Source organism: Vicia villosa, linkage group LG2, assembly GCF_029867415.1.
Source record: "Vicia villosa cultivar HV-30 ecotype Madison, WI linkage group LG2, Vvil1.0, whole genome shotgun sequence".
NCBI lineage: Eukaryota > Viridiplantae > Streptophyta > Magnoliopsida > Fabales > Fabaceae > Vicia > Vicia villosa.
The window spans coordinates 214172755-214244843 of NC_081181.1; the positions used below are offsets into that span (position 1 = coordinate 214172755).

Here is a 72089-nt window from a genome sequence, read left to right on the forward strand (position 1 = left end):
AAAGGAAGTTGTTGGTCTCGATTCTAGGGAGATTGTTAGGTATTTTGCCTTTCCAACATTACCTTTGTTGAATCCAATTGTCATAAGTGATTTCAAAGAAAGAACGAAAGGCTCATACTCACATTAGGGAGCATCATCGTACTTTTTCCCAGGACCCTACTCACTGTGAAGTAAAATGGTGGTTGGAATCTCAATTTCATGTTTATACTTATGGTCATTCTTTTTTATGTCTTGGGAGTGAAACTAAGATAGACTAAAGTAGTCGCCAAATTACGCTTGACGCGGGAGACAAATACCATATATCGTGGGTGGACGATGAGACACATACATTGTTTTTTTCTTTGTTTGTAAATGGGGCTTGTATAATGCTTTTATCTAGGTGGGTCCCTCTTTAGACTAGGGGTTGATTTCCCTAGAAGAAGAAAAAAGGTTGTGCAGTAAATATGAAGGACGTGTCCTTACTTTTCGTGAGTGATTTGTCTCTCGAATACATTTTTGGCTTCCTTTTAATGACTTCGAGGTGAGGGGTTCTTATTCACCTATGGGATTCCCCTTTGCAACTTATATCGGTAAGTTGAGCCTACGTCATAGTTTTCCAATACTTATGTGAATACATGAAGAGTGCACCAACTTTGATGCTCTTTTTTATCTTTTCAATATTATTGACACACTGCAAGTGTACGACAATTCAAAGTAGTATAAAAAGAGAGTTATTGAATCCACAAAGACCAAATGTTGATTACTGATTTCTATTTTATCGGTGTAAATCTTGAGTGATTTCGAAAATTGATTTTTGATGAAAACAACTTAAATAAAAAGCACTTAAACGAAAAATAGCTTAAAAAGCATTTAATTGAAAACAACTAAAATAAAAATCACTTAAATTAATTAAAACAGACAGCGTTTAGGACTCTGACTCATGCCTCTAATTCCCTTACAAATCCTAATTCATTACAAGAATAAAATAAGCTTCGTAGAAAATGCAAAAAAGTATACAACACGCACTTTCATCGACGTGTTGTCTTGCTCTGCTCAAATATGCTACCCAATTTCGTCATTGTTGACTATTTGATCTAAGTTCATTTTCATAGCAGCCAAAAATAAATATTACTTTATCTGTTAGAATTCTGAGACACTTTCGTCGCCTCGGTCTAACAGTTCGGTGCTTCTAATTTTGATGTCGCGCTACACCTTTTCAGCACATAGGCGATGTCAATTTTAACCCTTTGACCACTAATATGACTTTTCTCTTATTGCCCTCACTTAGCCCCTTGAATTGACTATCTTGATCTTATCATCTCTAATACCAATATTATTCTATTTTACTAATTAAAATAATCCCAACCAATTATCCTAATTATCCTAAAACACGCTTAATCTTCAATAATTCTCATAACACACATGAACATCACATAAATCACCAAAACATCAAATACTTCATAAGGACTCATATAATCACGCTAAACTAATTTAATAATTAATTAAATAATTAATCTAGATTTTCGGGGTGTTACATATTGTCCATTACAAACATCAAAATACAATTGTTCATCATAACCCCAAGAATCATCATTAAAATCCTAGACCTACAAACCCATGGGATGTTGGATTTGACTTTAGATCATGTTATTACTCATCAATTAATCAATCATCTACATTATATATCATATTAATATCACGTTCCAAGCATCAATCATCATAGTTTCATCATAAACATCCAATTCATCACGAAATCCCCAAACACAACCCCAACCTACAATTATCTACACCTTAGATCAATTATAAGAATTACGATAACTCCCCTTACCTTAGATTATCGCTAGCTTGATTCTCTTTCCAAGTTCTATGGTTGATTCTTTTTCTCCTCTTCTTGCCCTAGCTTTCTCTCTTTCACGCTTCTCCCAAGTTTTAACGATCGAACGAATGTTTCCTTCTCTCTTCCCTTTTTACTTTGTTAGCTTTAGGACCCCGAATATGATCTTCCTATTATGCCCTCACTTACTTTCCTTAATCATTTATTCCATCATTATATTATTTATTTAATTAAATATTAACCCATAATTTGAAACTCTATTTATTTATATTATTCTAACCCAACAATTTATCCCAACCCATCATATTTATTCAAGACATCACATAATCTCATCGATTAATCACAATAATCACCTTGACTCACATATTCACACCAAATCAATTAAATACTATCTTAAATAATTAAATCTAATGTCGGGGTGTTACATTATGGCTTGTAGCAGCTGCTACAGCTTCCCGTAGTAGAAGTCTAGAAAAAGCATGGGCGCAAGACATTGGCTGCTACAGCCCGTAATAGCAGTTACGGACGCCTGTAGCAGCCCTCTAGAAAATGCACTGAGAAATTTCGACTTTTGCCTTTTTCCCGCATTTTTCTCCTTTTGGTCCCTCTTTCATCCGGGATATTTACTTAGGGTTGAAAATACCATAAACATAATACCAAGCATAAAACATGACAAAATAAACGATGTGAAAACCATTTATAAATTATGCCCATATACGCTGGCTCGGATCAAGTTCAGGGTTTACTTTCCCTTTGGCATGGTGGAAAAATGTATGTGGTGTATACGGAAAATATGAAAAATTCAAAGGCCATCATTACTTTGTTACTCCCCTTTCTCAGGCTCGCTCATGCACGTATATGTGATGCTCATCTGTGCACACCTCTAAGTTACTCTGTCAGATTTAGTAATTTTAGCGTTAAAACCATTTCCTAGTTGAGCCGAGTATTTGGTAAGGTTTAACTTTCTTAACAGTGTAGAGTCTTATGTAGTAGCATCAAAGAAGTAAAAGAAACTGTATGTAAAGACTCACATACTAGTGGAGGCATCCTCCAAAGGGGACATGCATAACAAATTTGGTAAGGGAATATAAGACTTCTCTTACTTTGTTTTGGTGATCTAAATCGTGTGTTCTTATTGTTTATTTTCCTTTCTCTTGCACACAAGATGGATTGTTACAAGATGATGCTTTAGGTAAAGATAACTCCTAGAACTACTCTTTTGTTTTCTGAAGTTGTTACTTTTTCAATTTCGGATGGAATCCTTACCACCGGTAGTCATGTCGATCTGACCTCTCCCACTCCTCTAGTTCTTGTGTGGTCTGAGTTGTGGGGCTCTTTTAACCGATATGTGGGAGAGGATACTATGAATATATCATAACGGGCCATCGGTGAAGGTTCTTTGGCGGCTTCCGCTAGGGAGTTGGTTTTCAAAATTCCTCAAATAGCAAGACCGGATTCGAGAAAGTCATATCTCAGGGAAAGCTCGTGAGTAATCCTTGTGGATTTATTGTTGTTATTCTTAGACCGTCCGGATCATCGGGTGTCGCGGTCGGAAAAATATATAGAGGCGTCACCATATTTTATTCATTCCTAAGGAATAGGGAAAATAATGATAAATCCTAAAAGGAGAGGGATAAGACGGTCATCGAAACCGAATATGAATTTGGGAGTCGCTTAAGTGAGGGAAAAGTATTAGGCACCCTCACCCCCTTGTACTCAAGGGGAACCTTCTCTAACCTAGTGTTAAGGTGTGTTTGCTAATAGTTCATTTCTTGCCTAATTCCTTTATTTACAACAGAGTATACACAAAGGGTAAAAATCGGAAAGAGTTAGTTTTTTGTTAGTGGACTGGCCTTGATTTTGCAATCGTGTGCCTACGTATCTCTAAGGATGAGAGAAGTCAGAGTCACCGTAGTTCGCCTCAATTTTGGGTTGGTTGCTTTTAATTTAGAAAAAGAATTTTATGGTTTTGAATTAAATTAGATGCAAAATGAGCATTTAATTGGTTAGATGTTTTGTAAGCTAATAAGAAAAATATTTTTATTCTTTTTTATGTTAATTAGTGATAAGTGTTACGAAATATGTCAGGTGATGAAATTATTTATAAGTGGTGAATATTTGAATTTACTCTGGTCAAGAATTTAGAAATTGCTTTAATAAATCAAAAGAAATATACATAACCAAATTAAAAATAAAACATGCTTTTTGCTAATTTTTTTAATTTTAACAAAATAAAAACAAATTTTTGGATTTTTGTTAATGATAAAAAATAAACTAAAAAAAATCTAAATTAGTTTAACTTAATAATCTACACTAAAGGTCAATCCAAACATAAAAAAAAAAAAAAAAAAACTAACCTAGTCAATTTAAATAAATAAACTAAGATAAGTGTAAGGGCTAAGGGGTGCTGAAAGCAATTGAGGCGGTGTGAAAAGAAAACATAGGGCTCAAAACATTAGCCCAATAAACATAACCCTAATTAACTTGAATAATCTAAATTAATGTTTAATTTGAATAATAGAAATTGTATGTAAAAGTGAATAGTTAGTGTATAATTTTGTTGAAATTGTTAGTAGGTGGGATAAAAACAAAAGTGAGATGGTATATGAAATTTTGATAAAATAGTGAGAAGAGTGTGAATATGTGTGTAGAAAAAATGTTAGTTAAGAATAGGAGAACGAGTGGTTGTCCTGAGATGGTGAAAAAGAATGTATTTATAGTATAATTTGATTTCAATTTCTTGCTCTATTTTATCAATCACATTAAAACATTTTCAAGATTGTTATTTTCCCCGGAAAAAACTATTAAAATTAAAAAAAAAATTAAATTAATGACTTTTTTATTTTTCTTAATTAAAAAATGCATAAAAATGAAAAATAAAAATGCATTAAAAATACAAGAATTAAAAATAAAAATGCAATTTGCAGGTGTTTAAGAATGAGGATCCAGCCCTAGATGCGGTTGCGAAAAGCATGGTTGACTATGTGGTGGAATTCAATAAATCAAGCTCATGTTTGGCTGTGAAGAAGAAATCTGTTGAAACAACATTCATAATTGCCCACAGGTCTTTCATTCCATTCATGTGGATATCGGGTGTTTCCTCAATGGAACAGTGTATTTGGGGCGTGTCGTTAAAGACAATGTTAAGCTATGAAGCATGGATACCTCTAGGAATATGCGTGTCGCGGTGTCTCACACTCGTATGGCACATATACGTCACGTGTCGAAAAAGTTAAACAAGTGTCAGGAAAGTCAGATAAGTATCACAAAAAAAATTGTATTTTTCTTTGTTTCGACACTCTTTGCATCAGCGTCCGACATTCATATAACACTCTTACAACACTTGCCAGACAATTCGGACAAATGTTTTTAAAAAAAAAAATATTTTTCTTCACTTCAACACACCTTATGTATTTTTTGAATAAATCTCACACACATAAAAGGGTTAAGGGTTAAGGTTAAGAGTAATGCTACTCTTACACCCAATTCCTACACCCAATACTTACACCAAACACTGTTCACCGTATTTATACGGTGAACAGTGTTTTTAAAATAAAATAATAATATTTATAAAAAATATTTTTTATTTTTAAAATTACGGACGACACTGTTTATGTACAAACGTGCATTAACCAAGTTCAATATTGCATTAACCAAATTTTTACACTGTATTAACCAAGTTTGATGACTGCTAAAAATTATTTTTAATACCTGGATTTTGCATTAACCAACTTCATTACTGTATTAACCAAGTTTTTACACTGTATTAACCAAGTTTGGTGACTGTTAAAAATTATTTTTAATACCTGAATGTTGCATTAACCAACTTCATTATTGTATTAACCAAATTTTTACACTGCATTAACCAAATTTGAATAATGTTATTCTCACACCCATGAACAGTACTTTACAGTAGTCACCAAATTTGGTTAATGCAATGTAAATTGTTGGTTAATGAAGTTATAAAGTTGGTTAATGACACAAATTTTAAAAAATAAAAAATTATTTATTATTATAATAATATTTTACTGTTCATAAAATATATATTTTTATTTAAAAAACACTATTTACCGTATAAATACGGTGAATAGTGTTGGGTGTAAGTATTTGGTGTAGAAAGTGGTGTATGCTTGATTGCACTATGCTTCTGAAGGATTTTGTAAAAGTTTTTGCCATGTTTGTTAGTAGGGACTTTAATGTCGAAGCCCATAATTTAGTTGGCATTGAGATAATGTGTTAGGATCTAGAACTTGGTTGGGATTCATTCCCACTTTGGACTTAGTTCTTAATTTGTACTCTCTTCTGTTATCTCTTAATGCAATATTACATTTTGATAAAAAAAAAATATATAAACATGTCTCTCAATTAAGATTTAAATTTTAGTTTAGCAATTATATAGTAGACAGACGAGCCCCGCAGTTGGTATCTATCGTATTTTCATATAAAAATAAAGATCATATCATTTTTTTACTAGATCAAATCATGATTTTTGTCACAAGATCAAATCTTTACAAATATTTTTAAAAAAATAAAGTTGTTTTTTTCTTTCCTAATACACATTCTAAATGCATGTGAATTTCTAGTAGTTAACATAAATAAGAATATAAAATGAATTTAAACAATTAATATCTTTGAAAAATTAATTAAATTTCTTATAATAAAACATTCGCAGAGTTACCAATCGTTAGTTGGTCCAGTGGTGATTGGCGCTGGATTTGATAGGTCGAACCACGGTTCGATCCCCCGCAACTGCGATCGGGAGGGGGATAGAACCACTTGATGATCCCCCGCAACTGCGATCGGGAGGGGGATAGAACCACTTGATGCCAGAACTCGCCCCCGAACCGGACTAAACCTTTGCTATAAAGCAAAAAAAAACATTCGCGGAGTTATATATCTACTAATTAAAACGCCAACATAACTTTCTTATAAAAAAAATAATAAATCACTCAGTTGTTATTTACAAAGCCCTCACAATTATATACCCCCTTTCTTTTTTTTTTCTTTCTTTTTTTTATTCTTTTGTATATTTTACTTGTTACTCTCCGTTTCAAAATAAATGTCGTTTAAGATTTTTTCACACAGATTAATGAATGTAATTATAGTGTCATAAAATATTATATTTTTACTAATCTCTCTGTCTCAAAATAAATGTCTTTTGAAATTTTCACACTTTTTAATTTCTTAAAAAGATGATTAATTATGTTAATTTCTATGATAAAATAAGCCTCATTTACTAAAATAACGTTATTAATAATAGGTGGTGAAATACTTAAATGAATTAAAATAATTTGAGACAAATAAAAATAGAAAAGAGACACCTATTGTGAGACGAAAGAAGTATATTAATCTTATAAATATATTGGAAGTAGTGTACAGAATAATAATTAAATGACACAATTGTAAAAATTACAATCATCAGAACATTAAAAATTAAAAATAACATTCATTTTAAAACAAAATTTATTTGTTAAAAAAACACTATTTTAAAATGGAGGGAGTATTTATAGATGAATCATGATTATTGAAATGGGTGTAACAACCAATAACTATGAATAATAAAGTCAATTTAACTTTTATTGAAAAAGACAACAAATAAAAAGAAAGAAACTAAGCAAAGAATTAGAGCAATGAACGAGAAAAAAGAAAAAGAAAAAGGAAACACTTATTTGTCACACTTAGGTACAAATTAGATATTACTAGTCTACGGGTAGAATTGAAGCAAGTAATCAACCTTGAATTCAGCTGTTAATTACTCCAACAAATTGTCACCATCCTATAACAAAGTCCTCGTTAAAATGTTTTTAGAATAGAAAAAAAATCATAAATATTCTCTTAGGTAATATCCTAAGAAATTGGTTAACTAGATGTTAATTGTTGGTAGTAGTCATAGTGGTTAGTTAGTTGGGCTGCTCATTTTCACGCTCAACCACCACCCCTTAATTACTTCTATTTTTGCCTCATAATCAATAGAAATTTAGATCAGAATAATTTTTATGCCAGACTGATTTTTTATTTATTTGATAAAAAACAATGTGTGTAAATGCAAATTAAAATGCATTCAAAGAACAAAAACCTAGTGAAGTGAAAAGTCACAAGAAAAGCTACAGAGAAGGAAGACAACAATGTCACCACCGACAACCTTTTTCTTTGTCAACAAACATCTAACACGTGGCGTGTTCTTCTCTTCATAGCGTTCACATTATACCTAAATGGCTAAACATGTTACTTATAGCACCATAGTTCTTCTTTTCCCTCTTCTTCTTCTTCCTCTTCCACTAACCACGTGACTCAAAACACAGACACATGTGTAACATAAACTAAACTAAGTTTGTGTTGTATTGTATTGCCATTTTGATTTACATAAAGAAAAGTTCCTTTCTTTCCTTCTGGGTTTTCTTTTTTCTGTTCATTCATTCTGCCAAAAAGTTACCATGAGAGCCACCAAAGTTTTGTTGCTTCTGTTTTGGTTCTTTCCAGCTATGTTTTGCACCAATGTGGACTATGATCATAGAGCATTGGTCATAGATGGCAAGCGCAGGGTTTTGATTTCTGGTTCTATTCATTACCCTCGTAGTACTCCACAGGTTCTATCTCTTTCTCTCTGTCATTATGTTTGTGTTATTGAGTTTCTGCATTGTGTTTTTTTTTTTAATCTTAAATGGTGTTGGATTTGTTCTTGTTATAGATGTGGCCAGACCTTATTCAGAAATCCAAAGGTGGAGGACTTGATGTCATTGAAACCTATGTTTTCTGGAACTTACATGAACCTGTTAAAGGCCAGGTTCTGTTTCCTTGTTTCTCTCATATTCATCTTGCTTTCACTTTCACCATTGCATTGCATTTCTTCATAAGCACTTATTAAAGACTGTTGGGAGAGATTATGAAAACTACTTATGAATACTTATTTCATAAGTTTTCCATGATAGTTTATGAAAATAACTTGTTTATATGAAAACTGTTGGAATTGTCGCCTTCCTTGCAGTATGCCCCTAGTAGTCTGAATTGCGACATTTGGCTTACCTTCATTGCAGCCTCCAACACCTTCATTGTGTTGGGATTGAAGGGGTTGAATTTAGTCCACATTGCTTAGAGATATGGTTTGTGTTGCATTTATAAGTGGGGATAATCCTCACGTTACTAACCGGTTTTGTAGGGATGAGTTACTCTCAATCCAAATTCTAAGATGACATCAGAGCCTATCCTAGATCACTTATTGGGCTTCTCGCATTGTCCACGCTTCCGCTTCATTGAGGCCCAAGCGTGAGGGGGGTGTTGGAATTTCCGCCTTCATTGCGGTCCGCCCCTAGTCGCCTAAACTGCGACATTTGACTTGCCTTCGTTGCAGCCTCCAACACTTTCATTGTATTGGGTTTGAAGGGAGTGAATTTTGTCCATATTGCTTAGAGATACGGCCTATGTTATGTTAATAAGTGGGAACAATCCTTACCTTACAGGCCGGTTTGTAGGGATGAGTTAGGCCTGGTCCGAATTCTAAGAAAAACAATTAGAGATTACTTCATCTTCTGTAAATAGAAATGACTTATATGCTGTAAGAGCTTAATTAAGTTGTTTATTCAAACAAGACTAGTCTAGTTTTGAATGAAAAACATAGATTAAGCTCAGAAAGACTATTAGCATTCATTGAAATGAATTGGATTTTTTTGCAGTATGATTTTGATGGTAGGAGGGATTTGGTGAAATTTGTGAAGACAGTGGCTGAAGCTGGTCTATACGTGCATCTTCGGATCGGTCCATACGCATGTGCTGAATGGAACTATGGGTAAACTTAAGTCCTTTAAGGGTATTATTTTAGCTGCGGTGTTCATCTCTAATTGAGAGCTTTAACTTCTTCACAGTGGTTTCCCTCTTTGGCTTCACTTCATTCCAGGGATTAAGTTCCGAACCGACAATGAGCCATTCAAGGTAACCTAACATTCGCCCCGCTGCCTCATGCTATTGTTATTAAATCTTAGTTCCTTAGCTGGAAAACTTTGTCTCCAGACAGAAATGCAGCGATTCACCGCTAAGATTGTGGATATCATGAAGCAAGAAAAACTATATGCATCACAGGGAGGACCTATAATTTTATCTCAGATTGAAAATGAGTATGGAAATATTGATTCAGCCTATGGTTCTGCTGGTAAATCCTACATCAAGTGGGCAGCAAATATGGCTACGTCTCTTGATACAGGCGTTCCTTGGGTCATGTGTCAGCAAGGAGATGCTCCTGATCCAATCGTAAGTTTTCTCTTTTATTTTTTCAACATTATATGTTTTTTTGGTTTTTGGTGTACTAGATTCATTTTACTTTAACCGCTTACAGATTAATACATGCAATGGATTTTACTGTGATCAATTCACACCAAACTCTAATACAAAGCCAAAAATGTGGACTGAAAATTGGAGTGGATGGTTAGCGATTTAGCATCCTTTTTATAGATATCATTCCATTGAAATATATTCCTCCTAATGTGATCTGATGGTTAGCGTCTTTTGAATTTTTTGGAACGGTAGGTTTCTTTCATTTGGTGGCGCTGTTCCTTACAGGCCCGTGGAAGATCTTGCATTTGCTGTGGCACGCTTTTTCCAACGAGGTGGAACATTTCAAAATTACTATATGGTAATGCAACCTCAAATGCTGTTCAAGTGTATATTTATACGATACATTGGTGAAAAAATAAGTTGGCCATATTTAAGAGAAATTTGCTGATACTGTATGGTTTTTATTGCTTGCTCAAAAACAGTACCATGGAGGGACCAACTTTGGCCGAACTTCCGGAGGACCTTTCATTGCTACAAGTTATGACTATGATGCACCAATCGACGAGTATGGTATGCACTCCTTCAACCGCCATACTGCAAATATTGTGTATGTGTGTGTGTGTTTTTTTAATGTCTTCATTGTATGATGCAGGCATTATTCGGCAGCCAAAGTGGGGCCACCTTAAAGATGTGCACAAGGCCATAAAGCTTTGTGAAGAAGCATTGATAGCCACTGATCCCAAGATTTCATCTCTTGGTCCAAACATAGAGGTATAGTTGGTATGTTTTGAAAATTTTAGTTTGTTTAAAAATCTTAATCCACGCCTTGTAAGTTTCTTTCATCGGAAAATTCCGTGAATTGAGTTAACTTTTTCCGCAATTACTATTCGGCGCGCCAACTAGATTTGGTCTTAACAGTATTTTACTATTTAAACTCTAGGTGGCAGTTTATAAGACAGGGTCTGTATGTGCTGCCTTCCTCGCCAACGTAGACACTAAATCTGATAAAACTGTAAATTTTAGTGGCAATTCATATCACTTGCCTGCATGGTCTGTGAGCATCTTACCTGATTGCAAGAATGTAGTTCTTAACACTGCAAAGGTTTGTCTTCCCTTCATTTGTGTTAAGTTGTTTGCATAATGATGATATTCGTAATAAAAACAACATTTTTTATGGCAGATTAATTCTGCATCTGCCATTTCAAGCTTCGTAACCGAATCTTCGAAAGAAGACATTGCATCTTTAGAAACTTCTAGTTCAAAATGGAGTTGGACAAGTGAACCTGTTGGTATTTCGAAGGATGATTCATTGTCAAAAACTGGATTACTCGAGCAAATAAATACCACGGCTGATAAAAGTGACTACTTGTGGTATTCGTTAAGGTAGTTGAGCCTTTAAGTTTGAAACATATTTCCTCTGACCTATGATTCTGTGCTCCTTGTTAACATTTTTATATTTTTTTAAAGCATTGGTGTTACGGACGATCCTGGTTCTCAAACTGTCCTTCATATTGAATCACTTGGCCATGCCCTTCATGCTTTCATAAACGGCAAGCTTGCTGGTAAATGTTCATTAGATTTTATTGTTTCAAATATGTTCTTCTTGAGTTATTGAATAGTAACTATCTATAATTTTATCGGCGAATTCTCAGGGAGTCAAGCAGGTAAAGCTAAGCTTAATGTCGACTTCCCAATCACACTAGTTGCTGGAGAGAACAAAATTGATCTGCTGAGTTTAACAGTGGGACTTCAGGTTCATCTTTTCTTGTTTACTATAGTATTAAATTCTACGTTTGCTCATTAGTTCCCACCGCACATAGAATTACTTGCCCGACCAACTATTTCTTCCGACTCTCGTTACTATATAAACTAACATGAAGCCATATACACATCAGAATTATGGAGCTTTTTTTGACACGCGGGGAGCGGGGATCACCGGTCCCGTGGTATTGAAAGGATTGAAGAATGGCAACAACACTCTTGATCTCTCGTCTCTGAAGTGGACATATCAGATTGGCCTAAAAGGTGAAGAGTCAGGTCTGTCTAGTGGAAGTTCTGAAGTGTGGAATTCACAGTCTACCTTCCCTAAGGACCAACCATTGACTTGGTACAAGGTAATTTTATTTTCATTATTGTTTCCCGAGATATAAGTCAGCGAAATTTAAATTATACTTATCCTATGCTTTAGACAAACTTTGAAGCTCCATCTGGAAGTAATCCGGTTGCAATTGATTTCACGGGGATGAGAAAAGGCGAGGCTTGGGTAAACGGACAAAGCATTGGACGATACTGGCCTACATATGTCTCTTCAAATGCTGGTTGCACAGACTCGTGCAACTATAGAGGACCTTATACTTCATCCAAATGTCGCAAGAATTGCGGAAAACCATCGCAAACATTGTAAGTATTGGGAACATTCAATGTAAAGAATATTAATCTACGATGTCACTGAAACTAATTCCGTCTCGCAGATACCATGTACCACGCTCGTGGTTGAAACCAACCGGCAATATTCTTGTATTGTTCGAGGAAAAAGGCGGTGATCCAACACAGATATCCTTTGCTACAAAACAGCTACAAAGCTTGTGTGCACATGTATCTCAATCTCACCCACCTCAAATAGACTCGTGGAACTCCGAAACAGAATCAGGAAGCAAATCCGGTCCTGCACTATTGCTCGAGTGTCCTGATAACAATCACGTAATCTCTTCCATCAAATTTGCAAGCTACGGAACACCAATAGGTACATGCGGAAACTTCTACCACGGACGCTGCAGCAGCAATAAGGCACTGTCAATTGTACAGAAGGTGTTTATCGGTTTATCCTAGATTTCTCCTCCCTTGCGATTTTGAACCAAGGTTGTTGTTATTCTAACATACTCTCAAATGATGTTTTAACAGGCTTGCATTGGATCAAGAAGTTGTAGTGTTGACGTATCCACCGATACATTTGGAGACCCTTGTAGAGGATTGACAAAGAGTTTAGCTGTTGAAGCTACTTGTGCATAGACATTCATACATACATTTTGCTCTAAGAGCACTCTCTCCACATTGTCTTCAACTTTTGGCTCAAATTAGAATTGTATTCTAGGAACATCTCAACAATATTTGTCAATTGGAATTGTTTAGTACCACTTGTAATAAAAGAAACAAAAGTGTGGTCCATATGGTGATGCAAGATACGTGATAAAATGGTGTTTTGTTATTGTTGTTGTAGTGAAAAGGATGGTGATGGTCCACATTATAATACAAGTTGCATTCAGTGTGAGAACAGTGAAAAGTTGAAAATTTGGATTTATGGAGTATATGGACTAAAGTTAGATTAGTTTGAAAATGATGTATTTGAATTTTTCAAGCTTTAATATGTCCACCTTACATCAAATAATTGGTAAGCTTTTAGACAAATTGAACCTTCCACTATTAATTAATATAAAAGTATAAGAGCATGTTTTGGAAGTTTATAAATAAAGAAATAAAACTTGTAGTACATGGTAGGATTAGAAAAGTGATTGTTATAGGAAACACTATGGCAGGCTCTTATTATTAAGACAATTTAGGCATTAACAAATAATTCATATTATATGATAATATATATTATAAGTTTGTAAAGCATTTTCAGTTTATTTATATATACTCATGAGAAAGAGAATAAGGAGAATACAAGTTTTGAGTTAAAATATATATATTTTATTTAGTTATTTATTTTTTCAATAAATTTTTATTTTTTTATTTTAAGAGAAGAGATAGTAGTCTTAAAGATAAAAACAAAGTATTTTAAATTATTTAGTTTTTTATTTAAATTTTTACAAATGTGAAATAGCTCATTATCATTATGGGGTGTTTGTTTCGTTGATTCAAATAGGGTTATCAGAAATGAGGTTGAGAATCTCATATTTCTGTGTTTGTTTGAAGTTTTAAAAAATTATTCATAGGTACTTTTTATTTTTTTGGAGTAAAATTTACTCATGAAAAGCTTAAAGATTTATTTCCATGTTAATGGGTGAGCATAGAGATGGCAATTAGACCCAAATTCGTGGGACTCACCCGCACCCGCACCTGAGTCAACGGGTGAAAACCCGAGTTGACTGGGTTTGAGTTCGGGTGTCACCCGATATTTCGGGTGCGGATTTGGGTAGTGTGAAACCCGCACCTGAAATCACACCCGTTTATATATATATATATATATATATATATATATATATATATATATATATATATATATATATATATATATATATATATATATATATATATATATATATATATATATATATATATATATATATATATATATATATATATATATATATATATATATATATATATATATATATATATATATATTTGCTGCGGATTCGGGTTTGGGTGAAAAAACCTGAACCCAACGGATGTGGGCGTGAGTGTTATTTTGCCAGCCGAACAGTATTTAAGTTTGGGTTCGGGTGCCGATTTCGGGTGCGGGTTTGGATAGTGTGAAACCCGCACCCGACCCAACCCGTTGTCATTCCTAGGTGAGAATCTTACATTCTCATGGGAATAAAAGTAATAATATCTAACTATCCACTTATATATCATTTTAACATTTTTGTATTTATTTTTAAAATTTTAAAACTATAAAAAAATAAAATTTTAAAATATTCCTAGGAACCTAAATAACTTCCCAAATAAATTGATAGAAAATATTTTCCAAATAATAAAATTCCTAAGAATAATATTTCCGTGATTGTAAATTTAATCTATCAAACAAACACACCCTATATGAGTCTGTTTGAGAATTAATTTTTGGAGGGTTTTTGAGAAGTAAGATTTTGGAGGATTGCATTCATATCTTAAAATGTGTATGATATTTTAAAAAAAAATTAAAAAAACAATATCCTACATTACATATAAAGTCATATTATTTTTAAATATTTTTAAAAATATCATACACATTTCAAGATATAGACGTAACCCTCAAAAGTCTTCCCCTCCAAAACTCTTCAAAGACCAACTCACAAACTGACCCTATAAGTAAGTATGAAGTTGGATTATTTATCTCTTTATCTTCATGTTTTACAATAAAATAAATGTTTGCTTCTCACTCCTTTTCTAATTCATCTGAAGACTCCATATCATTGTTAGGCCAAGCTGTATATGCCTACTTTGTTTCTTTTTTAGGTTTTTTGAATTTTTGTTGAAAGTATTTCGGGTAAATATTTTCTAATATATCGTATCCACAGAGACTGAGTCAATAGTACTGCCGTTCTATAGTTAATTTATAATGAGTAGTGAAAAGTATTGATTTTGATTGTTTTAATCCGAACATGTAAATAACAGAATAAGAATTAAATAACTAAAAACTTAAGAATGAATAACAATGGTGATGAATATGTTGAGTTCTAGGGTTCATCAACCTATTCATATGCAATGATCAATTAATCCACATGTGAACAGTATCTAAGTTATTATCTTCATTCATCCTCAAAAGAGATATTATGTCTAAGATCAATTTAGAAACACCTCCACCGATATGATATTCGATCTCTCAGAATAACTATAAAGATAAAGGGAATTAACCACGATGATTTATGAAAACTTCTTCAAAATCTCATCTTTGAGTATTAATCAACAAGTCAATATAAGAACCTAGGGCAAAAGTATAAACCCTATCTCTCGATTGATAGTTTAACAATGATATAAAATAAAAGCAAGGTTCTTTATTGATAATAAAACTTAAACAATTGTTCAGAGGAATTAATCAAAGTAATTGCATCTTCATAGGTTAACTACTACCTTAAACTCAACATAATGGGTTTTAGCTCTCCATAGACATGAAGAACACACAAGACTTCATAATGTCTTCAATTGATGTTGAATTCTCCGTCGGATGTTGTTTTCTGCTCTGGAATAGGATTGCTCTCTGAATTTAGCTCACCCAAGATCTCTCTCTTATGAGGATTACGGCTTCTATTTATAACAATTTTCCTTTTTTACGAAGCTACCGCGACTCGGCACGGATCGGCGAGGCGCGAGCCAAAGTCAGAAGTGATGGCGCGTCTCGCCCCTTATCACCACGGCCCGGCCTTTGCTTCATCCTCCTTCTTTGTGATTTCTCTTTTCCAGAATCTCTATGACTTTGTGTTTCTTCGTCTTTACTTTTCAACTTTAAAATCTGCACAAATAACACCCAAAGTGATGCAAGTCGCTCTACAATTAGCATTGAACCTCTAGAGTTCAATTCTAACCATAAAATCCTTAAAAATCATAATATATGTTTAACTTCAGATCAAAAGGTAGTTAATTTAACACATGAAAATACTACTAATTCACTTCTAACAATTTTCCAGCTTTCAACAAATTCTAGTTATGAGGAAAATTTGATTTTATGCGACACTTCTTTCCACATTAATAGTAGGTTGGGACGGACGAAGATGTTCCTTCATTTTTGTTTTGAGAGTCTAGTTGTTTGTCATGTTTTATGAATTTTTTAAATCTTTGGACCAACAATGTCGTATCTTCATCAGTATCTGAATATTTGCCTTATCCCAAATTGAGAGTTATGATTTTCTTCTTTTTATCACATTCTCATCCTCAGCTAGCCTTTTTAGCTTTATTTTGTGTTCTTGAAATTTTTCAAAAAAAATAGCCAAATCCATAGAAGAGAAATTCTTATATTCAAAGATTACAGTGACTTTAGGTTGCCAGCTGCACTTTTTGCATCTAAGGACTTTGTTAACCAAATTCACATTTAGAAAAACTTTACTCATAATTATCATATGATTCACAATGTGAATAAAATGTTTTTCTATATCCTAAATGTTTTACTCATGTTTCATTCGAAAAAGTTCATACTCATGGATCAATTTTTTCATTCTAATCATTTTTATCTCCATTGTACCTTCATGGGTAAGTTAAATGGTGTCTCACATGTCTTTGACAGTTTCATAGTGAGAAACATGCAAAAAAAATATCAATACAGTGGCGGAGCCAAGAATTTTAGGCAACATGGGCAAAAATAATTAATTGGGTTGAGCCATTGATTATTCATCTTTTTTAGTTTTCACACCCTGTTTTTACTAATTGTGCCCTTGGTTTTGTCTAATAATAGACTATAGATTGGGAGGAATACAAAGAAAGTAGGGGGTTGAGCCCAGAAGCGTGCCTAGGCTTGCTGGGTTATAAATCTGCCCTTGCATCAATACCATGAGCATTAGTGATAATAATATTAGAGTTAAAATTGTGCCACATTTTTTCCTTGTCCTTTTTTATCCAAATTTCTTTAGATTTATTTTCCACAACATCATCAACTATGTAAGTTTAAGAGTGCGCCTAAGAGGGGGGGGGTGAATTAGGTTTTCAATGATTTATCCGGTTTTTTAGAATACTTGTACTTATTTTTGGTTAAGTGTTTGAAGGCTTTTGAATGGTTCTTTTCTTTTCTTGATAATAGTGATGAAAGCGGTAAATTGCGGAAAAGTAAAGAAACAATGATGTATACTGGTTCCCCTCACAATCCGAGAGTACTCCAGTCCCCTTTCAAACACGAAAGAGATTTTACTATTGTTAGATCTTTGTACAAGCCTATACCAAGACTCCTCCTACAATCTTCTAACAAAACCACCAAGAACAATCCTCTTGGATTTTTCACTAACTTGTTTCCAACAATCCTGGACAACAAGATTTCAACCACCAAGAACAATCCTCTTGGATTTACTATCTTGATTATGAGAACAATCCTCTCACTAATCAATAACCCTTACTTCCAACAATCTTGGATAGCAAGTCAAAAATAACAAAATATATTTTGAGTAGAAAGTTGATGAACATATATCAATCTATAAGATTGATCTTCTCTTTCAAGCAAAAACAATTTACAATGATATAAAATAGTGCTCAAGTGTTTATGTATGAATGAGAAACTTTTCTAACAATGTGTAGAAAAAGTTTCAATAAAAGTTTAAGTATGAAACACTTGTTTGCAAATATATGATGAAAATATATGATCAAAACTGTGGTAAATTGTAATGAAAGAGGTGTCATATAAAATCTGAAATGTATAGTATATATAGGTGACTATATGCCTTTTAGAATGGTTGCATATTGATAGAACAATGCAATGGTTAAAGGTTTGAAAGATGAATTCGTTTGGGACAGATTTTAACATGAAGAGACACACTGGTTCAGTAGGAACCGGTTCCTGCCTGGGACAACCCGGTTCCTGCTGAACGTTACAGCAGAAAATTTGAATTTTGAACGTGGGAACCGGTTCCTGCATAGGGACAACCCGGTTCCCCATAGTAAACCACAGAACGCTGAAAACTGAGAATGCTGGGAACCGGTTCCTGCATAGGGACAACCCGGTTCCTAAAACCTTTATTTAGGATTTTGACTTTGAAAAAGGTTTCAACAAGAGTTTACTTTGGAGTAAAACTTATGCCATGCATATATAAGTTTGAATATGTTTATATGATTTTTTGAGCACTAAAGAATATCAAATGTAAAAGTATTTAACTTGTACCATTATGATTTGAAGATCAATCAACCAAAGCTAATCTTCATGAAAGTTGCAATCTTGATCCATAGCTTATTTGATCTTTTTGCTCATCCTTTATTGATGCGTACTTATGATAGTTGTCTTCATCAAAACATAGTATTGTAGAAGCTTGCTTTCACATTCTCCCCCTTTTTGATGATGACAACCTTTGAAATATGAAGTGTAATGCTCTTATGTGAATGCTCCCCCTAAATTTGATAACTCCCCCTTGATCAAAGCTCTCCTTTGATTTTTGAGAAATTTATTTCTTTTATGGCTGCAAATGTTAGAGACAAGCAAGCATACACATATACACAAATATCTTCTCCCCCTTTGTCATTATCAAAAAGGATGGGAAAAAGATAAATTATTATAAAATATGAACATAATTAATTCTTTACCTATGAGTTTTACCGCATGAGTGACTTCATTAAATATTCATCTTTGATAAATATTATTTTGAAGCCTTTGTCATAAAGTTGACTTTTGCTTCAGAAGATTTTGCTTTAGTCTTTCAACATAAAGTACATCTTTAATGGATATGAAAGTTAGTGTTCCAACTTTGTCAATGCCAAGAATTCTTTCTTTAAGGTATTCTTCATATGTGAAATCACCCTTGGACTTTATAACTAGATTTGAAAGTTAGTTTATGTCTCCCATCAAATGCTTAGAACCACCACCAGACTAAACACCATAGATTTTAAGTGGTCCTCAAGCAAACCTACAAAACAAATTAAGTTTGATTTGGTACCCAAGTGGCTTTGGGTCCATCATAGTTAGTTCCTTTCTTCACCCATACATAATGTCCACTAGGAACACTAAAGTTCCTTACATAACAAGCATTGGGTGTGTGACCAATAATACCACAATAAAAACAAGTAGGTTCAAAGTTACTTCTATATCTAGGAACATATGGTTTCTTTTTAGGAAACCTTTTAGGATGATGATGAACCTTTTGTGCTTTATCCAATTTGTTGAATTGTTCACTTGCCTTCACAAAGATAGTTTTACTAGTACTTGGTTTAGACTTTGCATATCCAAGACCACTTTTATCATTAAGGAATCTTTGTTGCCTAAGGACACCTTCCAACCCAATTTGTCCTTTTTCATACCTTTCAAGGACTCTTTTTAATTGAACAATTTGAAAAGAAAGTGATTCACAATTCTTGCATGCAACACTATCTTCTTGAACACTAATCATTTTTTCTTTGTCATCTTTTTCTTCTATTATCTTAACCTTCTCTTCTAAAGATGATATCATTTTCTTTTGAGATGAGATAGTTTTATAGAGAATTTTGCACTCATTTAACAATTCATTTATAGCCTCTTGAACATCATTATCAAAAAGAGAAAATTTATTACTAACCTCATTGTCTTCATCATCAGAATGGTGTGTTGCTACCAATGCAAGATTCGCATGTTCTTCATCTGAAGATGAACTTATTTCATTGTCATCCCATGCTACATATGCTTTCTTTGATTTTTTATCCTTATTTTTCTTGAAGTATTTGTTCTTCTTTTCAAGTTTAGGGCATTCACTTTTGACATGTCCTCTTTCTCCACATTCAAAGCATTTAATCTTCCTTGTTGGTACTTCATCTTTAATGATCTCCTTTTTCTTTTCTTTTCTTAGAAATTTTTCAAACTTTTTGATAAACTCATTATCTTCTTCACTAGTGGATTCATCCTCTTGATTGCTATTATGATGCTTAACTCTTGTCTTCAAGGCAATATCTTTTGAATCTTTCATTTGAATTTCATGTGTTTCAAGTCTTCCGAGTTCTGTTTCATATTCTTGAAGTTTACCGAACAAGGTTGCGGAAGTCATCTTTGATAGATTCTTTTTCTCGGATATCGCCGTTACTTTCGGTTGCCATTCTCTTGTTAAAGATCTGAGCACCTTTAAATTTAGTTCTTCGGTAGGGAGAGTCTTACCGAGTGCCTTCAAGTGATTTGTCAAATGAACGAATCGTTTTTGCAATTCGAGAATAGTTTCTCTGGGCTTCATTCTAAATAGTTCGTACTCTTGGCTTAAGGTATTCAATCTTGATCTTTTAACTTCAGCGGTACCTTCATGAGTTTCTACAAGAGTATCCCAAATTTCCTTTGATGTTGTACATGTTGATATTCGGAAGAATTCATCCATACTAAGAGCACCATGAAGAAGACTGATCGCCTTTTTGTCAGCAAGAACTTTCCTTCTATCATCATCGTTCCATGAAACTTTAAGCTTTGTTGATTCAACACCATCAACGATAGTTGTAGGAACAAAGGGACCATTTTGGACTGCTTCCCATACTTCTTCTCCTTTTGCTTCTAAATGAGCCTTCATTTGGATTTTCCAAAAGTCAAAGTATTCACCACAAAATAATGGAGGCTTGTTGTTACTACCACCATCTCTAAAAACTGGATTCTGATTTGCGGAAGCCATTCTGGATCTTTAGGAACAAGTTACCTATAACTTGCTCTGATGCCAATTGTAAGTTTAAGAGTGCGCCTAAGAGGGGGGGTGAATTAGGTTTTCAATGATTTATCCGGTTTTTTAGAATACTTGTACTTATTTTTGGTTAAGTGTTTGAAGGCTTTTGAATGGTTCTTTTCTTTTCTTGATAATAGTGATGAAAGCGGTAAATTGCGGAAAAGTAAAGAACACAATGATGTATACTGGTTCCCCTCACAATCCGAGAGTACTCCAGTCCCCTTTCAAACACGAAAGAGATTTTACTATTGTTAGATCTTTGTACAAGCCTATACCAAGACTCCTCCTACAATCTTCTAACAAAACCACCAAGAACAATCCTCTTGGATTTTTCACTAACTTGTTTCCAACAATCCTGGACAACAAGATTTCAACCACCAAGAACAATCCTCTTGGATTTACTATCTTGATTATGAGAACAATCCTCTCACTAATCAATAACCCTTACTTCCAACAATCTTGGATAGCAAGTCAAAAATAACAAAATATATTTTGAGTAGAAAGTTGATGAACATATATCAATCTATAAGATTGATCTTCTCTTTCAAGCAAAAACAATTTACAATGATATAAAATAGTGCTCAAGTGTTTATGTATGAATGAGAAACTTTTCTAACAATGTGTAGAAAAAGTTTCAATAAAAGTTTAAGTATGAAACACTTGTTTGCAAATATATGATGAAAATATATGATCAAAACTGTGGTAAATTGTAATGAAAGAGGTGTCATATAAAATCTGAAATGTATAGTATATATAGGTGACTATATGCCTTTTAGAATGGTTGCATATTGATAGAACAATGCAATGGTTAAAGGTTTGAAAGATGAATTCGTTTGGGACAGATTTTAACATGAAGAGACACACTGGTTCAGTAGGAACCGGTTCCTGCCTGGGACAACCCGGTTCCTGCTGAACGTTACAGCAGAAAATTTGAATTTTGAACGTGGGAACCGGTTCCTGCATAGGGACAACCCGGTTCCCCATAGTAAACCACAGAACGCTGAAAACTGAGAATGCTGGGAACCGGTTCCTGCATAGGGACAACCCGGTTCCTAAAACCTTTATTTAGGATTTTGACTTTGAAAAAGGTTTCAACAAGAGTTTACTTTGGAGTAAAACTTATGCCATGCATATATAAGTTTGAATATGTTTATATGATTTTTTGAGCACTAAAGAATATCAAATGTAAAAGTATTTAACTTGTACCATTATGATTTGAAGATCAATCAACCAAAGCTAATCTTCATGAAAGTTGCAATCTTGATCCATAGCTTATTTGATCTTTTTGCTCATCCTTTATTGATGCGTACTTATGATAGTTGTCTTCATCAAAACATAGTATTGTAGAAGCTTGCTTTCACAAACTAGATGTATGTGAACAGAGGGACCATTTTTAACAGTGGTTCAGATTTTATAATTTACCCCCTCTATAAAGATTCTCATATTCTTTTTTCAATAAGCATACCCCTTTTTATTAAAGGATGGAGGTTTGTTTAGTGAATCGTTTGAAGTCCTTCACGCCTCTTGAGACAATTAATCATTCCCATCTTTTGTCTCCTCAGTGGGGTCAGTCTTTTGTTGGTGCTGTTGGAGGTGAAGGACGTTGTCCTTGAAAGTCTGATTATGGCGTCGCAAATTGTCTATCGCAACACGCATCTCCGTTGTTGCATCTTGGTTGTCGACAAAACTACTATTGGCCGAAGTTATTACTCATTTGTTCACCATATTTGATAGGGGATAAAGATGTGGATATTAACTTGACTGTCTGATGTAAGGGCGGCCCATGTCATTTTTACCAAGGTCCTCACAATGGGTGCCACTTGTACTTCCTAAATATGTACAATTAGGGTAACCTTGTATTTAAAGCATTATATGTGATATTTAGGTAGTTGATAGTGTTAGAGTAAGTTCACACGTGGGAAACTCAATAGCTGCAGGGTGCATAAAATGATCTCCTCCTAAATAGTGCACGTGAGGTATTTATAAACGTCAATTGTGCCTAAATCTTTAGACCTAAGGAATAGTTATTCTACTCCTCTCTCAGGAGCATGGGACATGAAAACTATTATTCCCTTTATTATTGTGAAAAACGTGGATTCCCCCTTTGACTAAGCTTTTCATACGGTTAGTTTCTAAGGACACGCCATTCCTCACATTTTATAAGTGCGTGAGAGACAGTTTGACTCAAACTCAACAAGGACAACTGGCGCAACCAACAGAGAGTGTTGTGACCAATGAACGACTAGAAATTCAACCTTAGGTGATATGATGCGACCTTTGTATTCGCATGACACTAATGTTATCAAAATTTTAAAAAATCTTTTAAATTTAAAACTATTTTGAATAACTTTTAAAAAAGTAATTTTTAAGAGATATAACTTTCTAAAGAAATATATAATTTTTACTATATTTTAAAATAACTTTAATTATTTTTTATTTTTTCATAAAAAGTATATTTAAAATTGTTATATTTTTTAAAATTGTTTTTTTAAAGTAATTTTTTTTAAAATTGTTATATTTTTTAACAATTGTTATATTTTTTAAAGTATGTTTTTTTAATGTATTTTTTAGTTTGATAATATTGAAATAACATGGGAGCCCTTTATGTGTCTTAAAAGTTAAAACGAGGTTCCCAACGTGGCCAACCTGTTACAACATTTTTCCATTGCTAATTTCTTTTTTCCCTAATATTAAACAAATAATAATATAAATAAAAAATTTAATTCAAAATTGTTATTGCAATTTGCATCACATTTTCACAATTTCATATTTCGCTGTATTTAACCATTTTTCTCATCCCAATTCCGTTTCTTCCACATAGGGTTTCTCTGTTTCCACCGTTTTCTCATCATCATTTCCCAATTTCAATTCCAATAAACCGTTCTTCAATTCCCTTCCATTACCTCTGATTCGTTTTTAGGGTACAATTTCACCTCTTTCCGATTGATTTTCAGAATTAGGGTTCCGCGTTTCACTCCAAAGGCCATCCATTGTTGCTACAATTTCAGGCTTTTGGAGCTTCTGTGTCAAAAGGGTCATCCAAATTTTGTCTCTTTCCACCAGAATCCGATCAGCAGAAATTTAAAAATGTAATTTTTTTATACATTTTTATTATCTTATGATATCCTGTTTCTCTCTGATGGCGTATGAATGTATATAATTAACAAATTTTGTCGCTTGTAATGTTGTTATTATTCAATAATAATGTGTGACTTTTCTTAATCTAAGTTTTTATTTGTTGAATATTTTGATGATTTATTTTCTGTTCCTGTTCATAGTAAAAGGTCAACGAATTATTGGTGGTGAGTTGTGGGCTGTGCCTGCAACCATTGTTAGAAACTGGAGTTATCATAATGCTGGGTGTCAATCATAGTTGTTTCGATTTCTCTAGCGGTTTTCTCCACCTAGCTGAATGGCATCCCTTAGAATAGCCGGGTTAAATTGGGCTTGAAGCCCTTCCTTTACTCTCATACAAGGTATAATCATCAATCATACTTTGTGTGTGTATATATCATATTGATAAATGAAAACCCTTTTGATTTTTGATGGGGGATTTATGTCTTGCAGGGTCATCTGAAAAGTTAGTTGTTAGGAGGATATTTGGTTTTGGCATTTGGGGTGAGTTAGTTGGTTGATGCTGTAATGGCGGATTATAGGAGTTTTTCATTTACTAAAATGATTGGCTGCTGGAGTTGTTTCGGGTTGATAAAGAAACATCCGAGACGGAGGCGTACGAGGCGGAGCATAAAGAATTATCTATCCCAGGGGCTGTTGACGGATGGAGAAACGGAGTGTGACGAGGTTTCACATAGTGGTGATTATACTAGTAACAATACTAGTGGAGATGATAGTGAGGTGCAAAATTTACCCAATCGTTCGGAGGATATTTTGAACTTTAGAGCAGAGAATGGCATGATTTGTAGGCCTTTTCCTGCTAAGGAGACTGACAAGCTTGTGCGATCTGAGGTAACTGTGAAGATTTCTTCTCTGTTCTTACCGTAAAGGTTCTTTTAATTTCTGTGTGGCAATGACACATCTAGACTAGGTTGACTTGCATGGATGTATGAATGTTCTTTGAACTCAATATCATGTTTGTTAATCTGGCTGTTGAGTTGCATCATTGCATGGTTATTTGTATTGAGACAAAACTTCTCTATTCATTGTATTGGATATTTTTTCTTTCATAACCTTTATTTAAATCATGTCTCTCTTTCAGGATGAAGACGGGAACAAGATGTTAAACGAATATATTCGAGAGTATAAGATTGGTTCTGGCAGCTATGCCAAAGTGGTAAGTATTTGTGGAATTACAGTTTCCCTTTTCTCAACGAGCTTACTTTTCTGAGCCCCTTCCTTGGTATTCATTGCAGGCTCTTTACCAAAGTAGTGTTGATGGACGACATTATGCAATTAAGGTAAGGACACTTTTAGTGTTAGCATGCAAACCATTTTATCAAAGGCTTACTGCAAAATGCATGTCTGTACTGTTATCAAGATAAGAGCATTGACGATGATTTATTGAAATTAAATCTTTTGACCTGCAGTCCTTTCATAAGTCTCACTTACGAAAGCTTCGAGTTGCCCCATCTGAGACTGCCATGACGGATGTACTACGTGAGGTATATTTCTTCTAGTATCTTTCTTTTGATCACCAATGGAGGTTTCCCCTTTCTTCAATCATGATTAACTTTTGCCAAAGCTTTATATTCCAATCTAGCTGTTTCCTGTTTTGTGGATCTTATGATTTATAATTTTTGTCAACTTGATAGTTTTAGACATTGTTTACTGTCCATGTTGTAGTTTAAAAGGCATGCTTGATTTATTTTCAGGTACTTATCATGAAAATGTTGGAACATCCTAATATCGTTAATCTCATCGAGGTGATTGATGACCCAGAGTCAGATGACTTCTACATGGGTACTTTCACTACTGAAGTTTCTACCTATATATATATGTTTGAGCCTCAAGTTTGATTAACAATCCTTTTTAAGTTCTGTTCTATGCTTAGTTGCTAACGTTTACTTTTACAGTACTCGAATATGTGGAAGGAAAATGGGTTTGTGAGGGTTCAGGTCGTCAATGTGCCATCGGGGAAGAGACCGCCAGGAAATACATGCGTGATATAGTCTCGGGGTTAACATATCTTCATGCTCATGTATTATCTCTCAACCAATCATTTTTGTGTGTTAATGTATCCATCATATCATTTATTTGTTGGTGGTTTCATTCATTCATTTGAACATGTTTTGAAATGCAGAACATAGTGCATGGGGATATAAAACCTGATAATCTGTTGATTACCCGCAACGGGACTGTAAAGATTGGGGATTTCAGTGTCAGTCAGGCTTTTGAGGTAATACTGAACTAAATGGTCCTTTAAAGATATTAAAGACGATACGTTTACTCTTAGTCTATTGCATTACTTTATGCATGAAACTATAAAGTTACAGCATTCATTTTGCAGGACGGTAATGATGAACTACGGCGATCTCCTGGCACTCCTGTTTTCACTGCACCAGAATGTTGTTTAGGTTAGCCGTTTTCTTTTTTAATGAAAATAGCAAGATACTTAACTTGTGGAATTTATGAAAGCAAGTATTCTCATATCTGTTTTGTTTGTTGATGTTATTTAGGTCTTACTTATCATGGCAAAGCTTCGGACACGTGGGCAGTAGGAGTAACTTTGTACTGTATGATATTGGGTGAATACCCATTTCTCGGAGACACACTTCAAGATACATACGACAGAGTAATATTTATATAAACTTCTCATTCTCTTAATATTATTACATAAACTTAATGTTACATTTTTTCAGTTTATACTATAGAAATATTAACTCGATATTATCTTACTTTTCCAGATAGTCAATAATCCCATAGAAATCCCAGATGACATAAACCCGCAGTTAAAGAACTTAATAGAAGGATTGCTTTGCAAAGGTACATGACATTCAACTTCGTCTGTTAATAACTAAATATGCTGCATTTTGGTCGGTTTGTAAACGTGACCTAAGTGTTGTTAATTGAATGCTGTGTTCTGCAGACCCTGAACAAAGGATGACATTGGCTGAAGTTGCTGAGCATGATTGGGTTATTGGAAATGACGGGCCAATCGGTAAGTACTCGTGTTGGTGCAAACGCAAGAGTCTGGTGATTGAAGACTTTGAGGAGAGCAATGTGGTTGCTTGATCCACACTCACTAAGTTATTTTAAGTTGGATTTCTCTGAATGTACACAGGCTAAGCCCATTAATCTTATTTCATTTTTTTTATATCCTTTGTCCCTATTTTGGTATGTTTTGATTATTATAGAGTTTGGATAGAATCATTGGAATTAAAGAAAATAAGGTTCATTGTTTCTTTTTCACTTTTTGTTTGTTTTGTGAATCATTTTGAAATTTGGAGAAGTGTTTTTTTTGGGTGAACTCATTATTCCATAACATAGAGTATTCATTGTCCTCTTCTAGCATATAATGAGCTTTTTCTCAAGCATGTGCCGTCTATACTTTTATATATTATATACCTCAACCAGGGAGTGCTCTGGTATATGCTTTTTGAGCTTTGAGTGTGTTTGTTGTTTATATGTACTTTTGTTTATGTGTACATGTTTCGCTGCATATAAACAATGAAACGAATATTATACTTTTTTTTTTTTTGTTTTTGGTCTTTGTTTTGGACTACACTAAAAGAAAAACAATCAAGCACTTCCTTTTATTTAATGCCTTTTTTACCTTCTATAATATATACCTTAAACAAATGATCTTTAGACATAAAAAATATGGGAAACAGGCATGCCCTTCCCGTTTAAGTCTGCTTCAAATGGGACGGGGCAGGGTGGATGTAGTTGAGTGTGCGGGGCTTAAGTCTTACCTTGCCTCGCGCACAAAAGTGCGGGTTGGGCTGGAAATTTCTGCCGGTACTTTGCCTTTTAGGCCTAAAAAATATAAAATTGTGTTAATTCACATGCCCGCAAAAAAAGAGGTGCGACAGTCACATTAAAGGGTGAGGGCCTAAACCCGTGACTCGTCCCGCATTAAATTGCGGGCAAAACAGGGGTTTTGCCACCCCTAGTTTTAATGTTGTTATTTAGACATTTGAATCATTAAAACAAAGTATTTTATAATATTGTAATGTGATAACCCCTAGTTTTAATGTTGTTATTTAGACATTTGAATCATTAAAACAAAGTATTTTATAATATTGTAATGTGATTTTTATTACTTTAGTACAAATACAATTTTTGTTGTAGGTATTACATAGGTTTTCTCTTCAATAAATAATCAATTATATTTGAGAATTCCAATACTAAATATTGTTTGTTTTTAAAGGTGAATAAGCACAATGTCGATGTTTTGAATCTGCGCTTAATCAATCATTATATATTTTTGCATACAACTACTAACAAAGTTGATTTAATCGGATGTTTTTTATACAACTACTAATAAAGTAGGTTTAATGTCGATGTTTTGAATCCGCGCTTAATCAATCGCTTTATGTTTTTGCACACAACTACTAACAAAGTTGATTTAGTCGGATGTTTTTTCATACAACTACTAACAAAGTAGGTTTAATCGCTAATCTTTAATAATATGCTAACTAGTTTTTATCAATGAAAGAAATACCTTTTTAATTATCTAAAATATGAATTATGTATGTAAGAGATTATTTTAATTTTGTTGTACTTCTTTATTTTTATATATATTATTCGTCATTACAAAATTACAAAGTTTGTATTTCTATATAAACTTATAACAGTATTTCTATATATAGGTTATATTTAGAGCAAAAGTATTTATATTTAAGTACCGACAAAATAGTATTTCTACATATACTTCAAATTGTATTTAGAATAAAAGTATTTCTATATAAGTAATGACAAAAAAAATCTCTGTATATACTTTTTGAAGTACATTTAGAATAACAAATGAATTTAAAATTTTGAATTTTAAATCTAAATCTAAATTCTCTTTTTTTATCTTACGTTTTTTTTATGTTTTAAATGTTCACATTTAATTTATCTTATGGTAAATAATTTTTTTTTTAAATATTCTAAACATATTTGCAAAAAAAACATTTTCAAATATTAAACAAGTTTTGTTTCCGTTCGTATTAGAACTATTTGCATTATCTTTTTGAAGAAATAAAAAGAAGAAGCTATTTTCTAGAGCAAGAAAAGTAAAACTTGAAATAATTTTGTAGGCAGAAAAATCATATTTAATCTTATCTATTTATGAATATATAAATTATATTTTCACTTTTTTAGAGATTCAATTTATAAATAAGTTTGATCATTGGCGATGCTCAATACTATTCAGGGTGGCAAATTAATGAACATTTTTGTCCGATTTAGATGTATCTCACAAAAAGTAGGGGGAAATGAGATAGACATTTTGAAGATGCATGTTTAAAACTGTGGTACACCTCAAAGAAAAATGAGGATGGATGATACGGATCTGCAAACACTTTATATTTTAAGTTTAAAATAGACATCAGTGCTTGCTTGCAAAAGTCCACAAGATATAAAGTGGAGCGGAATAATAAAGTGCTGACTTAAATCTTGATCTGTTTTGCACTAAAGTGCAACTATATCAAAATCCATTTTGCCACCCTTATATTATTAGGCTACATCAATATGTCAATGGGATGATTTTTATGAGATTTTACCGGAAATTTTAAAACTATATCGAAATTTTTTAAAAAAGGTATCAGAAAATTTAAAATTTTCAATAAATACTCATGAATTTTTTTACCAGTAATATCAAAATGTGAGTTTTCACCAGAAATTTTTAAATTTACGATAAAAATTCTTGTATTTTTTTATCAGAAATTCCATGTGTACAAGAAATTTTTAATCTCATACCACAAATTTTGTTCATCATTTTATTCTTTTTTTGTTCAAGGACATTTTTGACATTATAAAAATATTTAAGTGTGTCAGATTCAAATCTTGGAATGACAGATATAACCAAAATAAGTGAATTTTCACACAATCAATTACAAATTTTTGTTAGTTAAAAAATAAATAAACAATTTTCTTCTCCTTCTTTATCACAACCAATCTCATATATTCAATTAAATCAAAAATTAAATTTTAAATAGATTTTTTTTAATGTTTCTAAGAATATAAATTTATGTCTTAAATCTATTTTTTTCATCTCTATATCAGATTATTGTTACTAAGGAATCCTATCCCCCTTTCGTTCTTGTATATGTGGAGAATTTTACAATTTTTACGGATATATATATATATATATATATATATATATATATATATATATATATATATATATATATATATATATATATATATATATATATATATATATATATATATATATATATATATATATATATATATATATATATGAGAAAAAGGGTGATGCACTGACAGAGTAAAAAAGTTTTACACTGTCAACCAATCACGACCATGAATCAGGACAAGTGAGACTGTAATTTTAAAAAAACTTATATGACATGGCAAAACGATTTGTTTCTATTGGATGACAGTGTAAAACTTTTTTACACTGTCAGTGCACTACCTTTAACCTATATATATATATATATATATATATATAATTTTTAATTTGTTATAAAATAAGGAGAATGAAGATTAAATTAATAGTAAAAATTTAATTTAAAAACTAAGTACAAAAAATTTATAAATTAACCACTATGATAAGACTATTATTTTTTGATAATATTTAATCCACATTCATGATATTTTGTTGAGATTGTAATTTCTTGTATCGAAGCAGGTTGTTCGACAAAAGGAAGATTGTTTCGAAATAGTTTAACTTAGTGTATGTTAAAATGTCGAAGGAGTTGCCTCGACAAGTATTTCGACTTGGGCCTAATTTTATAGTGTTAGCAGAATTAAGTATTTTGTGCTTTTATGTTTTGGACTTTACCTTAGAGAAAAAGCAACCTAAAACTATAAATAGGGAGAGTAACCCCTATTTTGTATCCACTTACATTCATAAAATTTTGCAGTTGTAAAATGAATAAGATTTTCCAAAGGGTAGAGAGAAACTATGCAAAAAAATATTCTTCTTCCTCCTCTTATTTTTTTTCAAACCCTAATTCACCTTTCTTCCTAAATTTTCTTTATTGTTTTCTTTCATTGTGAAAAAAATTTTAAATAACTAGGTTTAATAAAAAAAATACAGAAAAAACCAAGTTTTCGGGGTATTTATCAAACTGTCTAGGTTTGGGAGCCCAGACAAGTGGATGCGCCAAATGAAATGGCACATTCATGTGTTGCAAGCCAAACCATTTGGCGCAAACACACAAGAATTAGGGCAAAATTTTTCTAGCCATTTCAAATGGCGCATGAGTTAGGCATCCCACACATAGGCGCCATTTCATATGGCTCCTATGTGTTGGGTTATTTTTTTAAAAAAAAAACCCCTTTGTGTATTTTCGCGCACCGTTTTTGATTCCGGTCTATTATTTTCATTAAAACGTCTGATAAATCGAGTTCGTAAAATTCTTACTAACCCTAAATAATGTTTGCGTTGTCGATTTCGGTTTTTCACTAAAGCACAATTTATTGATGAAAGACTGAGGAAAGGTTACAAGAGGTGGTAAGCAAAACTGTTACATTGTCGTAAAAAAAATACAGAGTACATTAAACTTGCGACGAGGTTGAGCCACGACTAGGGCATCTTTTTCTATTATGCCTCACCTGACGACAAATGCTGCATTTTCGTTCCATTTTGTCGTGGACGTCCATTTCGGTTCTAATTCGTGTACTATTTGGACGACCCTTTTTCTTTCGCCGCATTGCGTCGTTATTGTCATACCCCAAATTTGTCCTACCCTTTCACTTTCATCTGGTTTAGGCTTTACATTCATGTACATACTTCCATTAGGTCATCTAACATAGATCATGCATTCATTAATCAATAAGAAGCATGGGATCAAGGATTATTGAAATTAGGGGTTTCTAATCCCTTGTGCTTGAGCTTGACGTTATTTCAACTGGGGATCTCGTGAATTAGGGTTTTTGCCTCCTGACTTTTTCTCCTCAAGAGTTCAATGATTTGGATTTAGATAAAGCATCCATTGAGTGCATTTCTCATCAATCAAGAGCATGGTTGGAAGCTTAGGTTTGGTTAATTAATTCCTTCTTCGTCGAATTACAAGGTGCGCATCCACCAAACTTCCAACTGAGATCGACGTGAACTAAGGTTGACTCAAGGATCATATGGCTTTCTTCTTGTTAACTCAAGGGTTGCAAGAGGATGTATAAACTTCTTCTTGGTTTTATATCAAGGATTATCCCATTGTGTATGGAAGTTTTATGGAAATCATCTTTCATCAATTCAAAGAAGCAACTTATTGTTTAGTTCACAAATCATATGGCTATGGTTTTCATATTAAGGAGTTACTTTAATCTTATTCACAAATTCGGTGCAAGCTTTTGGTTTATGTATGTTACCAATATTGCAAGAAGTCGTTTGTTCTAGAGAGATTAAAAGAGAAAAGGCGAAATAATCCTCGAGGGACATAGTTCAAGGTTCTCAAACACAATTCCTCCGTGACACCAAAAGTCGTTTCAAATATGCAATAAAAAAGATTCATTCATGGTGATTGTTTGGAATTCAAGATGCAAACATAAGACTTATTGCAAAGCTAATGTACATTCCTAAAGTCAAAAGTCGTTCATTACAAAAATACTCAAATGTCCATTCAAAAAACCATCACACCATTCAATTTCCATACAAAAATATCTAATACAGTCCAAATACAAACATATCCATTACAAAATATCCAAACATTGAGTCTTGGTGCCTTTATCTTAATCTCCAATCTTCAATTCAAGTCCAATAGACCTTTGTTTCTTCATCTTCAAGCTCAGCACCAGAACTCAGCTTCACTCTCTTTCTTTATGGACCTGTCAACAAAAAATAAATACAATCAATCCCTGCACATACAATTCAAAGGAAAAAGCCTAATAACATCTTCTTCTAACTGTTTTTTCTAGCAGTCCATACATCATTAACTAATTACATTCAAGCTTCTCTGCACTTGACAGAACCGAACCGCACCGTATTAACATCTGAACCCGCATATAATTCCAAACATCCATACCATACCACAAGTCTGCTTCATACCAAAATCAGAATCCACACAACCAGCCCTGCATAATTGTTTTAACCAATTTTCATTACAAAGCCAAAAGAAAGTCTATAAGCTACCCATGACAATTCACATACATAACCCAAAACCAATGCTTTTCAGAATTGAGACAACAAAACAAAGTCAAGACCTGCATCCATTAAACCTGCTGCTACTAATCCCCTGCAGCAAACAGAAAAACAAATAACTCATACCTTCAGCTATAACTAACCTTTCCTAACCAACTAGTGTAACTACCTATAACAGAAAAAACCTCATAACCGAATTCAAAAACCTAAGTAACTAACTTTTTCCAATCTCTAACCACCTCACTAACCTATAACAGAATTTGTAACTAACAAACTTCTAACTGAAAATGAGAAAGGAGAAGAAAGATTTGAAGGATAACCAACCTGAAGCTCAGCCTCCGAGTCTATATAAATCAACAACTTCATCACTTGCAGTCTCTCGACCATTCTCTCTCTGAACCTTCATTCATCACCATCTTTATCATCCAATTCCCTTCTTCTCATCTTCATTCTCTCAACCATTTTTGCTCCTCCACCATTTCTCACTCTCTTCCCCATTCATCTTCACACGCATCACTTCATCCATCACCTTCATTCATCTCTCCCGCACAATTCTTCACCATTCATTCATCATCATCTCCAACCTTCAACTCTTTCCTCGATTCTCCAATTCAACCTCCAGAAAACTCTCTCTATAAGCCTGCAATAGAAATTATCAGAGAAAGAAGGTTGAGAAAAGCTGTTAACAGAATTGTTAAAGAAAACTCGCCATAATCGTTCATTCACTCTTTTCCTCAATCTTCGATTGCCTTCATAATCTTCACAGAATCATCACCGCTTCGCATCATCATCATGATCTTCATCTTCGCCTTGTATCATCTGAATCGAGCCACAAAAAAACTCTGTTCAGAACAACAACGACGATAAGCGCATCACGTTCGTCATCTTCAATCGTCAACTCTTCACAACAATTCATCACTAAGTCTCCACGATCCGAACCGAGTAGCCTTCACTCATAATCAACCTCATCATCATTTTGAATCAAGAAACGAGCAAAAGATTGAATCGGAGAGGGTGAGCAGAAGAAACCAGGAAGTTCAAATCGGAGCGAAGAGTGAGAGTTACACGGAGAAAGCGAGTCCGAGAGAACTGAGAGATGAGACGAGTGAGGAAGTTGTTTGGTTGTTTGTTGTCACGGCGGAGATGAGAGAGGGAGATGATCGGAGATGAGAGAGGGAGATGATCGGAGTTGAGAGGCCGCCGCGAGAGAGAGGACGTCTGATTCGTGAAGAATCCCAAAGGTCACAACTAATCGAACCCTAAATTCCTTTCTCTCAATTTTCTTTTTTTTTTTGTTTATTAATTATCTGTTTTTTTTTTCAATTATTATTATTCTGAATAAAACATGGTATGGATCAATCATAACAAGTCTTTGGGCTCCACCGAATTGCTAACTATACCACCCCTCGGCCCATGACACCACTTTTCTGAACAAAACTGTGATCTAAAAAAAACCCTTCTGAGCCCACTGTGCGTTTTTCTTTTTCGGCACTTAGAGAGCATAACAAAAATAATCTGTTGGGCTATAACTGTTAGGTGCACCCCCTGTGGCCCATTGCACCGTTTTTGAACATAAGAGAATCTGAAAACAAAAACTCTGCTCGGCCAACACCCTGGGCCCAGCGCTGGCTATTCACTACCATAATTTCAGTTCACACCCCCCCTCTGTTCCTATTTTTTTTACTAGAATTTAGATTTAATTAGACTTTTTTTTCTATTTTCTTTTAGATGATAAAATACTAATCTTTCTACTATCATTTTTAGGCTTTGATACTAATTTTGACATAAAAAATGTTCATAAAAAAATACTAGTTTAGGCTTATTAGAATTTAGGTTTTTAATTACACTTTAGGTTTGAATTAGATTTTCTCCTTCACAAAAAACTCATAAAAAATATTAGTATATTTTAGGTTTGAATTAGAATTCCCTTAACACATATAAAAAACTCATTAAAAAATAGTAGTATTTTTTAGTTTAAACTTTGTACTAATGCTTGAACTGTTTCTTTAGGTTTTGTACCATTTCCATGCGATTTTTTGTATAATCGTTGTGTGATTTTGTTACTTGTTTTTTGTCATATTTTTGGCCTATTTCATTAATGTCTTTTAATGCTCCTTTTAGAATTCCATTACCATGTTCACATTAGATTTAGATTTCCTCCTTGTACATAAAATAACTATTAGGTTAGAATGATTCTTAGGCTAGTCTCCCCTTTATCATTTCTTTTCCTTTACAACATTAAAACACTTAATAAATACTCAAAATAAAATTCCTTTAAAAAATACAAAGAAAACACTTAAAAAAACATTAATGAAAAAGTGAAAATCATTAAATAGGGAATGGAAGCTTGAATCTCCCTTGCTTAAGGGAATCATTCGAGTGCTTGGATCTCCCTTGCTTAAGGGAATCATTCGAGCGTAAGTTCCCAATTTCTAAAAAACACCAACCAAAGAGTAACTCGAGTTTCCCTTGCTTAAGGGATTTCCTCGAAACGCTCAAAGTCTCTCTCTCATCTCTTTTTCTTAAGGGCAATGTTATTTCCGCTCGTACGCATCGTAGGTCGTCCCTTATGCAAGAGCGCGAACGTTAACTCCGCCCGACTAAAAAACACAAAAACAAACTGAAACATGTGAGCCGAACTACGGCGCTCTGATTCTTGAAAAGGATACGTAGGCATCAAGTCGCGGGGCTTGAACGAGCATAATTGTAAATATTCCTTCTTTTCCCCGTATTTCTTTTGCATTCATTCGCATGTAGACATAGACATAGTACACACCCTTTAGATAGAAACAAACATAGGTGGATACCATCGAGTACGATGGGCGCGAGGGGTGCTAGTACCTTCCCCTTGCGTAACCGACTCCCGTACCTAGATTCTCTGGTCGCAAGACCTTGTTCCTTCCTTTGCTAGGTTTTCTGATATTCCTTTCCCTTATGGGATAAATATATTGGTGGCGACTCTGTTCATTTTTCGCGAGCGTGCGACAATTATGCCAAACTACCTCTCCATCATACTCAGGCAAGTAATCCTCCTTGGCTACCACTGGAAACGCAGCACTGTAAACTCTGAGAAATGTCTGAGTCTTGTAAATTGGAGACAGTAGTGATTTAGCGTCGCGGTGCGCATACGCACATGCAGCTATGACGTGCGAGCAAGGCATACGAAAAGCTTGAAACCTTCCACAGTCGCACCAATCTTCGTCCAAAAGATCCCTATATTGTTGTCTTGGCAAACCCTCATTGTGGTCAATTGTTTCGCGCACACTGAACGTGCGGTTGAATCGGTCGAAAGAAGTAACTTGATGAGTGTTTGCTTTTGCTGATTGCTGTTGCATAAATTTCATGCAACTATCACTTAACAGTTGACCAGATTGCCTAACATCACCCCATTTCCTGCCTCTCGTTGAGAAGAGTGAAGCCATCCTAAAGTAGGTAGCCTCCACTAGTGCTGTGATAGGAAGGTTACGAATGCCTTTGAAAACGCCATTCATGGATTCCACGAGATTTGTCGTCATATGGCCCCTTCTCACGCCTTTGTCGTAAGCCCTTGTCCATTTCTCCCTAGAAAGGTTATCTATCCAACTACCTGCCTGCCTCTGGATTTGTCATTACAATCTCACTTCGATAATGCTGGAACGTGGGTTGGGTCAATGCATAACCAGCATTGACTAGGGCCTTCCTTAGATGTCTGTCCTTGATCTCCCGCATGAAGTTCTGGGCGATGTGGCGAATACAATAGACGTGTTTAGATGGCGGGTCATGCCATCCGTTTGCTGGATTATTATAGGCACTCTCAATGGAAGCGTGCCTATCGGAGATTAAACAGATGTCAGGCTGAGGAGCAACATGTTCTCGGAGGTTCCTTAGAAGGAAACTCCAGGCAGCCGCAGTTTCACCTTCGACAATTGCGAACGCCACTGGAAATATGTTGTTGTTCCCGTCTTGTGCAACCGCCATGAGCATGGTTCCTTTGTATTTACCGTATAACCATGTTCCATCAATTTGAAGATGGGTTTACAATGTGGAAATCCTCGTACGCAAGGTTTGAATGCCCAAAAAAGCCGATGGAATATTCTGTTTCCTTGGACAGGATTTCCATCTGGGGCATGCGCGGGCAGTGTCTCTAGAATAGTAACAGTGCCAGGTGCGTAACTATGTAGCGCATTGAGGTATCGGGGAAGAATTTTGTATGACTCCTCCCAGTTGTCGTAGACTGTCTCAATTGCCTTTGTTTTTGCAACCCACGCCTTTCTGTAAGATGGCGTGTAGTTGAAGGTTGTAACTATATGCGAGATATTATTTTTGACCTTCAGAGACGGATCTGAGCTTATTAGAGGCAAGATCTCATGACAGATGAGATCGGCACTGAGTTTCGTATGATCCTGGGAAGTGTTAGGGTTGACACATGTGTGTTATTGCGTAATCGACCCTATTTTCCATGCATTACTTCTCTTCCTATAAGAAGCCAACAGTCTGAAGCCACGCTCTGGATTCTTACAAGTGATTACATACCGTTCCAGGTTTGAACGATCTACTTCAAAATCAACGTTGTGTGCCATGTGCCATTTTTTTATTGTTCTAAGACATGCCTCCTTAGAGGGAAACTTGTCTCCTTCCTTTAACTCATCGTCATTTTGGATGTACGGTGTGAAGAAGATGTCGGATGATGGTTCGTCACCTTGAAGGTTCAAGTTAGTCATATGCGCTAGAGGTGCGTACACATGGGCTGGAGGCACCGGAATGTGTTGCTCGTCGTCGGATTCCTCGTTGACCATTTCGTCAAATTCAGATTCCAGATCTTCTTCTTCCTCGTCAATGACATCAACCTCTTCTTGCTCGTTGACTGGTGGGTCTATAACTTGGACTGGATAACATGAGTTTCTTGTGTCCCAACCTGAAGAGTAACGTACAGCTCGATGGAATCCAAGCCAGAGTATTCGTGGGTAGTAAACATATCTTGCAGGTCTTCGTCATTTGCAATCTCCATCTCATAAAACTTGACGGTGTTGTTGTCGTTGAAAGAGGGACATTGGTAAAAAACGTTTGCAATAGGACCCATTGCAATCTTAGCGTATTGTCGCTGAATAAAGTATGTAAAGGTTGCTCTTTTGCTTAACAACAATGGAACAACCTGTGCTCGTTTTGCTATCAAATTCCAGATTTCCAGTGCTCAACCATGTCTCTCTTAACAATGGGTGATACGCACCGAGGAACCCCCGAGAACATCGCAGCCTATGTAAGTATTTTACTATTACGTTAATTATTTCCAACCTATGAAATAACTGATTACTTATGCATACATAATTATATTCAGGACGCCGGCCGTTTTCGGACTCGTAGTCACTCAACCATCGCTCCGGACGACCGCATAAGACCATACTTGGACGTTGCTGGTTTCGGACCGATTAACACCATCGCTGAGTCTTCTATTGATCACAAATTTGTTCTGGCGTTGCTAGAACGCTGGAGGCCGGAGACACACACTTTCCATCTTCCAACAGGGGAGTGCACCATCACCCTGGAGGATGTTCATATGTTACTAGGCCTTCCAGTTGACGGGAAGGCAATTAATGGCCAGGTAATGCAGGCAAATTCACTATGCTTTCAGGCAATTGGCATAGACTTGATAGAGGGACAAGTTGGTGCTAGGGGGCAGGGTATTAATCTTAAGAGGTTAAGGCTTTATTATGATAGTTTTCGGTTGGATGATGCGTCTCCACAAGAGACCATACTTCAGAAAACCAGGTGCTACCTACTCTTGCTAATTGGAAACGTTTTGTTTCCAGATAGTACCGGTATGTCATACCCCAATTTTTGACCTAAGATACCACCTCATATCATTGCATATGCATCATTTGCATCTCTAACAAATTGCATAGCTTGTGTTTGCTACTTATGACTCAGCAGGGTTAAATCAAGAAATCACTCATCAATACAAGTAACAATCAATTAGGGTTTTGTTCTCCCTTCATTTCAAATGAATCATCTTCATCAACAATCAACATTTGGTCCTCAGAGATCCATCTCAACAAGCTCAAAGGCTCTGAATCGACTGAATTAGGGTTTTGACTGAAGATAGCACACTCCTGACTTTAGCTCAGGATTTGACATAATGACTTGGGACATGATATCAAGACCTCAAGTGCATCATTTTGACCTAATCCATTGGCTCATAACATCTCCTACACAAAGATTGATCAGACAAATCCTCAGATCAGGGTTTTGAATTATCAGGGACCAAAATCAGGGATCACATTTGGGAAACCCTAAAAACCCCCAGGGAGTCAATCAAAGGTTTCAATCATCTTCAAATAATCCCTATGACAACATCCAATGGAAATTACATCTCAATTCAAGATCCACAGTCATCAATTTCCTCTGGTCGACAATTAGGGTTTTTGACCTGATTCACTGAATAACTGACTTTTTAATCAGGACATGGTGTCACAACTCAAACCATGGCTTAATATCCTCTAATGCTTCAATATGATTCATTCATACCATTCATTTGGTGAGGGTAGCCTGTTTCATTTGAAATCTCCAGAAACGCGATTCGACTGAAAAAGTCAACTGTACAAGATCACCATTGACTTTTGGGGAATTTTGGTCAACCATGACTTTTGAAGTTTTGAATCATCAATATATGATATATGAAGTCATTTGATCAAGAAAAATCAAGAAAATCAATCAAGAATCAAAAAGTCAAAAGTTTGACTTTCCATACTTAGAAAAATTCTAAGTGTTTTTCAATGGTTTTTTCCAAACTTTGAAAGGGAATTTCTCAAATTTTCACCTACAAACTGAAAAAAACTTCCAACATGAAAGTTGTAGATTTTGATCCAATAAACAACTTTGACACATATAATTTTTTTCCATAAGATCAACCATTTAAGAGATATGGAGCTTCAAAGTTGGTACTTTTTGAAAACTTCACTTAAAACTTCATTTTTCTCAAAGTTCATGGATCTTTTTCACCCATTTCCTTAAAGGTCTTGAAGAAACTTTCAACTAGGGTTTTGAAGTATGCAACATGAGCTTTCCAAAATGTCCAAGAGCATGAAAAAATATGGAGTGTAGCTATGGGTTTGAATTATGCATTTAGTGATCATTTTCACTTGAATTTTCACCATTTTTCACTAAGTTTCAAGACTACATTGCCTATAATCCAAGTAATGATGCAAAGAGGCAATAATTGAAGATATTTTCTCTGATTTGAGATCAGAATGGAAGAGGATAAGAAGCTTGAGTTTTAACCATGGTTTGGTCACTTTAACCATTTTGCATTAAATGTAAAAGATTCCTTTTTATCTCTTAAGCCAAATCATCAAACTTTGATCAAGTTGCAAAGCTATGCATTCAGAACTCTTGGCCTATAAATAGAGGTCCAAACTCCATTGCAAATCACACCAAAACCTCACAATTATAGGTTTTCTCTCTTCTTTCTTGAATTACAAGTCATGTGTTTCAAAGTGAGGTAGAAAACTCAACCTCCAAACCTTGCAAGTTCTGAACAAAGTGATGCTTCCCACAACTTCTAAATGTCATATATGATGTGTCTGAATCACTCATACACCCCAAAACACCTGAAAACTCAAAATCATCATCTCACCTCCAAATATGCATAACATGAGACTTATCATGCCAATTTTTGTTCAGGTTCAATTCTGTCCAAACTACCACTTCTAACATCATCCATATATCACATATGAACTATCCAATCCATCACATATAGCCAATAACCTCAGAATCATCAAATTCGATTCACTCTTGAAGCTTATGCAGATCGGGTACCATGGCCATGCCCAGATGAATTCAGATGGTTCCAAGCATCCAGACACCTTCCATAAGGTTCATTGAAGCTATCCAGATCATCAAACAACTTCTGTAACACCTCCAAGCAAGAATTCGATTCTCAGTTGTGCCGTTTTTAAGGTAAGTGCTCATGAACTTCAAATTCATACTTCCACGCATCATAAATGAAATGTGAGCATACCATCTTGTTTCTGCACCTATGAGGATCATTAACCCTCAATCAATTGCATCATAACTTGCACATACACAATTTCACATTGAATTTCAGTTCTAGGGTTCTTCATGTTCATGCGAAAATTGACCCCTTTAGAGCAAAAATAAATGAATTCTGAGATCACCATCATGTTCCTTGTGAAAAACCGAGTGAGATAGACCCTTTGCTTGATCAAAACAACACAGTTTTAGAGATTTTCAAATTTCAGTTGGAGGGTTGTTCTTGGCGCGTTTTTGGTTCAAAGGATTTCTGGAAATTGATTTAAAATATAATTAATTCAACGCGTGTATATTACAAGCCACAAGCGTGGCTCAGTTGGCTTTTGTTTTGAGTAGTGACCTCAGGGTCACGAGTTCAAGTCCCTATGGGACCAAACCCTTCTTTTTTATCACTATTTCTCTTCATTTTCTTCACAACTTCAACCATTTATTTAACCAATCAAATTAACTCATTTTTTATTCATTTTTTGCACACTTCTCATTTAATATACATATTTTATGAATACCAAAAAAAATCATCAAAAAAGATTTATTTAATACATTTTTAAATAGGTTTAAAATGACATGTTTTAAGTGTTTTTTTTTAATACTTTAAAATATTATTTTTCATTTGATTTTCAAACTTAATCACTTGTAAATATTTTTTGAAGTAAACCCTAATCATCTAAGTGTTAATTAAGTATAATCTTTTTGCTCATCATTGATTAAATTAACTTCTTTCAAAATTCAAATCGTTTTGAGACGAGCAATCGCGATTCTTTTTCAAAACAATAACCATTTCTTTTTGATTTATCTTTTCAAAAGAAACTATTGATTAAATCTTTTGATTGATCAATTGATTTTCAAAACGAAGTGGGGCCTCTCGAATATTAGAGAGTATAAGACCCACTCCTTTTTTTCTTTTTACACAGTCTTTTTATTCAAAATAAATAAACTTTCTTTCAAAACAAACTTTCAAACCGTTTTTCAAACGACGCGTCTGCTTTTCAAATGCACCATGGGCCTCCACGTAGGTATAAGTCCCAAGCCCTTTTGTACATACCCATTCCAGTACATGAAATTAGGTATTTCATTGTACGCCTTTTGTACATATCTCAATCAATCTGTTTTTTTTAATTTTGAATAACAAACCAAAAATGAAGGTTTCTTTAAATCTTCCCAAAAATACCATGGGCCTCCATGTAGGTATAAGTCCCAAGCCCTTTGTGGATACCTGTTTACATAGCTTTGAATAAATTCAAGTGGACTTCTCCCCGAGTGTGAGTCCCGAGCCCTATGTATACAAATGGATCATGCTTACAGGTATATTTCCTTCATAAACTCCATTATATACACACACTTTGTCATATATATGTGCTTGTTCATACTTGTTCATATTTGTTCATATAACTGTTCATATTTGTTCATGTACTCGTTCATATTTGTTCGTACTTGTTCATGTTTGTGATTGTGTTATATATACTTGTTCAACTTAGTATAACACTAGGTTCCCCATAGCCTCCTATTGGGCTTCGTGCAAAGAATCTCACTAGTTTAGGTTAGGACATAGAGTATGGTTTCCCGGTGAAATCGCTCTAAGAGCTCAAACCAACTATACCATGCCTCCCCTTGGGCTTTGTACAAACGAGTGACCCTCCCATAGCCTCCTCTTGGGCTTACAATGCAAGGACCCTGGATTGTCCCTCCCATAGCCTCCTCTTGGGCTTACAATGCAAGGACCATCGGATAGCCTCCTCTTGGGCTTCGTACAAGGACCCACGGGCTTCTTATAAGCATCCCAAATATCCAAATCAAATACCCTAGGAGATTAGACATTTTTCATCTCTATGCTAGGAGTATCTCTTATATATCATCACAAACAATCAATCAATCAAAATCAAACTTTTTTGCCACAAGGCTGGCTAATCAATCAAACTGTTTTACCACCGTACTGGATGATTAATCAAAGTCTTTGTCACAAGGCTGACTTCATTGAAACTTTTGCCACAAGGATGGCTGATTAATCAAAGTTTTTGTCACAAGGCTGACTTCATTGAAACTTTTGCCACAAGGCTGGTTAAACAAAAACATCTTTATCATTCTAAGCACCCTAAGTGGCATGGCCCCGGGCTTATAATGAAAAGATTTTCAAACAAAAACAAACAGATGTATGTGATGATATAGATTAGATACATCTAGCATTTAGACGACATTTGTCTATTTTCCTTTGCTTCCACTAGCATAAGTGGGAACTACGATTGCTCTGACTTTCTCAACATCCCTTTGAGAATACGTAGGCACAAGGTCGATCCTTGGCGAGCAAAACAAAACAAAAAAACCATTCAAACCTTAGCACCCGTAGACCCCGAGCTACAGATGCTCTGATTCCCTCTAAGGGATATGTATGCAGAGGATCGTGATGATCTTTGCGAGCATAATCAAACAAACACCTTAGGTCCCACCTATTTCACAAGAACCTCCACCACAACAAGAATGGAATAAACAAAGCAAAGAAACCTATAGAGTACTATAGATACGTTGGGTGCTAATACCTTCCCTTCGTATAACCAACCCTCTTACCCAAGATCTCTCCCCCCACTTTTTAGGTTATTGCAGCTTTTTTCCTTTTCCTACTTTGGAAACAATAAAAAGTTTGGTCGGTACAAAAGAAAAATCATTTTTTATGAGCACTCGAGCCCAAAGAAGGCATCAGGTGTCTCACCCACAAAAAAGAGGAACAAAACGATTTTTCGCCCGCGACAGAAAAATGGCGACTTCACTGGGGATCATCTTTTTATTGTTTCCAAAGGAAGGGTTAATTCTATTTGCTTTATTTTTCATTTCATTTTTTGTTATATGTGTGGTTTTGGTTCTGTTACTTGTGTGGTTCTGTTACAAGTGATACATTATGGACAAATCCTAACCCGGATTAAGTACACATAAGAAATTAGGTGGAGGGTATAGTCATGTGCAGGCGCACGTGAGAATCCTTCCGCTCAGTGGAGGTTCCTTGTTTGTAATATATGTTTAGCGAGTTAATTGCGAAGACATTGTTGCTTTCATTGAACTGTAGAAGCTGAGAGACCGTAGAACCCCAACCCATCCTGGCCTTATTAGGTTGTGGTGCAGAAACTATTCAGGTGAAGACTTGGATTAGTTGTCATGCGGAGAACCACACTCAGACGAGTTTTTCTTGAGAATATTGCTGGCTCATGAGTTTAATTGTGGAAAGCCGGTAATATCCGAAAGAAAAATGTAGACTCTGACGTATCAGTAGAACATGTTTTGCAGGTGATTAACTAGAACTATCCCATATTTGGTTCTCTGACCTCATGCTCGTGACGCTGGACCTTTGAACCTGTGTGTACCATGTTTGTGTTACCATGTTTGTGTTGCCATGTTTACAGTACCACGTTTGCGTTACCATGTTCGCTTTACCATGTTTGAATATGTGGCATCCATGCATCCATGCATTCATACATCCATAAAAAATAAAAAAAATCTTTTTTCCATAAAAACATGATTTTTTCCAAACAATTAGAGAATTTTCTTTGCAAACATTATAGGATTAGGTTATGGAGTGGGTAAAAAGGCATACCAAGAGGTACGGTTTCAAAGAGCCTAATGTGGAAAGACTGAAAGAGTTAGCGTCTTTTGTACAAGATCCTTCTGATTTTAGGAAAAGCCATGGAAAGCTTTTGCCTATCTTGAACACTCATGTTGATGAAGGACTTCTCAAAACTCTGGTTCAGTTTTATGATCCCGTCTACCGGTGTTTTACCTTTCCAGACTATCAGTTGGTACCAACCTTGGAAGAATATGCCAATCTTTTGGGTATTCCTGTGTCTGACAAAATACCTTTCAATGGTTTGGAAGCCATTCCTAAGTCACCAGTCATTGCAACAGGTACCCACTTGAAGAAATCTGAAATAGAGAGTAATTGGACTACCAAAGGAAACCTTCCAGGTTTGCCTTCACAGTTTCTAATAAAGAGAGCCTTTGATTTCATCGAGACTGGTAGCATGATAGCTTTTGAAGCTGTACTAGCCTTGCTCATCTATGGGTTGGTTCTGTTTCCCAATATCGACGACTTTGTTGATATCAATGCCATAAAGGTCTTTTTGAATGGAAATCCCGTTCCGACTCTGCTTGGTGACATGTATTTCTCTGTCCATCATAGGAATCACCAAGGTGGTGGAATTATTGTATGTTCTGCACCTCTGTTGTTTAAATGGATTGTTTCACACTTACCTAAGTCTCCCATTTTCACGGAAAACCGGGAAGGTTTACGTTGGTCTCAAAGACTTATGTCTCTTACTAATAATGATATTCAGTGGTATACCTTGGCTCGCTGCGGTACAGAAACCATTGAAAGTTGTGGAGAATTCGCCAACGTACCCCTCATTGGTACACAAGGAGGAATTAACTACAATCCGGTCCTAGCCCGACGACAACTCGGGTATGCAAATTCAACTAAACCCATTGGCCCTACAGTGGAAAGCTACTTCTATTAGGAAGGAAATGATCCTCAAGGGTTGAAGACAAAAATGGTGAAAGCCTGGTACGACATCCGATGGAAAGAAAAAGGTGAGATAAAGAACTGTATTGCTACGAACGCCTATACCTGTTGGGTGAAGAAAAGAGCAAGGGAGTTTCAAATGCCTTATGATTATGAAAAACCCATGTTCCCTGTGGTACCTCAACGACCCAACATTCCCGCTATGGAGGAATACCAAGACACTTTGACCAAGATGAGGATAGAAAAAGACGCTTGGAAAGAAAAATTTCGAAAAACTGATGTGGAAAACAGAAAGTTGAAGAAACAAGTGAAAGAACATGAAGAAACTCTCTATTATCAGGATGGATGGCTCATGAACAAAGATGAGAAGATCCGTCGGAAAGATGCCGCAATCAGAAGATACATCAAAGAAAGCAAGAAAAAGCTTGAAGGCTCAACAAGCAACACTCCAACTCCTGACAATTGGAAGAATGTGGTTGACAAGCTGAGAGCTGAAAAGGCCGAGTTGAAAGCTTACTATGGGAAAGAAATTATGAGGCTCAAGCTGCACAATGCATTTGGTTCTTCGTCTGATGAAGATGTTTAGGATTTGTTTAGATTTTTATTTATCATTTGCTTTTGTAAGGAGCTATGCTCCAATGTTGTAACATTTCCCATTATTTCAATAAAAGAATTGTTTGTGTTCAAATGTTTGCAAGGAAATAATCTTTAAAATGTTTGGAAAAATCATAAATTTCTTTTTGCATACATCATTCTGCATATCGAGTCTGTTGTATAGAGTCTCATCTTTTGGATATTTCTCCAATAGATCGTCAAGCTGTCGCGTCTCAAAGTTTCTCGACCGCGCTCGCAATCAGATCACAGATACAATACTCGTTCAAGCAGAAGAAGGGTAATGGAACACTCTGAACAAGAGAATATTGAGCTCCGTGGTACAGTGACCACCCTTCAGGAAAAGTTGGAAAGTCTCACTACTCTGGTTGACTCTTTAATGGCCGCACAGAATCAGCCGCCGCCACCTAACAGTCAAGCAACGGTAACATCTGAAGTCACTACTCCAGTTTCTACAGTTGCATTCAACATTCCATCTTTCTCTATGCCAGAAGGTTGGGGCCCGCCTTTTAGTTTTGGTACAGGTTTCCGCCATAATTTCTCTGGGGTTCAAACAACCACAACTGAAGCACCTGCTGCACAAGGTTCAGCATTTATTCCACATTCAGGGGTAACTTTTTCCCAAATCACTATGGCACTTTCTCAACCCACTATGACGGTTCCGACTCCTATGGTTCACACTGTTCCTTATGAAGGCAATGAGATTTATCATGATCAAGGTGATAGCACAAATCAGCGTAACCTTGTGGAAGATCTCCAAGAACAGTTCAACAAGATTCAATTGGAAGTCAAGGCTATTCGTGGGAAAGATTTGTTTGGAAAGAATGCCCAGGAGCTATGTTTGGTTCCCAGTGTACGAATACCAGCTAAATTCAAGGTCCCTGACTTTGAAAAATACAAAGGTAGTTCTTGTCCACAAAGCCATCTTGTGATGTATGCCAGAAAGATGTCTACTTATGCAGATAATCATCAGTTGCTTATCCATTACTTTCAAGACAGTTTGACTGGTGCCGCACTGAAGTGGTACACAGGCTTGGATAGCACTAATATTCGGACTTTCAATGACCTAGGCGAGGCCTTTGTCCGACAATACAAGTATAACTCGGATATGGCTCCAGACAGAGATCAGCTTCGGTCCATGGCTCAGAAAGATCATGAAGCTTTCAAAGAGTATGCCCAACGATGGAGAGAAACTGCTGCTCAGATTAATCCACTGTTAAAAGAGAAAGAGATGACAAAGATCTTCTTGAATACTCTCAGTCCGTTTTATTATGAACGCATGATTGCTAGTGCTCCAAGTGATTTCACCGAAATGGTAAACATGGGGATGCGTCTAGAAGAAGGAGTCCGAACCGGACGTCTGACTAAAGAAGGTGGATCTTCGAGTGGAACCAAAAAGTTCGGAAGTGGTTTCCCAAAGAAGAAAGAACAAAGTGTTGACATGGTATCCCAAGGGAAGCCAAGAGGAAACGTCAATCGACAACGACAGATTGCTGCTGTCACGCCAGTCGTTAATACAGCGCCAAATCCGGGATTTACCCCGCAGTTTCAACAACAACAGCCTCGACAACAGGCTCAACAACTTAACAACAATCAGAATCGTGTGCAAAGAGCTCCACAGTTTGATCCGATTCCGATGACCTACACAGAATTGTACCCTGCTTTGATTGAAAAAGGTCTCGTTCAAACTAGAGCACCACCACCAGTACCTGAGAGACTCCCATGGTGGTACAAAGCTGAGGTATCATGCCCTTATCATCAAGGAGCCCCTGGCCATGATCTTGAGCATTGCATAGCTTTGAAATATGAAGTTCAGAGGTTGGTTAGATCTAATCTTCTCTCTTTCAGAAATTTGAATCCTAATGTGCAAGCAAATCCGCTGCCCAATCATGGAGGGCATGTTGTAAACATGGTGTACGGATGTCCTGGCCAATACCGAGTCTATAATATCAACTTCTCAAGAGCAGATTTGGTACAAATGCACGCTACTCTTTGTCGGGGGCAGAATTTTCGCCAGCATCAATACGGTTCCTGTAGAATATGTTGTGTGGATCCTCACGGGTGTTCGATGGTGAGAAGAGATCTCCAAGTTTTGCTAGATAATGGTACTATTGAGATCTACAGAAATAGGGATGAAAATGAAGTTAACATGATAGGATGTTATCCGCATGAGCTTTTAGTCTCAGATATCAACTCGGAAATGCCTACAGTTAACGTCATCGTTCCTCATTTCAACATGCCTGAGCACATGGAAGTTACTTACAACAAGCCGAAGGTTCCAATTGCTCCTTTGATCATTTGTCTACCTGGACCTGTTCCTTATGACTCTGACAAGGCAGTTCCATACAACTACAATGCTACAATGATAAAGAATGGACAAGAAGTTCCTTTACCAACTCTCTCATCTGTCGTGAATATCGCCGATGTGAGTCGAGTAACAAGAAGTGGACGTGTGTATACTCCACTACCTCCAAAGCAGCCTGTTGCTCCTGCGACCGAACAAAATCATGTCAATATTCCAGTGGGAAATCCTGTGGAAACTCCTGTAAGTAATACAAACACTGATGTTGGTCAGTCCAGTGGAACCAATGTCAATCCTGACTTTGATGAAATTTTGAAACTTATCAAAAGAAGTGAATACAAAATTGTGGATCAGCTTATGCAGACTCCTTCAAAGATCTCAATACTTTCATTGCTTTTAAATTCTGAAGCTCACAGGGAAGCCCTGATGAGAGTATTAGATCAAGCTTTTGTGGATCATGATGTGACTGTTGATCACTTTGATGGGATAATAGCCAACATAACTGCTTGCAACAATTTAAGCTTCTGTGATGAAGAACTCCCCGAGGAGGGTAAAAATCACAATCTTGCTTTGCACATTTCTATGAACTGTCAGTCAGACTCTTTGTCCAATGTGTTGTTAGATATCGGATCTTCCTTGAATGTGATGCCAAAGACGACTCTTGCTCGCTTGTCTTACCAAGGAATGCCTATGAAGTTCAGTGGTGTAGTTGTCAAAGCATTTGATGGATCGCGAAAATCAGTTATCGGCGAAGTCAACCTTCCCATGACAATTGGCCCACATACATTTCAAATCACTTTCCAAGTCATGGACATTCAAGCTGCTTATAGCTGTCTGTTAGGACGACCATGGATCCATGAAGCAGGGGCAGTAACTTCTACGCTCCATCAAAAGTTAAAATTTGTAACAAATGGAAAATTGGTAACGATAAGTGGAGAACAAGCCTTGATGGTGAGCCATTTATCCAATTTCTCTTTCATAAGTGCCGATAATGAGGAAGGAACTCAGTTCCAAGGTCTCTCTTTAGAAGACGAATCTTCCAAAAAGAAAGCATCAATCTCTTCTTACAAAGAGGCGGTAAAGGTAGTGAAAGATGGAACTACCACTGGCTGGGGGCAAGTTGTGATCCCGACCAAGAATGAAACTAGAGCAGGTCTCGGATGTTCACCAACACTCTCAAACTGCACCAAGAAGGATGAAACCCTTCGACCGATTAAAGAAACATTCATTAGTGGAGGATTCCTCAATCCAATTCCTCAAGAGGTTAATGTCCTTATTGAAGAATGCATCGAAGAAGGTTTACCCGATCCTGAAGAAGAATGGAAATGTTATCTCAATGACTCGGGATACATATCTCAGGAAGAACCATATCCTCCGTCACAGAAATCCAAAGGCAAAGAAATTGAGCCTGTTCCTGCAGAGATCTGGGACACCTTGGGACAACCAAGTGGAAAATTTGATTACATAGTGAAATACACTGCACCTGAAAGTTACAAGATTGCGATTGAAGATATTCAACCAACTGGATGGGGAGATTCCTTTGAATATAATAGTCAACCAGAAGAGGCTTATCAGCCCTGTCAATTTTCTCAGCAGCCTGAAATTACTGGAGATTTCGGATTCAATGCATCTGCCAAGATTAACAATCCTGAAGATGGTTATTATCACATAAATGCCATTTTTGAAGATGAAGGGGAAGATGGTCCCGCAGTTGACTCGGAAAGTGTCTCTGATAATGAGTCTCTTCATCCTGAAGACTGGGAAATACATCCTGAAAATTCTGAAGATTGTGACTCGTCTTACGCTCTTCAAGAAGTAGAAGAAGACCGTTTCAACTCTACAAAGAACAAGGTTGACAAACCAGGACCTTCAAATCCTGCTCGACCAGCAGTCAATGTCAATACTGAAGATCATTCTGAGGAGAATTTTCCTGAATACATAATACACAGAGGAGTTCGTTGCTACTGGAAGGCTGTCGACGTTCCGAATGTTGTTCGCCGTTCAAAGTAATCACCTCGCTGTTATTTTGACCTCCTGCCTTGCCCAAAGCAGAGAGATGTTTTATAGGGCTTTGCTTTTAAATGTTCCGCCCAAATAACTTTGTGTATAGGGCTTTGTTTTAAAAGTTTCCCTCTTTGTCCTGCCCAAGGCAAATGAGTTTGTGTTTAGGGCTTTGTTTCAAAAATGAATCATAAATAAAGTGTCATTTTGAATTCCCTACATTATATGTTTTATTTTTTGCTTTTTCTGGAAATGGTAATCCTAAAAAAACCAAAATAATAAAAAAATAAAAACTTTTTCAAAAAAATCTGCATACACTCTTGCATTCATAAATTTTCTGAAATAAATATAAATCATATGTGCAGATTTACTATTGATAAACCCATTGAATGCAATAACCCTATGCCCTCTCCCAACTTTGAGTTTCCTGTGTTCGAAGCCGAAGAAGAGGAAGAAGAGGAGATCCCGGACGAGATCTCTCGATTACTTAAGCACGAGGAAAGAGCCATTCTGCCTCACAAAGAGCCTTTAGAAAAGATCAACTTGGGTTCTGAAGAAGACAAAAAAGAAGTGACCATTGGATCGCTGCTTGATACTGATGTCAAGAGTAAGTTGACAGACCTTCTCAAAGAATATGTGGACGTGTTTGCCTGGTCCTACCGAGACATGCCTGGGTTGGATACCAATATTGTTCAGCATTACTTGCCATTGAAGCCAGAATGTCCGCCGGTTAAGCAGAAATTGCGAAGGACTCACCCTGATATGGCTAACAAGATCAAAGTGGAAGATCAAAAGCAACTCGACGCAGGTTTTCTTGTCACCTCCGAGTATCCTCAATGGTTGGCCAACATAGTGTCAGTTCCGAAGAAAGATGGCAAAGTCAGAATGTGTGTTGACTACCGTGACCTGAACAAGGCCAGTCCAAAAGATGACTTTCCATTACCACATATCGACATGCTGGTTGATAACACCGCTAAGTTCATGGACGGGTTCTCCGGTTATAATCAGATCAAGATGGCTCCTGAAGACATGGAGAAGACATCTTTCATCACCCCATGGGGTACCTTTTGCTACAAAGTGATGCCGTTTGGATTAAAGAATGCAGGCGCAACTTACCAAAGGGCAATGACTACTCTCTTCCATGACATGATGCATAAAGAAATTGAAGTTTATGTGGACGACATGATAGCCAAGTCCAGCACAGAAGAAGAACATATTGAATACCTTTTGAAGTTGTTTCAACGACTAAGGAAATATCAGCTTCGCTTGAATCCTAACAAATGTACTTTTGGGGTTAGATCTGGAAAACTCTTGGGTTTCATTGTCAGCCAAAGAGGTATCGAAGTAGATCCCGACAAAGTCAGAGCTATTCAAGAGATGCCTACACCAAAAACTGAAAAGCAAGTAAGAGGATTTCTCGGACGATTGAACTACATCTCCAGATTTATCTCTCAAATGACTGCTACTTGTGGGCCAATTTTCAAGCTTCTCCGCAAAGATCAAGGGGTTGTATGGACCGAAGATTTCCAGAAAGCGTTCGACAGTATCAAAGAGTACCTGTTAGAACCACCAATATTGATTCCTCCAGTTGAAGGAAGACCATTAATCATGTACCTTACTGTGTTGGAAGAATCCATGGGTTGTATGCTTGGACAGCAAGATGAAACTGGTAAGAAGGAGCATGCCATCTATTACTTGAGTAAGAAATTCACAGACTGTGAGTCTCGTTACTCCATGCTCGAAAAAACATGTTGTGCTTTGGTTTGGGCTTCAAAACGTCTCCGCCAGTACATGATCAACAATACTACTTGGTTAATCTCCAAAATGGATCCGATCAAGTACGTCTTTGAAAAGCCTGCCTTAACAGGAAGGATTGCCCGATGGCAAATGCTGTTATCCGAATATGACATTGAATACCGTGCTCAAAAAGCAGTCAAAGGAAGCATTCTCGCCGATCATTTGGCGCATCAACCAATTAATGAATATCAATCTCTCAAGTTTGACTTTCCTGATGAAGATGTCTTGTACTTGAAAATGAAAGATTGTGACGAACCGTTACCTGAAGAAGGTCCTGAGCCCGGATCAAGATGGGGCCTAATTTTTGATGGAGCAGTAAACGCTTTTGGCAATGGAATTGGGGCAATCATCATCACTCCCAAGGGTACTCATATCCCATTCTCCGCCAGATTGCTATTTGATTGCACCAACAACATCGCAGAATATGAAGCTTGTATCATGGGTCTCGAAGAAGCCATTGACTTAAGGATCAAGATCCTGGACATATATGGAGATTCAGCCCTTGTGATCAACCAAATCAAAGACAAGTGAGAAACTTATCACCCTGGCTTGATTCCCTACAGAGATTATGCAAGACGTCTGTTGACTTTCTTCAATAAGGTTGAATTGCATCATATACCTCGAGATCAGAATCGAATGGCAGACGCCTTGGCTACTCTATCTTCCATGTTCAAAGTCAATCATTGGAACGATATGCCTAAAGTCAGAATTACGCGCCTTGAAAGGCCCGCCTATGTGTTTGCAACTGAAGCAGTCATCGATGATAAACCATGGTTTCACGACATCAAACGCTTCCTTCAAACTCAAGAGTACCCACTTGGGGCATCAAACAAAGATAAGAAAACTCTAAGGAGACTTTCTGGCAGTTTCTTCCTGAACGGAGATGTGTTATACAAAAGAAATTTCGACATGGTTTTGCTCAGATGCGTGGATAGACACGAAGCAGACATGTTAATGCAGGAAGTGCATGAAGGGTCCTTTGGAACTCATTCAAATGGGCATGCAATGTCCAAAAAGATCTTAAGAGCAGGATACTATTGGTTGACAATGGAATCAGACTGTTACAAACACGTGAAGAGATGTCACAAGTGCCAGATCTACGCAGATAAGATCCATGTGCCACCGACTCTACTCAACGTTCTCTCATCTCCATGGCCTTTTTCCATGTGGGGTATCGACATGATTGGAATGATCGAACCGAAAGCTTCAAATGGTCATCGTTTCATCTTAGTAGCAATTGATTACTTCACCAAATGGGTCGAAGCAGCATCTTATACCAATGTTACAAGACAAGTGGTTGTGAGGTTTATCAAGAATAACATCATTTGCCGATATGGTATTCCCAACAAGATCATTACTGACAATGGTTCAAACTTGAACAATAAAATGATGAAAGAATTGTGTGAGGAATTCAAGATTGAGCATCATAACTCTTCTCCTTACAGACCAAAAATGAACGGCGCCGTTGAAGCTGCTAACAAGAACATCAAGAAGATCATCCAGAAAATGGTCGTCACTTACAAAGACTAGCATGAAATGCTGCCATTTGCTTTACATGGGTACCGTACTTCAGTGCGTACTTCAACAGGGGCAACTCCTTTTTCTCTAGTATACGGCATGGAAGCTGTGCTCCCCGTAGAGGTTGAAATCCCATCAATGAGAGTCCTCATGGAGACTAAGTTATCAGAGGCTGAATGGTGTCAAAACAGATACGATCAGTTGAACTTAATCGAAGAAAAACGTATGACTGCTCTATGCCATGGACAGTTATACCAAGCAAGGATGAAACAAGCCTTCAACAAAAAGGTTCGACCTCGTGAATTTCAAGAAGGCGACCTCGTGCTTAAAAAGATCTTGTCTTTTCAACCAGATTCTAGGGGCAAATGGTCTCCTAATTACGAAGGCCCGTATGTTGTCAAAAGAACATTCTCTGGCGGTGCCATGATTCTTACTACCATGGATGGTGATGAACTCCCACATCCTGTGAATGCAGATGCAGTCAAGAAATACTTTGTCTAAAAAATACAAAAGAACAGCTCGGTAAGTCGAAAACCCACAAAGGGCGACTTAGGCAAAAATGAGCGTCTCGGTGGACTGAAAACCCGAAAGGGCGGTCCAGGCAAAAATTAGAGACAATAAACAGAAAAATTCATCCTGGTAGATTGAAAACCTGAAAGGGCAATCTAGGCAAAAATTAAGGAATAATGACAAAGTAACTGCATCAGTCCGTACTTCGTCACCTGAAGAGTCTGTACTCCATCAAAGGATCTTCAATCAAATCATCGCCAATCTGAAGCGACAAGCACAGTTGGAACTCAAAGTTGTTAGGGAATAGTGGTTATTGCTTTCAATGTAGCCTTTTCCGCATAATTACCATTTCCAACTTTTGTAAATACTCCATGGAATCACGCCTTTAGCTGATTACCATCCTATTAAATAAATTTGAGCCTTGTGCCCACTTGTTTGCAATCTCTAATTTCTTTTAGCTTGCAAAATGACGCTTTGATTGTGTTATTCGTTTTTGAAAGAAAAGAAAAAAAAAAGTTTTAAATGAATTTACTTTTCCTTTTCAAAATAAAAGCGAAACTTTCCTTTGAGTTGTGAACAACAGAAGGAACATCAACAGCTATCTCCATAAGACGAATCAAAGATTATAATAGGAAAAGTTCTCCTATCCCCAGTGTCGAAGATTTTCCATCTCCAGTAAAGAAGATTTTTCCATCTCAATAAGAAAAAATGCTTATCATCCCCAGAGAAGATGAAAGCACGCAACACCATTCATCACCTGTGTTATCTACACCGTGTTGAAGAACATTTGCCAAGTATCTGGTTGTATTGCGACGTCGGTCCTTCTCCAGTATACTCCTCTGTCTGTCAGTATTGTCAGTATGCATGCTACATTCATGACATTCATCATTCATACATATTTGCATCATTTATGCATTCTTGCATTTTTCAATACTTACTTGTTTAGGATATATTTATCCTCAAAAAGAAAAAGAAAGAAAAAAGGAAAAAAGAAGGAAAAAAAAGAGAAGAAAAAGAAAAAAGAAATAGGTATGGGCGTGTCATCTCTCCAGTAGGTCGTCACCCATAAGCAAAAAGAACATATTCTTTCTCCAGTTCCCCACTGAGATCATTCCTCGTGGAAGAAGGTTGCTTTAGTTTCTCCTCTCAAAACAAAGGAGAAAATACCCAGTTGAGTTCATTCCTCATGGGTACAAAGTCTTGTTTGACTGTCTCTTTCCAATTCATTCTTGGTTAGAACCTTGTCTTTACCAGAGATTCAAATTCTGACTCCTCAAATAGAGTCGTGAAAAAACAGACCATAAACAATGGCCTCATCATCTGAGCAGTTTATGTTTCTTTCAAAAATTTCCTCTCGAGGAAATCAATCATGAAGACCATTTGACAATCAGGGCCTTATTACTGTTCACAAGGCTGAATAACCAGTAATTTCCCTAGCAAAGTCTCCGAGATCATTTTATCACTCGGCTGATAATTGATCAAGTCTTCAAAACCACTATCACAAGGCTGGTAGTCGGTAACCTTTTATTCTGGTTATATTATTAAACATGTCTATCCCAATTCTGATAGTCGATAATATTAACCGAACCTTTGAAACTCTTTTTACCATGTCAAGTCTGTCACCATGCTGATAGTCGGTAACACAGTTTCATACCTTTCACCTTCGCATTATTAAACAAGTCTATCCCCATGCTGATAGTCGATAATGTTGATAGGTAAGCTTTTCTTACAAAGCTATCATTCCCCGGTAAAGCATACACTTGCTTTCCCGAAAAGACAAAACGGATTCTCTTCCTAAAAACGGATTGAGACATCCTTCCCAACCTCTTTTCCCCAGCGGAGTCAGTTTTGATATTCCCTCGGTAAAGACATTCTTGCATCATTCGCAATTTTGGTATCTTAGGTCCAAAATTTGCGTCTTCTGATATTTAAGTCTCTTCCACCCTATCAAAACGAAGATTTTCAATCTTCATGTCTCAGGTTGAAGAAACTTAAATAGGGGCATCTGTCATACCCCAATTTTTGACCTAAGATACCACCTCATATCATTGCATATGCATCATTTGCATCTCTAACAAATTGCATAGCTTGTGTTTGCTACTTATGACTCAGCAGGGTTAAATCAAGAAATCACTCATCAATACAAGTAACAATCAATTAGGGTTTTGTTCTCCCTTCATTTCAAATGAATCATATTCATCAACAATCAACATTTGGTCCTCAGAGATCCATCTCAACAAGCTCAAAGGCTCTGAATCGACTGAATTAGGGTTTTGACTGAAGATAGCACACTCCTGACTTTAGCTCAGGATTTGACATAATGACTTGGGACATGATATCAAGACCTCAAGTGCATCATTTTGACCTAATCCATTGGCTCATAACATCTCCTACACAAAGATTGATCAGACAAATCCTCAGATCAGGGTTTTGAATTATCAGGGACCAAAAGCAGGGATCACATTTGGGAAACCCTAAAAACCCCCAGGGAGTCAATCAAAGGTTTCAATCATCTTCAAATAATCCCTATGACAACATCCAATGGAAATTACATCTCAATTCAAGATCCACAGTCATCAATTTCCTCTGGTCGACAATTAGGGTTTTTGACCTGATTCACTGAATAACTGACTTTTTAATCAGGACATGGTGTCACAACTCAAACCATGGCTTAATATCCTCTAATGCTTCAATATGATTCATTCATACCATTCATTTGGTGAGGGTAGCCTGTTTCATTTGAAATCTCCAGAAACGCGATTCGACTGAAAAAGTCAACTGTACAAGATCACCATTGACTTTTGGGGAATTTTGGTCAACCATGACTTTTGAAGTTTTGAATCATCAATATATGATATATGAAGTCATTTGATCAAGAAAAATCAAGAAAATCAATCAAGAATCAAAAAGTCAAAAGTTTGACTTTCCATACTTAGAAAAATTCTAAGTGTTTTTCAATGGTTTTTTCCAAACTTTGAAAGGGAATTTCTCAAAATTTCACCTACAAACTGAAAAAAACTTCCAACATGAAAGTTGTAGATTTTGATCCAATAAACAACTTTGACACATATAATATTTTTCCATAAGATCAACCATTTAAGAGATATGGAGCTTCAAAGTTGGTACTTTTTGAAAACTTCACTTAAAACTTCATTTTTCTCAAAGTTCATGGATCTTTTTCACCCATTTCCTTAAAGGTCTTGAAGAAACTTTCAACTAGGGTTTTGAAGTATGCAACATGAGCTTTCCAAAATGTCCAAGAGCATGAAAAAATATGGAGTGTAGCTATGGTTTTGAATTATGCATTTAGTGATCATTTTCACTTGAATTTTCACCATTTTTCACTAAGTTTCAAGACTACATTGCCTATAATCCAAGTAATGATGCAAAGAGGCAATAATTGAAGATATTTTCTCTGATTTGAGATCAGAATGGAAGAGGATAAGAAGCTTGAGTTTTAACCATGGTTTGGTCACTTTAACCATTTTGCATTAAATGTAAAAGATTCCTTTTTATCTCTTAAGCCAAATCATCAAACTTTGATCAAGTTGCAAAGCTATGCATTCAGAACTCTTGGCCTATAAATAGAGGTCCAAACTTCATTGCAAATCACACCAAAACCTCACAATTATAGGTTTTCTCTCTTCTTTCTTGAATTACAAGTCATGTGTTTCAAAGTGAGGTAGAAAACTTAACCTCCAAACCTTGCAAGTTCTGAACAAAGTGATGCTTCCCACAACTTCTAAATGTCATATATGATGTGTCTGAATCACTCATACACCCCAAAACACCTGAAAACTCAAAATCATCATCTCACCTCCAAATATGCATAACATGAGACTTATCATGCCAATTTTTGTTCAGGCTCAATTCTGTCCAAACTACCAGTTCTTACATCATCCATATATCACATATGAACTATCCAATCCATCACATATAGCCAATAACCTCAGAATCATCAAATTCGATTCACTCTTGAAGCTTATGCAGATCGGGTACCATGGCCATGCCCAGATGAATTCAGATGGTTCCAAGCATCCAGACACCTTCCATAAGGTTCATTGAAGCTATCCAGATCATCAAACAACTTCTGTAACACCTCCAAGCAAGAATTCGATTCTCAGTTGTGCCGTTTTTAAGGTAAGTGCTCATGAACTTCAAATTCATACTTCCACGCATCATAAATGAAATGTGAGCATACCATCTTGTTTCTGCACCTATGAGGATCATTAACCCTCAATCAATTGCATCATAACTTGCACATACACGATTTCACATTGAATTTCAGTTCTAGGGTTCTTCATGTTCATGCGAAAATTGACCCCTTTAGAGCAAAAATAAATGAATTCTGAGATCACCATCATGTTCCTTGTGAAAAACCGAGTGAGATAGACCCTTTGCTTGATCAAAACAACACAGTTTTAGAGATTTTCAAATTTCAGTTGGAGGGTTGTTCTTGGCGCGTTTTTGGTTCAAAGGATTTCTGGAAATTGATTTAAAATATAATTAATTCAACGCGTGTATATTACAAGCCACAAGCGTGGCTCAGTTGGCTTTTGTTTTGAGTAGTGACCTCAGGGTCACGAGTTCAAGTCCCTATGGGACCAAACCCTTCTTTTTTATCACTATTTCTCTTCATTTTCTTCACAACTTCAACCATTAATTTAACCAATCAAATTAACTCATTTTTTATTCATTTTTTGCACACTTCTCATTTAATATACATATTTTATGAATACCAAAAAAAATCATCAAAAAAGATTTATTTAATACATTTTTAAATAGGTTTAAAATGACATGTTTTAAGTGTTTTTTTTTTAATACTTTAAAATATTATTTTTCATTTGATTTTCAAACTTAATCACTTGTAAATATTTTTTGAAGTAAACCCTAATCATCTAAGTGTTAATTAAGTATAATCTTTTTGCTCATCATTGATTAAATTAACTTCTTTCAAAATTCAAATCGTTTTGAGACGAGCAATCGCGATTCTTTTTCAAAACAATAACCATTTCTTTTTGATTTATCTTTTCAAAAGAAACTATTGATTAAATCTTTTGATTGATCAATTGATTTTCAAAACGAAGTGGGGCCTCTCGAATATTAGAGAGTATAAGACCCACTCCTTTTTTTCTTTTTACACAGTCTTTTTATTCAAAATAAATAAACTTTCTTTCAAAACAAACTTTCAAACCGTTTTTCAAACGACGCGTCTGCTTTTCAAATGCACCATGGGCCTCCACGTAGGTATAAGTCCCAAGCCCTTTTGTACATACCCATTCCAGTACATGAAATTAGGTATTTCATTGTACGCCTTTTGTACATATCTCAATCAATCTGTTTTTTTTAATTTTGAATAACAAACCAAAAATGAAGGTTTCTTTAAATCTTCCCAAAAATACCATGGGCCTCCATGTAGGTATAAGTCCCAAGCCCTTTGTGAATACCTGTTTACATAGCTTTGAATAAATTCAAGTGGACTTCTCCCCGAGTGTGAGTCCCGAGCCCTATGTATACAAATGGATCATGCTTACAGGTATATTTCCTTCATAAACTCCATTATATACACACACTTTGTCATATATATGTGCTTGTTCATACTTGTTCATATCTGTTCATATAACTGTTCATATTTGTTCATGTACTCGTTCATATTTGTTCGTACTTGTTCATGTTTGTGATTGTGTTATATATACTTGTTCAACTTAGTATAACACTAGGTTCCCCATAGCCTCCTATTGGGCTTCGTGCAAAGAATCTCACTAGTTTAGGTTAGGACATAGAGTATGGTTTCCCGGTGAAATCGCTCTAAGAGCTCAAACCAACTATACCATGCCTCCCCTTGGGCTTTGTACAAACGAGTGACCCTCCCATAGCCTCCTCTTGGGCTTACAATGCAAGGACCCTGGATTGTCCCTCCCATAGCCTCCTCTTGGGCTTACAATGCAAGGACCATCGGATAGCCTCCTCTTGGGCTTCGTACAAGGACCCACGGGCTTCTTATAAGCATCCCAAATATCCAAATCAAATACCCTAGGAGATTAGACATTTTTCATCTCTATGCTAGGAGTATCTCTTATATATCATCACAAACAATCAATCAATCAAAATCAAACTTTTTTGCCACAAGGCTGGCTAATCAATCAAACTGTTTTACCACCGTACTGGATGATTAATCAAAGTCTTTGTCACAAGGCTGACTTCATTGAAACTTTTGCCACAAGGATGGCTGATTAATCAAAGTTTTTGTCACAAGGCTGACTTCATTGAAACTTTTGCCACAAGGCTGGTTAAACAAAAACATCTTTATCATTCTAAGCACCCTAAGTGGCATGGCCCCGGGCTTATAATGAAAAGATTTTCAAACAAAAACAAACAGATGTATGTGATGATATAGATTAGATACATCTAGCATTTAGACGACATTTGTCTATTTTCCTTTGCTTCCACTAGCATAAGTGGGAACTACGATTGCTCTGACTTTCTCAACATCCCTTTGAGAATACGTAGGCACAAGGTCGATCCTTGGCGAGCAAAACAAAACAAAAAAACCATTCAAACCTTAGCACCCGTAGACCCCGAGCTACAGATGCTCTGATTCCCTCTAAGGGATATGTATGCAGAGGATCGCGATGATCTTTGCGAGCATAATCAAACAAGCACCTTAGGTCCCACCTATTTCACAAGAACCTCCACCACAACAAGAATGGAATAAACAAAGCAAAGAAACCTATAGAGTACTATAGATACGTTGGGTGCTAATACCTTCCCTTCGTATAACCAACCCTCTTACCCAAGATCTCTCCCCCCACTTTTTAGGTTATTGCAGCTTTTTTCCTTTTCCTACTTTGGAAACAATAAAAAGTTTGGTCGGTACAAAAGAAAAATCATTTTTTATGAGCACTCGAGCCCAAAGAAGGCATCAGGTGTCTCACCCACAAAAAAGAGGAACAAAACGATTTTTCGCCCGCGACACGGTAACACTGTTAATTTTATGTACCTTCGTTAATTAATGAATTTTACTAGAGTTGGTCTATATAGCTGGGGGTCTGCAGTGCTGGCTACGGTGTATCAATCACTGTGCAAGAACTCAAGAAATGGTTCTTGCACATTCTATGGCTGCGCTCTGTTGGTGCAGGTGTGGGGTTGGTGGAGGATGCCCATAATGGCCCCGGTTAACAATGGCAGTTGGACTTTTCCGTATGCACTGAGGTAAGTTTTTAATATACCATATTTTTCATGCACAATTAGTGGATTATGATCTACTCCACTCTAACTAAATCATTATATTTACGTTGTAGATTTTGCGTGAAAAAAATGGACTTCACACTGAATCCGTGGTCAAATATCACAATGTACCGCCAGCTGATTGATCACCTAGGACCCCATCAAGTATTATCTCTAATCTTTTTCTCTTTTATAAGTGTATTTTTTATAAATATTTTCCCGAAATAATGTATAACTCTTATGCATGCAGTTTATATGGAGACCGTGTCTCGAATGCGAGCATGAGCCTAGAGCTCAGGATGCAGAAATTTGGACCACAAAGTGTTGCCTGATCTGGTACAACATCATCGAAATGCATCATAGTGACCGGGTCATGCTACAGTTCGGAATGCGTCAACGTATACCCGACCCTCTAGTTGACTTGGGAGTGTGGCACCTCAGACGAGTCAACCATCAATGGACTCACCAAAACTGGAAGGATTTTGCACCCGATCACCGCCAGATGTGGAAGGACCGTCGCCAAGATGTCCTCAACTTCCCCGTCAGTGACCATGAGATGAAACCGTCCGCCGAGTACATGAGTTGGTATCGTACGGTTACATCCCCTAACTTGTTTATTGCAGCTCCGTTCTACTTAATTGACCCCCGTGCTCACAACTACATCCTACCTCAACAACAACCTAAAGAGGAACAACAACAACAACAACAACAACGACAACAACAACGTCTACAACAACGCCAACAACTACAACAACAACTGCAGCAACAACAACTACAACAACAACAACAACAACAACTGCAACAGCAACAACAAAATCTTTTCAATACTCCATCCCGTTCTGCCGGCAACTACCGGCAACCAAATCTGTTCCAATCAAGCTCTCAACCTTTTCAAGAAGATGAAGACCAACACTATTCTGCTGGCCAGTATCGGACCCAATCACAACCATTAGGATTTTCAATGTATGCAGGGTCCGCAAGGGCGTTCGGCCAAAACCTTACGCCCGGTTCGTCAGGCCTACATCTAAGTCCCGACGATGGTCCTCATGAGGAATCATCTTACCGTGGCACCCCTTTTGGCTATGCAACCCCGTCTAACCAATTTGGCTTTAATCAAGGTAGTTCTAGTGCTGCTGGGTGCTACCAACCTGAAGTCTTTTCCCAACCCACTCCACCACCACGACTTAACACTTATGAGGGGATGGGTAACCGACTTTACAACAGCGGTTTTCCGGAAAATTATGGTGGCGTCGACGAATTCATAGACAGCGACCCACGAGACAACCCACTTCTAGGCCCAGTGACACAGACCCAGCAAGAAGCACAAAGGGGTAGGGGGTGCTAGGCTTCGCGGCGGCATCAACGATCGCGGTAAACGTGTGATAACAAGACGACAGTGCGGAACAGATGGCTATCTTGGTGATGGACGCCATTAAGTATTTTGTTGTGTTTTCTTTAGTCAACTATTGTCCATGTATCATTTTCTTTAATCAAATGTAACCGATGTTTCGTTTTCGATTACCAAATGCAATTTTACGTTTTACGTTTTGTGCATTAAATTATAAAAACTAAAAAAATAATTTGAAAATAATATATAAACACATTTTAGCAAATAAAAAAAATTGAAAAAAAAAAGGAGGGACCCTAATGCGCCAAATGGTTTGGCTATTAGGGCAAAACCCTAAACTTATGCGTCATTCCATTTGGCGCAAACACACTTAATTTATGTGTTAGCCAAATGGTTTGGCGTATGCACCAGAAACCAACACTTATGCGCCATTTCATTTGGCGCATCCACTTGTCTGGGATCCCAAACCTAGACGGTTTGGTAAATACCCCGAAAACATGGTTTTTTTGTATTTTTTTTATTAAACCTAGTTATTTAAAATTTTTTCTCATTGTGTAATTAAAGAATTACTCAAAATTTTAGATTTAATTCCAACATATTTTAGATGGACAGAAACACCATAAAAGAAAGAATATGTTTTCATTTTCGTATTCATCCGAAAAAATCTCCATTTTTAAAGTTTAAAACTAGATAATTATTGTAGAAGTTTTTACTAAAGATACAAATTGACATCCCAACTAATCAATCCATTAAATTCATCTAATCTAACTATCTAAAAAAAGTGTATTTAGTTCTAAAAAAAAGAGTTTTTTTTTAAGACAAAAAAAGAGTTTTTTTTTTAAGACAAAAAAAGAGTATTTTGTCATGGTATATAAACTGAACCAACTTGTGCACTTAAAAACCTTCAATAGCTTTCACTCAATTCAATTGAGAGTTACTTAGTTGTACTCTTTTTCTCTTTGCCCATTTTATTCATCTATTAATATCATTAGTATATTAGTATATTACTCCCTCACATGATTTAAATACTACATTGAGTTTTTTTATCTTTCAACGTGACACTCTTTTTCATAGTGCATTCTTGCCAAATCCCCGCAGACCAAACCCAAGTGTTGCATCACTCATTCCTCTCAAACCAAACATATTATTTCTTAATCTTTCCTTTCGTAAAGATAATAATAAAAACTAAACATGGTAACGAGCACAAACATTTTCAACTTTGAATTCTACAAAACGTACTCACTTTTAGCCCCATAAAAACGTTCCAACTCAAAAAGCTATAGCAGTTTGCAACGACTATTATTATACTAACGTTGTTGTCGTATACGTGTTGTACTCTGAAAGAAAAGTCTTGTTCATCCATTGAAAAAGACAAAAATTGAGGCAGTTTTTGTCTCTGTTATTCGTCGTCATCATCATACTATTCAATCATAGCTTTTAATTCCTCCTCATCCAAAAACAGAAATAATATTATTTTTATTTTTCTCTAATACCAATATTAATATATTTATTATTATTTGACTTATTATAATTTAAATATTCTCAAAATAAAATAACAAATCCAATTCTCCACGGGTCTCTCTATCTATCTAGCTATTAGCCAGCACGAAAGAAACGGTGCATGAGAAAAAAAGCCAAACGTGCGTTTTGGTTAAGTGAAAGGGAAAGCTTTTCTTTTGCAAATTCCAAGTGATTTTGCTTCTCTCCATTTTTATTCATTTTTAAGTTTAATACGGCACTATAATATATCTTCACAATCTTATAATATTATTAACTAGTATAGTACTATTTATTATTATATGAAAATCTTTGTTAGTTTGGTTGTCCTTTTTCATTTTTATATTTTGATTTATTTTTATAAAAATGGTATGAAGAATATTGTTGATGTAGTAGAAGTGAATAGGAGCCGTTGGTGATGGGGGAAGAGTGGGAAAAATCAGAAATACTAATAATGTATAGGAATATTGATGTTGTTGTGGAGATAAGGTTCAAATATTGAGAGAGATAAATTAGTTAAAGAATCACGTCAATCAGTCAATCACTGACTGGACATTACTTAGCCGAATCAATATTTATACAATAAGGTTTTATCTTTTATTGAAATGAAATTTGGAATTAAGAAAAAGAAAAGGATTAGATTAAAAAAGACATACATTTAGGTCATGGTCCTCATAGTTATATGGATTTATTCGAGCTATATTGTCAATTGTTTGTTTAGTTTCAAGGTGATTGAAATACGGGTAAATATTTTCTATCTTTTTTTTTTTTGGAAAGGTAGAATGATTTTGAGCAACAATTGAATAAGATAAAGAAGAAAATAGTATTTATTTTGGAGGAAAAAAGACAGGGGAGAAAGTAAATCATAAGAAAGATAAAGATAAAAAGAAAGTTAAAAAAAATTAGAGAAATAAAAGTTAGAGAAAAATAGTTGTTATATAGAAAAAGTGATAGTCTATCTGAATTAAAAGTTGCTAACTTATACGTGTAATCAATCACATATATTTGATTTTTGGAAACTTGTGATGTATTCTAGGTTTGGATTAGTATTCGGAGATGATCTTTGCAATCACTACTACAAATAATATATTTTATAACAACGACTACGTATCGAAAAACCGATGTATAATTCTTGGACGCGTCATGTTTTTTATTTCTTTTAAAAATATACAATCCATTCCTTCGATTTTAGTTGAAAACAAAGATGTAAAAAATTCAAGATACATGCTTCGAATTCCAACAACTTCAATTTATGTTTTAATTTCATTAAAAGTGACGCCTACCTGGATATTTTATATATAATATAAAAATAAGCCTTTTTCACCTCAATTTTATTTTTCAACCAAGATAAATTTGTTTCTCTAATATATATATATATATATATATATATATATATATATATATATATATATATATATATATATATATATATATATATATTGTAGCATTCAGTTTTAATTGCTTAAAAATAACACAGACAGAACCTAACAAAGAGCCCTAAACAACGAGAATTATAAACACATATCATCCTTCATACGTAGATGGATATCTGCTTAGGGCTCTAGTCTGATACCTGCTAGAATGAAAGACCCAAATTATTTCTTTCACTTCTTCTTCACAGATCCGGTACATCAAACATCACTACCCATATTACATTAATGTTGTTGTCATTGTTTGTTGTTGTTGTTTGTTTATTTGTTGTTGTTATTGAGACCAGAAACCTTAGAGGTTTAATCTTGTTGTTGTTTAAACAGGTTGATGTTATATGTTTATTGATGATGTTGTTGTTGTAGTTTTGTTGAGATATTGTTTTTTTAGTTGTTGTTTAATGTAAGTTGTCGTTTTTGAGTTCTTGATGTTGTTGTTTAGTTGTTCTACTTCCCAAACATCAGAAACAAACATGAACATGACCTAAGAAACAACATAATCAGGGCAAATGACGGTTCTAAGACATCAGAAACAAACATGAACATGACATAAGAAACAACATAATCAGGGCAAATGATTGAAGGAGAACCGTCATATGACATAAAGAATAATAATTTGTCTTGCTCGTGAAGATTCTAGGTCTCCAAAACCCTATGACATGTTGGGTCATGATGAGGTCTGGGAAAAATCACATTGGCCTTTCAACACCCACTTTAAATGAGTTGGATACCATATATTAACCCAAATACTTAAGACATTGGGTTTATAGATTTTCTCACTTATAAAGTGTTTAACATTCACTTTTCCATCCAATGTGGGACTTATACTCAAATTTAATATACCAACACTCCCGTCTTTCAAGTGTGAGTGTGAGTCCATCCATTCTTATGTTATGAGAAGGGACAAATTAGTGAATGCACACACCCTAAAGAGATAGAGGATTCTAGGTGAGCAGTCTGTTATGGCCTAGTAGATGGAGAGAATTACGAGATTATTGTTGCCAAAGAAGGTTCTATGACCTCTAAAGTATAATGATTAATTAAAATCCAAATACACATTATTCTAAAACCTAATACTTCACACACAATATCTATGAATTTTATTATTAGAATGTTTGCAAGTATATATTTATCGTTAAATTACACACAAAACTCACCATTGAAAAATTCAACATCATCATCATCATTATCATCACAACCATATGAAAATTCGATCCTTTCAAATTAGTTAAATTATTAAAAATTTTGAAAACTAAGGCTCTCGTTCGATACTTGCAAGAAAAAAAGACTGAAACCATTTTTTAACTTCTTCTTCACATATATGGTACATGAGACATCATTACTCATGTTACATTAATGTTGTTGTTGTTGTTGTTACTATTGAGACCTTAAACTCTAAAAGTTTAATGTTGTTGTTGTTGTTGTTTAGACTAAGATTGAATGTTATATGTTGCTGTTTTTGTTGAGATAAGTACGTAATAGGTTTATTGTTGATGCTGTTATAGTTTGTTGAGATTGTGATCGTTGTTTTTGAATTGTTATTTAATGTTGTTGTCGTTGTTGATGTTGTTGTTGTTGTTTAGACTGAGATTAAGTGTTATATGTTGTTGTTTTTATTGAGATAAGTACGTAATAGGTTTAGACTTGATGTTATTTTAGTTTTATTGAGATTGAGATTGTTGTATTTGAGTTGTTGTTTAATGTTGTTGTTTTTGTTTATACTGAGATTTGACATTATATGTTGTTATTTTTGTTGATGTAAATATATAATAAGTTTATTGTTGATGTTGTTGTAGTTTTGTTGAGATTGAGATTGTTGTTTTTAAGTTGTTGTTGTTTAGTTGTTCTACTTAGAAAAGTTTTGAAAGCTATATATTGTTGTTTAGTTGTTGCTATTGAGTTTGATATTGAGATTGAGATATTTTTTTCAGGGCCGGTCCTTTGAATTTGGATGCCTTAGGCGAATCAAAAGAGTGGCGCCCCTATAATTTTTTAAACAATAAATACATAAGGATAAAAGAAATAATTGAATAAAAAACACATTTTCATTTGACATTGTGCAAAAAGAATACAAGTATGGATCTTTGAATCAATGTATATACTACATCAAAACATAAACCACTATAAAAAGAGTTATTTTTCTTCTTCTTGATCTAATCTTTTTTCCTATAAAAATATTGAACAAACTTTTAAAATTATTTAATTATTTAAATATCACCCTCTTATCATTTTTTGTTGCAAAATCATTAATATTTTGGTCATAATCAAGATTCTTCAAAAAAAAAAAAATCAATTGAAAATTTGAAATCAACACTAGACTATTTAATCTATCTTGTGACATAATAGATCTCAAATAAGATTTTAACAATTTTAATTTAGAAAAACTTCTTTCATCAAATGCAACACTGATAGAAATAATCAATATTATTCTATAAGTTATGTGTGCATTAGGAAAACAATTAAAAGTCTTTAAAGAACTCAATATCATATAGCTTGATTTTGATTCAACGGTTAAAACATCTCTAATAAATTTCAGTTCTTGAAACAAAATTTCATCATCAAGATCAACAGCTTAATCCAAATTTGACACGGTCAGAAGATGTCTAACCTATCTAATAACATTATCACTAATATAAAATATTCTCTATATCAATATTTTAATTTTAGTGCCTCAATTAAATTTTTTTAGTTGCTAAAATTATGGATATATTAATTGATTTTAATTTAGGGGAATTAATTGATTTTATTCTACTATATATATATATATATATATATATATATATATATATATATATATATATATATATATATTGGGATAAAAAAATTTGGTGCCCCCTAAAATTATGGGGCCCTGGGCTCCCGCCCCACGAGCCTATGCTCAGGGCCACCCCTGTTTTTTTATCCTTTGTGCAACTCTCATCATGTTCCGTCGAACATGTTAAAAGGACATTAGCGTGACAATAAATACAGTTGAGTATATTATATCTAATATCGATTGTTTGTTTCACTAACCCCTCTTTGAGCATATAACCTATTAAATTTATTTTTAAAACAATACAACAATAACAAAGTCTTATCCCACTAGCCAGAGTCGGCTACACGGATCAACTTTCGTCATAATATTCTATCAAGGACCATGATTTTATCCAAATCATTAATCTCGAGAAATTTCTTGATAATTTCTCTTACAGTCTTTCTAGGTTTTCATCTTCCTCAAATTATTTGCCTTCTTTTCATATGGTCTACTCTCCTCACTATAAAATCTACAGGTATTCTCTCTACATGTCCAAACCATCTAAGTTTATTTTCACCATCTTCTCTACTATAGGTGCTTCCTCGACACTCTGTATAATATTTTCATTTCTAATTTTATTTTGCCAAGTCTTACCACACATCTACCGCAACATTCTCATCGATGCAACACTTTATTCTCGTGATGATTCTTAACTGTCCAACATTTAGTCCCGTACAAAGTCGTAAGTCTTACTACAGTCTGGTAAAACTTTCCCTTTAACTTGAACGGTACCTTTGTATCACATAAAACACCTTATGTCTTTCTCTATGTCAGCCATCCAATTTGAATTCGATGGTTTACATCCTCTTCTCTTTCTCCATCATTTTGTATTACGGATATAAGATATTTAAACCGTGTGTCTTGACGGATAATATGGTCTCTAACTTTCGCCTCTAAGTTAGAAACACTTCTTTTGTTGAACTTACATTCCATATACTCTGTCTTACTTATGCTTAAGAGAAAACCTTGGGTTTCTAAAACTCGTCTCCAATTTTCTAACCTTTCATTTAAATCCTCCTTCAACTCTCCAAGAAGGACTATATCATCTGCAAAAAAAAACACGCATCTCGATACTAGCTCTTAGATGTGATTTTGAAAATAATAATATGAAAAATTAGTTTGATTTGGAAAACAACTTACACTAATCAATATTTTTAGAGCATTATGTAACTCAACATCAATCTCTCGTTCTTTAATGGTTGCAATTTCTCTCAATACTTCTAATTTTTCGTTCAACTCATTCTTCTATACTTGTTCATTTTACAAAGCATCAAATTTTATGCTTTGTAGAATGAATTAGTATAGAAGAAAGTGTTGAAGGAAGAACTTAAAACATTAAACGAAATTATAACCGTTAAAGAACGAGTGATAAATAATGAGTTACAGGATGCTAAAAAATCATGTTCTTCAAATATAACATAATTTTTCATATAATTATTTTCTAAATCAATTCGAAGGGTTATATATTCAGTTAGAATTTGGTGAAATAAATAATTCACATTAGATATAATAAACTCAAATGTATATTTTGTCATGGTTAAATGACACAAGCGAGGAAAAAAATATTTTTCTCCATTTAAAAATTTCAAAATGTTATCGCTGGGGATCAAACTCACGACCATTACACCTTTTGCGTTGGTGAAATTTCAACCGAGAGGTAAAAATGACACACTTTTAGTAACGTTTTTCGTTACATCGTTTATGAAACTGAGGTAACACCTCATATCCAACAGAAATTAAAGTTGTTTTTCGTAGTAGTGGAAGCTTGGTTTTCCAGCTCCAGTATTATCACATCAATCTTCAATTGAGAGCTTCAACGTCAAACAAAACAAATGCTATGTAGGTATATTATATAAATTAAATTATGCTATAATGTTCGATCCAATGCCATAATTTTATCCAATTTATTAATCTCAAAATACTTAATAATTTTTCTTATAATTTTTTTAGGTCATCCTCTACCTCTACCTCTAGTTGTTTGACTCATTACAACATAAGATGCATATCTTCTCTCTACATGTCCAATCCACATTAAACGAAATTATCATATTTTTTACTATAGATACTACCCCAACGCTCTCTTTAATATTGTCATTTCTAAAACTTTTATCCCGTTTAATCTTACCACAAAATCAACACAGCATTTTTATTTTTACTACACTTACATTATTCACGTGATAATATTTAACCGTCAATCAATTTGTGCCGTAAAACATCACTGATCATAGTGACGTCCTATAAAATTTGTCCTTCAACTTAACAATATTTTTGTATAACAACAAATAAATATATATATATATATATATATATATATATATATATATATATATATATATATATATATATATATATAATTTTTAATCTTATTAAATCTTCTAAATCAATTTTTTGAATGAGAATTTTACTATCTATTACTTCATAACCACCAAATATAACAAGTATTTGTTACATATGTGATTTATAGAAAGAAAGAAAGAAAAATAGTACTACAAAAATAGATGTACACAATTTCATGTCTAAAAACAGCACATAAGTGATTGAGTCACAAGACATGCAATAAATTGAACATGTCAAATTCAATTGACTATCCATCAAATCTTCAAGTATTTGTAGCATCTCACCTCTACCTTGATCTTTAAAAAGTTGTTTATTTATTGGAAAATATAAAGTTGTTTGTTGCTTAACTAGGAGAGGTATTTGCAATGAAAATGAAGTTTGAATAAAAACATGAAACGTGTGGCATCTAAATGTTCTAATTTGATTAGTAAATGAAATTTTACAAGTTAAGAAAACAAACATATTAGGGTATTGAGTTGATAGATGATGAATCACAATGTGCTACATATGCCACTGAAATAAATGCTTCACTGTCCTTTAAAAAGATAGAAGGAGCATCAATACTCCTTGTTAGGTTCTGAGTTGATTCCATTGTTTTTGGTAAGAATGATTATATAAAAAAGTACTCCCTCCGTTTTTTATTATAAGTCGTTTTGGAAAAAAAAATTGTATTTAAATATAAGTCGTTTTACAATTCCAATGAATAATTAATATTATTTTTTTCTATTATATCCTTAAATATTTATTATTCTCTCTCCTTTCAATTATATAAATTTATCTTTCTTCTCATTTTCATACAACAACTATTATTTTTCTTAATCTGTGTGAAAAGTCTAAAACGACTTATAATAAAAAACGGAGGGAGTATAGTTTTATTTTCTTAAAATATTGACTAAAAAATTTTAAAACAGCTATAAAA

At 35.2% G+C, this 72089-nt stretch overlaps 2 protein-coding genes across 2 annotated transcripts; both read left to right on the forward strand.

Annotated features, from left to right (window-relative positions):
* Window positions 1-7850: 7850 nt before the first annotated feature.
* Window positions 7851-13349, forward strand: LOC131653820 (beta-galactosidase 8-like). The gene is made up of 17 exons (XM_058924112.1): window positions 7851-8400; window positions 8502-8597; window positions 9484-9596; window positions 9673-9739; window positions 9818-10054; window positions 10140-10228; window positions 10331-10436; window positions 10561-10648; window positions 10731-10849; window positions 11019-11180; window positions 11259-11461; window positions 11546-11640; window positions 11731-11831; window positions 11974-12192; window positions 12267-12478; window positions 12550-12886; window positions 12980-13349. Exons 1-17 carry the CDS (start codon window positions 8248-8250, stop codon window positions 13085-13087), a joined length of 2505 nt encoding a protein of 834 aa, XP_058780095.1. The 5' UTR covers window positions 7851-8247; the 3' UTR covers window positions 13088-13349.
* Window positions 13350-23810: 10461 nt separating this feature from the next.
* Window positions 23811-27435, forward strand: LOC131653821 (serine/threonine-protein kinase GRIK1-like). The gene is made up of 13 exons (XM_058924113.1): window positions 23811-24158; window positions 24348-24545; window positions 24637-25035; window positions 25286-25360; window positions 25440-25484; window positions 25614-25688; window positions 25899-25986; window positions 26100-26224; window positions 26327-26422; window positions 26534-26600; window positions 26703-26818; window positions 26931-27009; window positions 27113-27435. Exons 3-13 carry the CDS (start codon window positions 24712-24714, stop codon window positions 27256-27258), a joined length of 1236 nt encoding a protein of 411 aa, XP_058780096.1. The 5' UTR covers window positions 23811-24158; window positions 24348-24545; window positions 24637-24711; the 3' UTR covers window positions 27259-27435.
* Window positions 27436-72089: the final 44654 nt, after the last annotated feature.

Coding starts and splice junctions, on each gene's coding strand:
- LOC131653820 (XM_058924112.1), top strand. CDS start 8,248: ATGAGAGCCACCAAAGTTTTGTTGCTTCTGTTTTGGTTCTTTCCAGCT. Junction 9,740..9,817: donor CCGACAATGAGCCATTCAAG/GTAACCTAACAT, acceptor CTTTGTCTCCAG/ACAGAAATGCAGCGATTCAC. Junction 11,641..11,730: donor CATAAACGGCAAGCTTGCTG/GTAAATGTTCAT, acceptor GCGAATTCTCAG/GGAGTCAAGCAGGTAAAGCT.
- LOC131653821 (XM_058924113.1), top strand. CDS start 24,712: ATGGCGGATTATAGGAGTTTTTCATTTACTAAAATGATTGGCTGCTGG. Junction 25,361..25,439: donor CTGGCAGCTATGCCAAAGTG/GTAAGTATTTGT, acceptor TATTCATTGCAG/GCTCTTTACCAAAGTAGTGT. Junction 26,819..26,930: donor TTCAAGATACATACGACAGA/GTAATATTTATA, acceptor TTACTTTTCCAG/ATAGTCAATAATCCCATAGA.